The sequence below is a fragment of the Argiope bruennichi genome, chromosome 3 (assembly GCF_947563725.1).
Source record: "Argiope bruennichi chromosome 3, qqArgBrue1.1, whole genome shotgun sequence".
NCBI classification, from domain to species: Eukaryota; Metazoa; Arthropoda; class Arachnida; order Araneae; family Araneidae; genus Argiope; species Argiope bruennichi.
The window spans coordinates 107,978,293-108,050,381 of NC_079153.1; the positions used below are offsets into that span (position 1 = coordinate 107,978,293).

Genomic DNA, 72,089 nt, shown 5'->3' on the forward strand with positions numbered 1-72,089 from the left:
TTTTTTTTTAGTCTTATTTCCATTTTTATGAAGCAGGAAACTTCTAGAATATATTTTGATATTCACCTTCAAGAGTTTTTTTTAAAAAAAAGCAGCAATAATGCCACGTTTTAAGTTGTTTACTTCAAGTCAATAATACTTGTTTTTCTCGGTAGTGATTTGTTAATTGGTGTTTACAAACCATTCAGATTTTCTTCTATGAATATCATCAATAATCAAATACAGAAGTCTGGAGAAGTTAGCATAAGTAGTTGGTAAGAATATTATGAATATGTATGTCATAATCGCAGAAATGAAGTATGTAATATGCTATTTTGATATAATCAGTTATGTCATCGAAACTATTTTAGATTGAACTTTAGATATATAATTAAAAAAAATCTAAATTTTTATCGGATGAATTTTTTAATAAAACTTTTCTAAGAATTTTAATAAAAGAAATGCATTTTATCCAACAAATCCATACGTCCATTACAGCTACAAGAGCATGTCGAACTTCAAAATGATTAATGTTCTTTTAAATCAGATTAATAATTTCCAGTTAACCGTATTTGTTTTACATGAGCATTATCTATCTAAGCAAACGGAAAAGTATTTGTATTTAAAATAGTTCAAATTTTTTTTTTACTGAGAATAGAAAAACATTCGTTTCAGTTTAAATATGTTAAAACAATACCATAGTTGTTTTTGGAGATACACAGATAAATATTATTATAATTAAAATCTGTAACAAGCTAATTAGCAATGCTTTATCACTTTTAAACATTTTCGGAAAGTTTTGTTTCTTAGATTTCTGAATTAATCTTTACATAATGTTTTAAATCTAGGATTAGATTAAAAAGAATAACTTTCCACGAAAGAAAAACTATAACTGAAATCTGACTGCATATAAATACAGGGTGGTTTTAATTAAAGTTCCACTTTGAAATGGTCATAAAAGGAAAACTACTACACCAAATGTTATCAAACTTAATAATAGTTTAAAGGAGGCCATAAGAATTTCTTTTCCGCCCCCCCCAAAGTTCAAAAGCTCAACACCAGGGGAGAAATGGTGTTGTATGCAATATTCTTAAGCAAAATACGACAGGAAGACATCGGTTTAAAGTGTGTTTAATTGTTTCTGAAACTTGTTACAAAAACAAGTTCAATGCAGCATGCACCAATTTCTAAAAGCAAGTTAAATCGCATTGCTGCATTCCCAACAGTAGCTCTTAGCATATCAAGGGAAATGTCGGTGTATCGCATATTTCAGTTCTGCCAAATTGTTTAGATTATCACCATAAAAAGTGCTTTTGAGATAACACACACTGAACATGCTTTGTAACACATTTCAGAAATGATTAAACACATTTTAAACAGATGCCTTCATGACCTATTTTGCTTAACAATATTGCATACACCGCCATTTCTTCCCTGATGTTGAACTTTCTTGGGGGGGGGGGGAGAGGGCGGAAAAGAAATTCCCATGGCCTCCTTTAAACTATTATCAAGTTTGATACATTTGGTCCAGTAATTTTCTTTTTATGACTATCTGAAAGTGGAACTTTAATTGTAACCACCCTGTATTTTCAAATTAATTTATCAAGAAAAACAACCTAAAATTTTAAAAAGTGACATAGAAATTGTATCAACTGTTCCGTTTTGAAAACTGGTGTCCATACATTATCTTTACAATTTTAAACTTTAATAATTTAAGAACTAAAATAGAAAATAACAAACGATTTTCAACCTGTAACAAGATAGCTTATAAAATTTCTTCTTTTGCAAATGACGGAAATATATGGAAAATGCAGGCACCGCAGAAGAAAATTTAGAGTGTAACTTGGTTCATATAGGCGAAGGCCGATACCTAAATGCAATAAAACTTTTGGACACAATATGATATACAGTTAGGACACACTCCATTTTTCAACTAATTCTTCGGACTTGGTATATGAGTCAGAGATTTACACATTCATAGGATTTAAAGACACTCATGCATTGTAATGCATTTTAATAGGTCACCATGAAGTTGATGAAGCATACATGGAAATAAAATGAATGCCAACTGGACGTTGTCCATAATACTAAACGGTTCACACATATCTGAGTGAGGAAACAAAATTTTATGAATTGCTTTGTCACCTGCTAAAAACCATTTGTTATTATTTAGTGTAGTTTTAAAATTATTGAAGTCTACAGTTGTAAAAATAATTTATGAACATCCGGCAATTTTTTATTGCAAATTTTTCATTTACAAAATGTATGAATAGTCTTTGCAAATCGCTATGAAAAAATAGCAAAACGCGGGAAAAAAATACATACATACATTGGCTTAAGGGGAAGAGAGCGTAGAAGTTTTAACATCGATTTTTCACATTTAAAAAAAAGTTTATATTCTCAGAAAAAAAGTTTAAATTGAAAATATCTATAACAATATAATGAGCAATGTCCCTAATGACTCTTTAATAAGATCAGGAGTAAATTTTTGTTAAAAAAGGTGCTAATTTAAAAAAATACTTTTCCTTTTTTTAAAAAAAATTCCTGTGAATTTTTTTAGAAGTACGTGTTATATAAAAGGTTATAACCAGTAAAAGCTTCATTAATATCTGTATTACTTTCCGAAAAAATTCGACTTTATCAAAAAAAAAATCATTCTTGCTTATTTTAAAATACTTGTTGGAAATGGAGTTGTTTTTGATAAATGTGATTTCGACTAAGAAAAATAATTTAGACCGATTCGCAGATTTTTTTTTTGCCATGAAAAACTTCCGTCTTTATTTCATTTGTGTGTACAGTTTCTTCTATTTGAAAGACTTTTGGATTATATATTATATTATTTCAGGTCTATGGATGGGTGAAATCCTCATAAGATATGCGCTTATTGTAGCACTGCTGACGTTGTGCGAGATTACCAACGTTGTATCTATCGAAAACAAACCAAATACCTTTGCAGATTTAGTACAGATTGTTTTGGGGCGCATCGACGGAGAATCTTATCCACAAAGTAAGAAAATTCAAAACCAAAGTGATCAACCAATTTCAAATAAAGAAGCAAACATGTCTATCAAAATCAATCAGAATCTTAAAAATTATAGAGATCTTGGCATATCGGTTGAAGTCGAAGAAGGGACAGTTTTCATACCCAATGTTTTAAGAACAGAAATCACAACTGAGGCAAATATTAATCATTTGACAAAAGAACAAAACATATCTCAAGCAAATCAAAGCAAGCCTTATGGAACTCAAGTTTCTTTTTCTCATATAGGAAAGCAAAATATATTTGGGAGTAGTCAGATTTTTAGTAAGATATATTCTTTGATATTAGAAGATTTTCATTCATCTACTCTAAGACCCCATAATAAGAATATAGAAATATTGACTAAAGAAAAAGTTTATAAGAGTAATGATTTAAATGATAGCATCGGGATAGACTTCTTAAGTAAAGCTCTTAGCAATAACCAACGAAGAGTTTCAGATTCCCTCCGAAGATTTTTGTATGATCACCAAAAACTGATTTCTGGAAGTGATAAAATCAAAACCCAAATAACTATGCCAGAATATCTTAAATTTAACCCTGATCAAACTAAACAACCAGCTGATGAGCCAGTAAAACAACTGTTAAAAAGTCGCGACAAAATCATAAGGTTTACTAAAGAATATGATCTTAAAAAGAAACAACTGAAAACTTATAATAATGTAAATAATTCCTCACATCATATTTCAGCAATGCACAAAAGAGAGAAATTAAAATTTAAAAATGGCTTAAAATCTTTGAGAAGAAAATTTCATGTGAACCATCATCATTACAGAAAGAGAAAATTATTTAATAACAAACGCAAAATTCAAGGTAATTGGCCAACCGCAAGGATATTCCACCATGGTTTAAAAGAAAGCCATTATAAAAGTCACAAAAAGCATAAAAAAGGAGCTGGATATAAAAAGACACTAGAATTTCTATTGCCGTCAAACTCAGATAACTTAACAAGCTTTGAGAATTTCGAATTTCTAGAACATTTTTCAAAATCTTTATCCAGCCTGGATTCTAAAGCTGAAAACCTTAAAAGAACTTTAAATGAAAAATTAAATTCTACTGAAAGTGTTAAAGAAAGTGCGACAGAACTCAGTGAAAGTTCGAACCAAAAGTAAGTACTTTAAAATATATATTATAAAGATTATTTAATATAAATTTTTTGCTGCATGCATTAATAACTAAAAATATGAGCTGATTAAAAAAATCTTATCCAATTTAAAATTTAATAAGTTGTAAAGGGAAGGTCATTGCTATAAGATGTGAGTTAAGGCACAGAGAAACAAAATACTAGTCCCAAGGTGCTAGAATCGGTGCGTTTAAGAAAAAGAAACGTTTAATTTCGAACCTCTAGTCTGAAACATTGTAGTATGATAAATTTTTAGGCCTAAGTGATTATTCTTGTTTGTTTTTTCGATCGATTGAATCAATCATTGCATTCTACTCATTAAGAATTATGTAGTATGCAGAAAGAAAGTGTTAACCTAAAAAAGCAAAAGTGAAGATTTTACTTCGGAATTACGAAGTAGAAAAAAGCAATATTTTTAAAAATTATAAATTTAATTTTAGATAAATTCTGCTAATTGAAAATATGATGAAACAATATAATAATTTGAATTTTATTAAAGCTCTGTTATATTAACCCTCCAGCTGCGTATTCCGCGATTTCCGCTGGTTGGCAATAAGTCCATGTTCTGTTGCATCCCGCATTTTTTTGCAGTTTAGGGTGTTTATTTTTACGATTACTGATTTTTATTATATTATATTATATTATTATCGGAACTGATTCTATTATCATGTAACATATAGAATCAGTTCCCTTTCTTTGAAAAATATTTGAACTTATTTGCAAACATCGCATCTAAATGGTGATTTTAAAGAATTACGCAGACAGAGGGTTAGTTGATTATGTACATTTATTTTAATTGAATAAAAAGTTGTACAAAATAAAATTGGTATTATTTTTTGAATTTTTAAGAGTAGTGTAAAAATAGTTTTTGAGGTTAATAGGAACGGACGTTTTTTAAGGAAGTAACATTAAAATTTTGGTTAATTTTTAATAATTATCAAAAATTATCTGAAATTTTGGAAAACACTTTCTTAGCAAAGATCTACTACTTAAAAAGTAATACAAACTAAATTTAGTTGCTCTTAGCATTACGTATTACATTGCATACTGAGGAAGTTTTGCATTGCATAATTTACAGAAAGTATGCCGGTCAAAACGAATTAATGTAAAAAAGTATTATATCAGCAAGTAGAACTCATTGGTGAATATCTTCCCGAACGAAATGAATATATAATCTATAATTTATGCAAATTATTGCAAATCGCATAGCTTTCGTTTTAAGAACATGAAATATGCAAGTACAATTCCCTTAAAGTGCATCTCCCCAATTTGTGGGAATTTTAAGATTTCTTTCAATCCTTATGTTTTATTCCACGTATACTAAAATGTTGATGGAATTATTTAAATTTCTATATGATAGTAATTATAAGCCTCAAAAGTTAATGCGTAAGTTAGAAAGCATATAAGGAATGTAGCATAAATGGTGAAAGCGATACCTATACTTTGAAAAGCGAATTAAGCTAATTATTCATAATGTCCCCTCACCCCTTTTTGATGCAAAATACGAAACTCTTAATGACAAATAGTAAAAATTGTTGGTGATAAAAATAGTAACAGAAAGAATAAATATAAACGATTGAATGATATATAAATTATTTTCCTCTCCTATTAAGCATGAAATAACGTTTTCTATGAGCAGAATAGCCTAAATTGGAAGCAAAATCTTTTATATCTATGTCGATATTTGTGTATCGATAATCATACCATAATAAAAATTATATTTTGTTAAAAAAAAGACTTATAATCAATAATCTCAATGCAATCCATTCTTATCATGTTACTGGCATACGTCAAATTTAACGTCCCCCCCCTCCTATATGAGGTTTAATGCATTCCAAAATTAAATTGTACATACCAAATTGACACATGGAATATGAGCTCGAATTGATTCCATTAATTATTAGTAAGAGCAAATTTTTAATATTTATTTTTTGTTTTTGTTTTAGAGATAAAAACATCAGTGAAAGTGAAAATGAACGCTCTATAAACGCAGATGAAAGTGATTATCCTGTTACTTTCATTAATTATTCCTCGCGGAGATCGAATAAAGATAAGAGGGATGCAATATTTAAGAATTTCAAAGGTAAAACTAAGATACTTTCTTACTATTCTATTTACATATTTTAAATTAAAAAGTTGTATGGTCAAATTTGATTAAATATATTTCTTCTTTCAAATTTCTTGAGAACGGTGGTAAAAAGTTCAAAAAATTATATTTTACAATAAGGAAGTGACACATTTTCAGGTAATAAATATTTTAAACATTCAGTATCGAAGTTAAAGAGTAGTCGCCCTATGGGGAAGGGATTTTTTTTTAATGTATAGTAAGTACTTTGACAGAAGCAGGATGGGGACTTACTCCAGGAGTCAAATGATTTTGCATATAATCCATTTCAAATCTATCAACGCAAGTGTGAACTTAAGAGAACCAACTATTTAATTTATGAAACGTTTATGAAAAGTGATAAGTTGGTAATTAGAAGCAATATTCTTCAGGTATCCGATTTGACATTTATCTTGCATATGTGGCATAGAAAACACCCTGTCTTGGATTATGACACATTGTTAAAATTGATGTTTGTGATTCAAACAAATGCTCATGAAGTATATTGATAAGAGGTTTAGCCAAAATATCCTTTTTATATGATGATGATGTGTCCGCGTTACAACGGAAAGTGGGTACAGTAGCTTCTGAGGGTAAAGACCTCAGAGCACCCGAGGGCAGAAGTCTAACTTCTAGTTCATATGAAGATGAAACTGACACATTCGCTTGCACAACCCCTTTTTACAGGGGGGCACATTCACACACTTCACAGATGGAATACAGATGAAGAACAACCATGCCAGAACCGGAATTCGAACCCGGGACGCCCAGAACACGCGGAAGATGCGCTACCCCTATGCAAGGACGCCGGCGTACTTTTTATATGCCTTGTCGATTTCATAGTAGACCATTATGCACTGAGAAAAATATGTATAATGTGAAATAAAGGTGGGATGTGCTGAATCGCCAGACGATAATAAGTATTATTTTAATACAATAATTTAGTAGAGTAATGCTTCTTTTAAATACGTTCATTTTCTCTGAATCATCCTGCGTCATTGAATTAAGTTTTTTTTTGAATTCTATGAATTTCAAAATCATATTTGAAGTTTGAGTAGAAATGTACATGAATAGCACATCATATCAAATGTTTTTGATTTGAAATCTGAAAAAGGATCAAGAAATGTTACTCCTCAATTTTTTGAGACTCATTTATAACCAAAACGACCAACTTTCTATTGATACTTAATACAGTATCAATTAAATGTGTATCTTCCTTGATTTTATTTAAAACTTACGAAGTTCTTTGAATCTTTAAACTTTTTTTAACATAATAGCTTCCATCCATAATTTCTTTGTATATGTGTAAAATTGCTTTGGTTTTACTTTTATAGTTTGGATACTTTTTATTGAAGCGATTGTATCAATAAGTACTGCAGGAACTCTGCTGGTCTTCATATATTGCCGTGTACGACATCATTTGAGAAAACTGAAAACTGCGACAGCGAACAGAGATGTAAGTTGCTTCAACATTCAATTGTTATCTTAGTTTTTGTATTTTTCTACTAATAGGCATATTTATGCACAAAAACAATTTTCTAAACGAATTCTGATGATTCAGTAATATAAACACATTTCATAATATTTAAAATCTTCAAATGAAAAGATTTATCTATTACTTACAGAATGCATTGCATGCAGAAATTAGAAGATATATTTTCTATTTTTGTAATTTTTTTAAAATCTAAAGGGGCAGTTTTTGTAAGACATTAGCATATGTATCTTCTTTTACATAAACTTTCAACAGTGAATTTTATAAGAAAAAAATTTAAAACGAAACCCACCGATAGTATTTAGAAAAAAATTCTTAAGCAAAATTTTATGAATTCACTGTGTTTATATTCTAAAATTTATTTCATGCTACATCAATTTTGAAATTTATAAAATATTTAGGCTAAGTTAAATTAAGTTTAACTGAAACTGCTTGTCTTCTCTCTCTCTCTTTCTTTATATATTATCTTCGAAGCTAGCGGTTCAAAAAAAATCGCTTTTTTTCTGTTTCATTTAATTCGGCAGAAGATTGCAAAAATTCTGTGTTTTAAGGAAAATGGTATTAAAATTTATCATACAATATTAGATAACAATATTTTAGAACAGAATATTTGGAAAAATTTTTTTAGAATATAATATTAGATAAAAAATATATTTAAATATGCGTAATATTAACACAAAAAAAAGCAAATGAGCTTTCAATTTTTAAACAATTTCTAGAGCAAATAAGTTATTTTACAATTGATATTATCTTACTTATAATTATGCAAGATAATTTTTTAAAAATGAATATAATTTAAATACAGCTACACAGTTAGTTCATACTTTTCTTATACAGGAACAGCAATATAGATGGAAACTGATGAATCCTGTATTTAAAAACTGCAAAGAAATAAATGAATCGTCATTTAAAAAGGAAAATGGCAACTACAGAAAATTAATCGAATTGTCCAATGAAAACGTAGTAGAATTCCTAACAAATACTACTGCCAAAATAGATACCAAGACTAAAAATCTTACGAAATCCGACTTGGAATTTCATGGCGAAAACACAACAGAATCTGATTTGATTCAATTAAAGAGTCCTTTAAAATCAAAAGTCAATGCTATGAAATACGAAAACTTTTCAAAAAAATTTTTCAATAAAAAGAACGAAGATTTCAATAATATCAGACACCCTAAATACTCAGGTAAATCAAAAGTTCTCGATTACATTCCATATAAAATTAATTCGAATACTAAATATTTTTCTGAGGAGTCAAAACAGTATGAAACGGGAAAACAAAAAATGAATCTGAGCTCCCTCCAGCTGTTGAATTTTGATTCCGAGTCGTCATCTGTAGAATCCAAAGAATTATTAGATTTGGAAATCAAACCAGAAAGAGAAAACGATTTACTGTTTTCTGAAAATGGCAACAAGGAGAAAGTGGATGATTCTTCGATACAAAAGAGGTCTGAACTTTCACGAAACCATATGAATGAAGAAGAAAATAATCCTGCTTGTTTGTCCTCAGGCACAGACAAAAGAATGCCATTTAATGATTTAAAGAGTCAGGATACTCAGCTATTGATTTGGAACAGGTCTTATGTCATCGAAGAACAGAAGGAGGATCAAAATTCAGTTAGACCCAATCATAATCATTCAAAAATCATCAAGAAAATTTATAAAGAGTGGAAGAGCAAAATCCCGGTATGGAAAGGAAAATCACAGGTTAACTTAAACAAGAATTCGAAAAAAACTACAAAAATTTAATGAAATTGAAAGAGTTTGCGATTGTATTTTATTGTTTCCAAATGTTAATGGAACTATATTTCGAAATCTATACAAAATTTATAAACAATGAAACAAGTATTAGAACAATGGTTAAAAAAAATTATGAAGTGAATATATTTATGAAGTTATTATTTCTTTACGAAATAGAAAATAAACAAATTTCGATTAGTTAATTTGCCTATTATATAATATTTCCATATTATCAATTTCTTTCAGAAATTGTAAAAATATTCAGTTTATTTCACAATATGTTCGCATTTTACATTTCTGAAAATTAGCCGAAAATTTAGCAACATGAACATTTCGCAGCATGTATGCAGAGTGTATGCAATCAGGATTTGTGGAGAATTAGGCAATAAAATCTATATTCTGTGATGATTGCTTTGGTGAAGATTACTTAATTTTGAGCAGTAATCAGATGACGAATATGACATCTGATTACGGCCTCCTTTAAATTTTGACGCTACATCAAGCGGTAAGATATTAAACCCCAATGTTTCAGTTATATTAATGTCCCTTTTTAAAGCAACGCTAGTTACTTTGGGATGGATCTCATAATTCCATGCCATGGTCGGATGGCGAGGAGCTGGCACCCTTTCTCCTAAATTCTGCACCGCACCAGTGGGAAGGCGTTTGGCCCAGACGGAATCAGTGTGCACCCGACTTGCTTACACGACGGCCGTTCGGTGGAATCGGTTCACGAACCTGAAAACTTCCGGTTTCGAAGCCAAGACCTTACCACCAGGCGGTAACCCGCCCTTTAAACTCCAATGGATTTTTTATATGCCATAACAGTAATCCTGGCGATTTCAGAGATATTTATTACATTTATATCCCAGATTTTACATTTTATAGGTTGTGGAAGCAATGTCAGCATGTAATAAAATGGGCATGCGCTTTCAAATGAAATGAATAATTATGACCATAGCGGCAAATTTTGAAACGTTGCCACTCGGTCGTGTCACAGGGTGTTCAAAAATAGACTATGAAAGCAGGAAGCAACGCATTATTTGAGTATCATCAAAGAATCAAAGCACAACAGATAAACAAAGTTTATTTAAATGATGATCATGACACGCTTACAGGATGTAGAAATAACTATTTACAGAAAAATGTTTCAGTCTTCGAAGAAATGAAGAACACACACAGAATCATGCTCGAAATTACATTAATCTAGTGAGGAAAATGTTTGTCAAGGGCAATTTTATCTTGGAAACACCAAAATTTTACATGTTTATTTATTGAAATTTTTCCAAAATGCTTATTAATGTAATTTCACTGTTTGATTTTTTTGAATGATTCAGAAGTAATTATTGTTTTTTGAATCATTCATAAATAATTATTATTTATGTCATTCACAAATAATTCTTTAATGTATCAAATATTGTATTATTTTTTGAATAGTTCAATAGTTTGAATATAATTGTAAATTGTAAATAATTCTTTTTACAAATAATTCATAGAATATTTAACTATACAACAATGTTATTGATATAAATTAGAACTTTTTCATTTAGTTCTAGCAAATCAAAATGTTTTAAAAAATAAAATTTGTGAGAAAATGTTGTTTAAATAATCCTATTAAACTGTAATGTTCAGTGTTTCCAAAAAACTGTCTGAGATTAGATGATCATGCTTGTTGAATATTAGGCACTTGGAAGGGAAAAAATAAATATAAAATAATGCAATAAAATTATACTGCATCTAATCAAAACAAAACAGTAGTAGAAGCATTAGTATTGTAGGGACACCAGGGTTGATACAACTTACAGAAATGCCCCGAAACTTGTCCCAAGAGATCAGTGAAGTTCATTAAATTAATAAATTAGTAGTGTCCATGCAAAAGTTCGAAACTGGCGCGATCACAGGATGCTTTGGTTCGTACCACGCCAGAACAAGGACGCTATTGGTCCATTCTAGCGGGTTGCCATTGTTACCAACGGGGTTCCATGTGCGCAAATCGAAACGGATGTATTTCATCAACAGGTGGGGTTGCAAGCAATACCTTCAGCGGAGCATACGCATTCGGTGCATGGTTTACTCAGAGCTGTAACCTTGTCGTTTATTTTGTAGTATTTACCGTATACATTGCAACCTGAAAAATGAGATAAAAATTAATAATTAGGCTTTGGAAGGTTAAATTTCATTTTCAGACCATTTAAATTTAGCATTGATCTTTTTATTGAAGAAACTCATTAAACACAGTCCAAAAGTTCAGATAGTTGAAATAATAGTTTCTACAATAGTTTGGCCATTAGAAGCATTTGCGATTTAATTTATACTGTATATTTTTAAATCATTCATAAATAATTGTATGAATGCTTGAAAATGTATTTATTTAGTTTATTTATTTAATTTCATAAAATATGCTGTTTTAAATTTGTTGTCATAAATTTTTGAAATTTCCAAAACTAAAAATATATTTAATATATCTTTCATAAAATCGAGTGATTTGGTCTATGATCTAAATATACTTCATACAGGTCAAAGTTTTTTAATGTTAAAAAAGTATTTTTCTGTCTAAACTAATGATAAGTATACCTTTGGATTGTGTGAAATTTCGGTAACTAATTTATTTTGTACAAATTCATTGAAAATTAAGGTTGACACTTAAATTAACTCTTGAATCTTCAACAAGTTAATAGGAGGTCAATCAGTAATCTAGAAATAAAAAAAAAAAAAACCGATACTGCTAATGAATTCGAATTGGATGAAGAAGATCATGAGTTCTATCTTACGCAAGGTATTTATGACACATGTACTCCTGTTTGTGTCATTTAATGTACTCGTATCTATTACTGCATGATTTGAAAATAACATTCACAAATTATATCTTAAAAAATCATAAACCACACTGACTACTCCACCCCCACCTAATTAAGATTTTCGGATCAAATCTAATAGACAGAACAACCGCGACAGCAAGCGAGAACTAAGGTCGAGTCCTAAGGGCCATTACCGACCACGGTGCAACCCTTCCCGTGGGAAATACGTCCCGTCATCAAGCCCCCATTATTTCTATATCCACCAAGGCGACGAGTACTATTCACCATACCGGAAGTTCTTATCCTCATTTCTGAGGTGCCCTTCGGTGGATGTCTAAAAAAAACCAATAGACAGAGATTTAAAGAATCTAACTTGACTAATCGCTTGGTGACTAATTTATAGTTAAATGAACATAGAGTCTAATTCACGCTTCTTGATTTTCAAAACCACTTCGTTAAGGATCAATCATTTACCATCCATAAAGAAATAAGAAATAGTTTAAGGATTACCTGAAACTTTAAGGTTTCCTCCAAGCTCCGTCACAACTCCAATATCTGCACTATTCATGGTAACCGTTCCAAATTCTTCGACGGAAGGTACTGTGGTTGGGAATGTTATAATAACAGGTAGTACGGTACTTATATTTGAGGTATCAGAAATAGACAATTCGACTTTAGAAGGTGGTAGTGTTATCAAATCATGCAAAATTTTTCTTACACCACTGGAATTGTCATGGATTCCAGATTTGTTCTGCTGTCCCTTATTTTCTTCTGCTTTTGGGTCAAATATAGGGGCAAGGGGCTTAGGTTCTGATGTTGCATCTACTACTTCATTGACTTCAGTAGTAGGAATCGTTATTGTTGTTGTTGAAGGCGGAAGTGTTCTGATTTCTTCAGTTGATTCTGTGCTTTCTGTAGCTAATGGAGTTTCTGTCGTGGGGATAGTTTCTCTGTAAACTACAGTCGTCGTAGGCTGCTCTGTTGTACTGGAAGTTGTAGCTTCCTCCGTGGTTGTTTGTTGTTCTGTTGTTGTGATAACAGTTGTCGTTTCAGCTGCTAAAAAATTGTCCAACATGTATATGAAAAAAAATATTTTGTAAAATTTTTCTTCATAAAAATATAGTGAATTTTAGTTAATGTTATTAAAAAATTAATTTGATTTAATAAATGCAAAATCGCTGTTCGCTGATAAAATAATACTTATGCAACTCTTTAATTTTTTTTTTCAGAAAGTCCAATAAAAATTTCTGTAAAATCTTTTTAGCTTTTAGATAAAAAGATGAAATTTTGAATGTCTCTTTTACTATGAGAATTTAAGTTGATAAATGGAAACATGTTTTCCCGCTCTTTAAAGCACTGAAAGGTAAGATCTGTGATGATTTTCTGTGAGGGATTGGGGATATTATCTCAACTTCAGGAATGGAAGAATCTATGTTCGAAATTCGGTTTTATTAAAGATTCTCACAAATGCTTACTGCACTTTTGCGACATTGCATGTGCTTACTGCTAGTTGAATCTGACATCGAGTGTCAAACGACTTTCTATTGCTATAGAATGGAAGCTCTAGAGAAGTATTAAATGACATTTGCCCAACATTCAAAATACAAGATCCGTCCTAAAATACCCTTGTTTTATATTTACCAAAGCTGAAAGATATATATTCAGCTACAGCAAAGCTGAAAGATAATATTCTTAAACTAACTAAATTATAATCCTTTTCGATCGCCTTTAGGTTTATTTATACACATTCAACCTTCTTGCATTAAATCTCGTTATCGTATGATCAGGAAAAAGAAATGTAGAGCAAAACTATAATCAGTTAGACGGTTTGGTTTGGTTATATTAACGTCCCGTTCGAAGGAACACTTGGGCTATTTTGGGACGGACCTCGTCATTTTGAAGCGTGGTCAGATGACGAGGACGACACCTGAGCTGGCACCCCCATCTCCACACCACACCAGCGGGAGGACGTCTGGTCAGGACGGATTTAACGTGCAACAGACCCCTTTACACGACGGTTCTTCGGCGGAATCGGGTCTCGAACCTGAGACCTTACCACCAGGCCACCGCGGCCCCATAAGCAGTTAGATAGGAGGGGAGATAGATTATATTGATCGAGGAGTAAAATTCTCATGGCTTAGTGACACATTTAGATTTCGATATAACGCTATTTTAGTGTATTTGTTCCTTCGTAAGAAAAAGGTAAAAACGATATCATTATTCAAGAGAATATTTATATTATAGGATAGTATTTTTTATTTAGATAGAATTTGCTTATTTGAAAAAAAAAAGTCTACTTTTTAAATTAATACTACCTTTTTTAATTAAAAAGAGAATTGCATTTTTGAATAATTCATTGATTATTGATGATGAAAATTGGCGTAGCTGATTTGGTAATATAATACAGTTTGATAATTTAGATATAAGAAATCTATAAACTTATAGTAAGGTTAAAAAAATACATTAAAAATTTTCAAACAATTCTTAGTTCAGAATATTCCAATTAATATACGGAAATTGAAAGATACTTTGAAGCGTAATAGAATTAAATTTATGGTAGGGCCTTATATCAAAATTTTTTGAGTTAATATTTTTGTTGTATTTATTCTTAATGGCAATCCAGATTGCTTTAAAAACACCTTTGATTTATTTTCCCTTTCTACTTCAATTTCTTTCTCTTCTTCTTCACAAAATAAATAAATGAAAATATTTTATTAGATGTACTTCATTCTATTGTTCTGTGCACGAATTTGATTTTAATTCATAAAAAGTAGTTATTTCTAAATACATTATCTTTCCTTAATTTGAATTTCCGTTAATGGATTATTAAATTGACCGGAAACATGAAAACAGAAATAGCTTAATTTCGGGAAAATTTCAAATATTTGTTGCGCTGATTCTAAGACTTGATTCATTTTAATGCAATTTAAAGACAATTCGCCTTATTCGCCTATGTCACAATTTCTTTCTCCTAATTTAAGATCAATGGATTCCAACCTAGAGTTAGTTTATTCTCACGTGATACTCGCCAACTGCGCCTTTCTAATTTTATTTTGGAATCTAAAAGAAAAAAGAATGTGGCAGCCCATTCTTCTTGCCAGAGATTAAGTTCAGTTAGGTTTCAGATGATAAAAATTAAGATGTGACATCTGATTAATACATTATACGAGTTAATTCTCTTATTAGATTGATGTCTTTACATTTAAGTATATTACATGAGCATAAATGTCTCCCATTATATTTACTATTTTAACCTTTAAATTACGGCAAAAAAAAAAAGAAAGAAAGAAAGAAAGAAAAAAGACTTCAAATTTCCTTTTTAAGGCAAGGAATTTGGGAGAGAAACAGACACATCGATTACTTGTGGATCTATTATTTGTTTTTGACGATCAGTTTCCTGTCACATGGAGGGTGAAAAAACATATTTAGGTTATAAGACGATTAGCCAAATGATTGGAATAGAGGTAGATAAGTTAGAGTAATAGTCGTTTAATAATATAGCAAATATACAAGTTCGTAGGCAAATGTAAAAGAAAAAGAAAGAAAGAAAGCTGAACCTCTTGTTCAGAATATATTCATGCTACTGTTCTAAGATATATTCGTCTATCTTATACTATTTAAGAAAATGCTTTTAATTATAACATGCAAAAATTATATAATTTATTATCGTTTCGAAGTGCCTTTATATGAAAGTATAATATAAAGCATTTATATAAGATATCAGAAATTACTGTCAAAAATATATTAAAAAATATTTTTTAAACATTATTAAAATTAAAGAGAAGTTTTCGTTTAAAAAGTTGTGAAAGAATAATTCTTCTTGTAATAAAATACTTTGCAATTATTGAGAGAAAAACATTAAAATTCTGATTAATATTTGAATAAAAAATTATGTAAATCTTGGCAGACTCTTTCTTAATAAGTATCTTTTACCCAAGAAGTAACTCATTGTTATTTATTCCCTTATGTACAGAGTGTTAGCACGAGTTTGAATCATGCATATAGAAAATTTACAGACAGTATACGAATCTATAAATGCCAGTCACCCTTGATCACTAACTTGTTTGCAAAGAGTCTTAACTTTTTAGGTTAATATGGAGTGCATTTTTTAAAAAAAATTTCATCTTGATACGACTGATAGACATGAACTTCACTGAATCAATCTGCTACAAATGACCGTTAATACAAATTAAGAAGTTTATATATATATATGGAATTAATGTTCAAAGGAAATAATTTTTTTTAAATCTTAATTTTAATACTGACAAATGAAAGTTTTAATGAACGAGTTTGAATTTTAATCATGACATTAAGAAGAACATTATTTTAGATTGTGTGTGAAATTAAATTTTAAAAATTTGTTAAAAATAAAGGAAAAATTGCACTGAAAGGAAATTCATATCAGGTAAAAAGATAATTTTATGTGTGTTAAAATCAGGCAAAAATCATTTCTGCGAGATAATAGTTTTAGAAGATATGGTTATTAATTTCTATAGTAGTCTTAGCTATTATCCATGTGGTGGAGGGTATGTTTGTTTTCTCGCCCCATTAAACTCTCTGTTAAAAGCCTATTTCTTGATATTTTTTATATCTTGTTTCCTTTGATTGAGTGAAGCTTTTGGGAACAAAAGCGAGTCATTTCCAAAGCATTTCTAATAAAGTTTTACAGCTCAATTAATTAATGAGACGTTGAATTTTGTGCAACTCTAAAAATTTGAAGCAGTCTGAAATATTTGTATACCGATTTATTTACATTTCATAGTTGCCATTCAGCAATAAGTAATGATTGATTTCTGTATCAAGTACGTTAGCGTTTTATATATATAGATTGTGTGCTAAAAATCCGGTGTTACAGTATTTGTATAGCTCTTAATAAAGAGGTTGAGATTCTAATTTCTGCTTATCAATTATTTATAATTCACAAAATATAAAATATACCAGAATTCTTTTTACTATACGTACGTTTTTCAGTGCTTGGTTCTGTCGTTTGAATTTTCGAATCTCCTGCCCAAACGTACATATTGTTCACTTCTGGGGCCTTCTCAGTTTGTAATTTTGGAGTGACAAAGGCATGGATTGGCTGGACATCAGCTATGGTGGTTGATTCAGCTTTGAACGTGCTTTCAGTCGTCCGGAGTAGGGGACCGTGTGGCAGGGGCTTCCACTGATTATCGGTGTCGCTACGTCGGATCTCTTGGCTGGTTGGCTCAGGCAGGCTGACGATTCCCGGGGGCTGATCGGGATCTGTTTCTAGACCTGAAATGAAAATATTGTCAATGAAATAGATCAGAAGGTCTAGCCTTGATTGTTTATCCACAGAAATAATTATAAAACGAATCGCTCTGAGCTTTTGGTGGAACGCTATATAAACGAAGTTTTAACTTTCAGTGAAAACATTATATTATAATATAATCGATTTTACTATTTTGTTGAGGTTTCTGTGACTGAAATTATACGTAAACAGATCTGATAAATAAAAACTTAAATTATAAAAAAATTAATAATTAAATATTTTTAAAAAACGAATTATAAAAAAAATACTTTGTAACTTTATAATAAATTAGAATTTTGATACACGTTTTTAATCTAAAAATGAAGTTTATACTTATTTTTTTATGATTAAAATATTAAATAGAATATAACCTAAAAATTCTAGTAGTTAAAAAACGAGTATATCATTTGTAAGAATATAATTTTGGGAAGATTTATTAATAATTTATCCTTTTATTGTTGAATTTCTCAGCTTTAAAGCAAATGATAAAATATAGAAAGTCGTTGTTATCATGCATAATATACATAGTGTTCTATAATTTTTTTTCTCACCCTTTAAATCTTTGAATATCGACAGCTCCATTTTATCATCGAAATCAATTTAATATGTTAAAGAAGAAACATAATTACTTTAAAAAATGTAACTAATTATGGTGAATTTGCATAAGGAACTAGTATATTATTTTAGTTCACAATTGTTATTTTATGATTTATGACAATCTAAGCTTAATAAGGAATGGCTATATAAATCATAAAACAGAATACGCTTTTCATTTAATTGTCTTCATCCACTATTTCATAAAATAGATAAACATTCTACGAAATAAGAAATTTCAATTGGATTTGTTTCATGTTTGTAAAGATAAAAGTTTATAAAATATTTTTCAGTCACTTCCAGATATGCTAGAAATTTAAAATTTTATACACTTTTTTGTGTATTTTTGATAATGATATATTTTTATAATGCTCATAGAATTCAGCTATCAATTGATCAATGTACACAATCAAATTTTTATTTTATATTCGAGAGACTACTTGATTGAGAATACGTGAAAAAATTGATTTTAAACTTCAACAACCATTATAATAACAAACTGTAAGCCGGCGTCCTGGCATAGGGGTAGCGCGTCTTCCTCGTAATCTGAGCGTTCTGGGTTCGAGTCCCGGTTCGGGCATGGCTGTTCTTCATCTGTTCTATCTGTGAAATGTGTGAATGAGCCCCCCCCCCTTGTAAAAAGGGGCTCTGCAAGCGAATGTGGGCTCTGCAAGCGAATGTGATACGTGAGTAGCTAAGACGAACTTTGGGCCCTAATTGGCGCTACTAAAAAAACAAGCAAAGCACACTCGGCTTAAAATTGCTGACTTCGTCAGAGAGCTTGTCCATGGCAAGTGCCATTAGAAACAACAACAACTGAAATCAATGACTAAAAAGTAAAAAAAAAAAATTATTTTACTTTTTAGTTTATTATTTAGAGTATGCTTTATTTCTATTTTTACATAAAAGAAAAGAAATGTACTATAAAAAAAATCATAATTTTTTCATATACCACATGTAACTCGTGGACAGCAATATCCAGGCAAGTAGTCAAGGGCACAGGAAGGATCCGGCGGTGGGGGGCACTGCTGCACCTGACACAGTGGATGCCCATAGAAGCAGCGGCACATCTCGCAAGGATTGCTCTTGGTGATGGTCTCTCCACTGTTATAGTAACGACCATCCACAAAGCATACATCTGGAGGGAAAAAAATAATTAAAGGAAAATGATCTCCATTAACAGAAGCATCTTTGCACCTGGGAAGTTACTCTAAAGTTCGTATTTTAAAATACTGCTATTTTCAAAAAAAAAAAAAAAAAAAAAAAAAAAACAGAAAATTTACTCATTCACACAGAATTGCATATTTATGTTTGAAAAATGGAGTAGTAACGCGTTGTGCAATAGACTGGAGCTGGCTCCATTCTGCATGATAAATTATCACAGTTTCCATTAATGGAATATGTAAAATGCTAGCGATAATCAGCTCTGATCGCCCTTGGTGTAGCAAAAGAGAAGTTTTACTATGTCTGTTGTTAAATATGAGACATATAATAAGTCTTATTTAGTTTCATTATATTGAAGGTGGATAACATGAAAGAAAATAGAAGTTCTTCCCATTCTGCAAGGAATCTGGGATAGATTAAATGATTGTCGTCGTGCAGTGCAGGAGCTGGAATTACGGTACACCTTTCCCAAAGGAAATACGTCTCGTCAGGGAAGTGGAAGTAACTCGATTTCATACCCCAATATTCCCAGCTGGTAAATCAGCCATCTGACTCTCCGACCCGCCATGAAGACACACGGATTTAAACCATAAAACTGAATGACCGGACCTCCACAAAAACAACACTGGTGGGAACTGTGGTTGAGTTCTAAGTGCCATCACCGGCCACGGTACAACCCTCCCCGAAGGAAGTACGTCCCGTCATCCATGAGAGGAGTCAGATCCCCCACCTATTTGTGTACCCTTCAGGGTGGCGAGATCCAACCACCATACCGGAAGCATCTCATCCTCATTTCGAGGTGCCCCCCCGGGGGTTTTCCCATCTGGTAAAAGGAAATCAACAACAAAATTGGAAGATTCTCATCCCCCACATCTGTCTAGTATCTTTCAATAAGTTTTTATAGGGAGCAGTGGACCACATTTTATTTCTTTTTGGGGAAAATCAAGAGACCTTTCTAACTGGATCGATCTAAGACGGCTAAATCTCATATTGGTCTACCACTGTTCGATAATACTGGTTAAGAGCACTAAATGAGTATGTAATTCACAACTTCCCATTCTGTTTGAAATGCTTCAACCATGCGCTCCGTGTATCCATTAAGTTATTACTGGGTCGTAAATGTGTGAAAAATTATTAAAATCCTTGATAAATGAAAATAAACGAAATTTATTTACTAAAAACATCATTTTTATATGCATCATTAATATTAATTCAAAACTGCATCCTTTAACGTCATTAATATATGTTTAGCAACATCAATGAAACCGTTAGCATAAAATTTCTGAGATACAGATATTTTTCGCAAATGTGTATATAGAGAAATCAACGAATATTCGAATGATAATATTTCTAACTGAATTTATTAAAAAATGAACTCGAAGCATTTTACTAAATTTTAATTACTTAAAGGATCGATATTTAATTGCAGTAAACATTCTCTTTTAAAAATATTTATGAATGAAGCTGTAAGATTTTTTTCTATACCTTTTTTTTTGCCTTAGTACCTCAAATGGGCACTCAATGTTGTAATATATCCTAACAGCCTATTAAAATTCTGCGAATGAGTTCAAAATAGCAAATATAAATAACGTTATAATATGATTTTATTCATAGAAAGTATTGTCAAATTATTAATTCAGCCATCAAGAAATTAATCAGCTAATACAACAGGTCATTCATAATGTTTTTTATATATAATTATTTAATATAAATTATATAATCATAAACATTTAAAATAGGTTAAATAATCAAAAATTACCTGTAATTTCTTGAGGTTCATCTTGTTCTTTAGTGGGTTGTACAGGCGCCTCTGTTGTCAGAGTCGGACGATTTTGAGTTAATCGTTCTGTATAACTGATGAATGTCTCTTCAGGTTTCTTACCATATTCTATCAAACGGTAATCCGATTCCCTTCTTTTACTTTCAGCATCATCATCGACCCTGAAGAATTTAGGTTCACTATCATGAAGGTGAATACTTGTGCCCTTGTATTTATTTCTCACATAGCCAGAGAATGATTTGGTTGTATCTTCAGGAGTGGTGGTTGTAATCGTTGGAACGTAATACGTCGTTTTAGGCATTGGCGTTGTAGGTATCTCGGTTATCATTTCAGCCTTTGTAGTTGCTTCGTCTTCTCTATTTTCAGATATTTTGTGGTCAGTGGTATATTTGTTATTGCTATTTTTATCACCATCTGTATTTTCAGAAGATTCAGACGCAACATTTTGCAAATCACTTGCTTTGGATTCAACTTCTGCGGCGAGCTCTACATTGTATGCAGGTGTGATGGTTTCTGCAGATAAGTCATTTACAGTTGCAGATGTCGAGGTAGCTTTCAGTTTTGCTGAAAACTCGCCATTAGCTAAGGTCGGCTGATAAGACTGAATGTTATTAAATATTTTAGTTAAAGTTGAATGGTCATGATCTGTGTTGTAATAATACTCTTCGTAATCATCAGCCCATTCACCAGGAACATCTGAATCTATCCTGTGGAGTTTTGATTGTGAGTCTCGAGGATGCGTGTCTCTTTGGTAATTACCATCGGGCCTATTTGGAACAGGGAAAGGGGGGAATTGACTTGCTGGTCTGCGGAACGAATTGGTTGGTCTATGGTTAGAAATTTCCACAAAAGAATTTTCTTCTGAAGGTGGAGTTGGAACAGGTCGGTAGGCAACTGCTGGTCGCAGTCGAGTTGAAGTTCTTTTATGATTGTTGATTATTAATGGGATTTCAGGTTCTCGAGTTGGGCGAGTGAAACGAGGTGGCTGCTTACGGTTTTGAAATGGACTATGATTCGAAAATATAATCTCCGGTTGGATGTTGAAGCTTGGTGAAGAGGGAATTGTTTCTTCGACTATGGGATCAGTTTTTGTTGTTTCTTGAGTATTCACTAATGTTGGAGCTTCCATTATAAGTTTTGGAGCAGCCAAAACAATTGGAGGTAATGTTTCTCGAGATACTGAATCTCCACTGACTTTCTTGGTTGTTGAATCAACCTCTTCAATTGATGAGTTTGGTGTTTGTGTATTCTGAGTCTGTGTTATGGTCCGAAGAAATTCAGCAATACCTTGTGGAGATGGTTTTGTTGTTTTATGTAATATCGTTGTTTCTGACAAAGTTTCAGGCTGACCCCTACGATTTGATACTTTCTTCTTATGAAAATGAGGAGGTCGAGTGTAGGGTCTATATATTTGAGTATTTGTCTCTGCTGCAAAAGGTACAAAAGTTTTTCTTTCAGTCGTAGTATCCAAAGGAACTGTTTGGGTATTGAAAATATCTTCTACTGTCATGCCTGGACCTGTAACTACCTGAATAGGTCTTGTGTTTTGGGTACTAAATGGTGAAGTTTTATGCTTTGTCACAATACCAGGTCTACGTTTCTTAATTTTTTGCAATGTATATGGCCTTGTAATTCGAGTTCCTATGTTAGTTGTTGTATCTGGATTTTTCGTCCTACTTGAACTATAAATTGTATACTCCGAGGGTTCGTTTGTTATCGTCTCATCAATATCACTTCGTGAAAATGTGGAATAAGTCGATTCATCTTGTGTAAAGTCCGTTCCTTTCTTATTATAAGTGAAAAGCTCATTAGTTGTTGGAAGATCTACTTTAGTGGTAGATATATGATGAAAAGTGGTTGATTGTGGCCTCTTTTGCTTAATTTTATGATGCTTAATGGCGATTGGAGATCTTTCTTGACTACTTGCTGCGACTCCTGTTTCTTCAAATGCCGTTGTACTGTAGTCCAAAAATGGAGAAAAGGTTTCAGTGAGATCGGGCGATCCATCTTCATACATCTCCTCGTAATCATATGCATAGGTATCTTTTTCATCGATAGTAGAATCAGTTTCCTGTTGGGTTGTCCCTTCCCTGCTTGTGGTGATCGTTGATGGATTTGTATTGGCTCCTAGTGTGGTGAAACGAGTAAAATTTTGAATTTTATCGTTAACGGTTGATGTTTTTGTTGGCTTCGATTTTCGTTTAGCATTTAAAATGGTTGCTGGAACAAGTTTCGTTGTTATTTCTTCTCGAGTACTCGTGTGACTGGTAATTTCAGCTGACGTTACTTTTCCTTCATCGTCTTCCTTTTCTGTAGTGAGTATTAAAACCGCGATGTTTTCCTCAGGTATGACCGATATGCTTTCCAGATCTGACTCCGAAGGTAATTCGACTGTGATTTTTTGTTTTTCTGAGCTAGTTTCTGAAGCTGTCTCAGCATCTTCAACATAAGTAGTTGGACTGTCTTCGGCTGTTTCTGTGTATAGATCAGGCTCTTCCGTTCTCGAAGACTGTGAAGATGTTCCTTCTGATTCTATCGGCGATATAACAGTAACGTCATAGTTATCTGTGCTATGTGGCACAGGGATATGTGAGCTGTTGACATTTTTCTGATCTGCAAGAAAAATAATGGTTAATCGAGAAGGTAAATGTCTATAATATAGCTCAAATTATATTTCGAACATTTTTTTTTTTGAAAATTATATAAATACCTTTGAGTTAAAAATTGTTTTATAGATGTGGACCAGCAAATTTGAAAGCATTTTGATAATTTATTTTACTTCATGTTTAGCATCAGAAATATTCTTTTTAAGATTAAAATAAATGGCAATAATTTCATAAAATGGTAATAAAAATATAAGGCTAAATTTTGAAAAAAATTTAAAATATCTAGTTATGTTAAAAACTATAATAATAAAAAAATTAATTTTATTGACAAAATTATTAAAATAAAAAAATTGTTGTAATTAAAATAATAACAAAATTATATAAATTAAATTTTAATAACAAAATGATTAAAATAAGATAAAGCATGTTTATAGTAAAGAAATTCAAAAATGAAAAACATTGAAAATTCATTTTAAAAGTATATTTTAAGTATATAAATATCTCAAGATTTAGTCTAGAAGGTAATATTTTAATGTTTATTTGTACCATCAGGCTGGAAATATACCAATTCACTTCTCATTTATCTTTACCTTATTACCGATGATTAATAGGAGGGAATAATTTATATTACCCTTTTCACGCCACTTACACTCGTTACGTCCCTAGTTAAAGTGCTATAGATAGAATTTGCCTTACCATTTCGAAATTTTGCAAAAGACATTCTAGTTCAGTTTAACAACATTAGCGCTCAGTTTAAGATCCTAGAGAGGGTTATTTGTGGAACGAGCCTCGTAATTTCGGACCATGATTAGGTAACGACTACGACATTTGAGTTTGTGCTCCTCACATTTTTTTCCATTACACACTAGAGTGAAGATGTTTGATATTTTAAGGTTTGGTTTGGTTATATTAACGTCATGTATGAAGCAACACTTGGGCTATTTTGGGACGGACCTCGTAATTTTGAACCACGGTCAGATGACAAGGACGACAGCGGAGCTGTGATCTTTTAAGGATTTAACGTATACCATGCTAGTATTCCTGATGGTTGCTCCAATGAATCAGATCTTGAATTCTTGATCATTCTGCTACGAAGCCGAGACTGTCACGAAGCTTTTGTCACTGATTCTTTTGCTCGAGTCATAAAACAAAATCTTATAAAAAATTTTATCAATGAAATTTGGGCAATTTTACTTTTATTTTTCACAGCTACAAATATGAATGTAAACTGCTAAAGTTTAAAAGTTCTCTGATTTCATTATATCCTTTCTAATCAAGACACGTTGTTTTTATGCAAAAATATTAAAGTAAATTTATATATATTTAATATTTGATGCAATCTTAATAAAAGTCGTTGCATTTTGGAGAAATAAAACTGCAGGTAATTTATATTTACTTTTTATTGAAACATACAAAATTTGATTAAATATTAAATTTCAAAAATTTATTTCTCTTCATCTCAAAATTTAAAACATGTACATCTGGAGGCCACATAAAATATGTCATACCACTATCGAATAACTTTTTTAATATTCCAAAAGTATCTAAAATCTCTTTTCCATTGGCAGTTTCGCAATATTTTTTAATTGCTTGAAGTTCCCGTTTGCAACTTAAGAGCATATTATACAAGGATTCATCCTCTTCCACCAATCTTAGTTTTAAAAAATTGTCATTCAAAGATATTAACTCATTTGTAAAGCGATCTTTCTTTCCTCGTTTCTGATGTTTAAAACAATGTATTTTTAATTATAGCTACATTGATTCTCATAAAATTGAATGTATTTAACATTTTCGTTGAACGGAATGGAACCTCCATGCAATTTGAATGAACGGGGAATCAAATTAGTAGACGTCATGATCTTATCTTGCTTTTACTGAATAACATAAACATTACTTTTAAATACTTTCTTAAATCGTAGAAAAATAATTAAGACAGTCGACTTGAAGACAACGAAAAAACAGCGGTTCTTTTATTCTCCTGGAGAATTTTCAAATGCACTTTATATATTTTTTTAAATTTAAATAATAACAAAAGGGACCACCAAAACTAGAAACTCAGCTTTTGCAACAACAGACCCTTTCGGACTGGAAAAATTATTTACAGTTGCAATTTCTTTGTGGAGAATTGCCCACTTGTTGATCCCAGCCTAGCATTAGGTGGGCGTTTGTATTGTCTAGAATATCTTCAAAGTCTTACCGCACTTATACTGTGTGGGGCAGCAGTGTCCTTCGGGTATAACTGGTGTGCAGCCGGGTATACTGGGCGAACACTCCAGACGCCGACAGACCACGCCCGCTTGGGTGCAGTAACACGTCTGGCAGTGACCATTACTTGGAACGGCCACACCTACGTCGAAATCATACCCTTCCACGTTGCATGAAGTCACTAAAAAACAACAATAAAATAAATATGTGATTTTTTTTTTCTTTCTAATGTTAAAAAAACATTTTTCTTTCTTATAAAAACATTATTTCGATTATCATCTCTTTTTTTTTTTTTCGAAAAAACATGTCCTTTGCATTACTTGTACCATGATCTTGAGACCTATAAATGCACAAAGATGATGTATTCAATGTCTCTATCATGCACAGTAGATTACTTAGATATTTGTTACATTCAATTGAATTGATAGAAAATAAGGATGGCATTTGATTTCAAAGCTTACAGAAAGCTTACATTATTATAAATATGTTTAGAAAGAACTATCACAACAATTAATTTATCAGCTGTTTCCACTGAAAATTTCTTTTAAAGTATGATTATTACAGTACTGCAATGCGATATAAAAAAACCTATGACAACACATTTGAGAGTAAGTACTGTGAGTATAAATTATCGTATGTTGATTTTACTTTTTGAAACCATGATAAAAAAGCGAAAAAAAAATATTCTTTTTTTAAATTGGATACTAGTTACAATTTTTGCACTACAGGTTTAACACTCTATAATCTCCGATAATATTTCGGGCAAATTACATAACATAAAATTCTAAAAAATTATTGTGCATAAAGAAAAGTCGAACTTTTATCAAATTCTCAGTTTTTAAAAATTTAGTTTTTAAACAATATTCTTCTTCAGACACAAGCTTCGAATTGCTTATTTTAGTTGATTTTAGGATTATTTAAAATCCTTTTTCACATTGTAACGTACGTATTGACTTAAGAGATATTAGCTAATTGGGAATGATTAGCATTTTTTTTTTTTATTTCAGAAAAGCAATATGTTAAATATTAATTTGAAATCACAATACATCGGTACCTCTGAATGGTATAGCAAGGAGTGGACAAAATGATATACAAATTCGAAGGAATAGTGTTGGGAGGGTGTGTGTGAGAAGACAATATTTTAAGTTGTTCAGAATACAGTGAAGGATGCTAGGAAAAAAGTGAGTCGAAAGAGTTTCTTTCTGGATACCATTTATCCTCATAATCTCCGGTCAATAGTATTTATTATTATTTTTTATTTAATTAAAACATAGTGCCCACTATGACCTTTGACTCTGATAAGTTGGCGGTTGACCTTGAAAGTGAGAAAAAGGCTACATTTACTGAAAGGGAGAAATGTGTGAAACGGAGAACAGTTGAAATAACAATAGTAATAAATAACTTTGGACTAAACTCAATACATTTTCTTTCTTTATTTTTTTATGATATTTTTTATTACTTTTATTTTTTTAATCGCATCTTAAAAATGGCACAACTTATCCATATTTAACAAATTTTGATTCATGTACGGCTTATAACTTTTAAAATGAGCTCGTTTGATATCGTGTGGAACTGTGATTGAAGTTTTAAAGGCCACCGTTTACCATAACCCAAACTCTTTCATAGAAGGAATGTCTCATCATTGGAGTGGAGGCACTTGGTTCCACGATAATACTAAAACCATCATGGAAGCAACTAACTACTTTCTTATCCATTTATTTGTGATATGCAATGTGAATAAGAAAATCTTGCCGAGTTTTTGATATTGAAAAATTTCCAATTACAAAAAAATGTTTTTAACCACCTCCCCCGAAATAAGGCACCCAGGACAAGTATATCCACCCTCATTGCCTTTGCTGCTTTTGATCACAACATTTAAAGGCAAAAATAAAATTGTAAATTATTAATAATAAACCAATAAGTTTGAGTAAATAGTAAATATATAAGTTTTTTTACCTGTTATCCTGGTTTCTAATTTAACACATAGTTAAGTCCTTAAATGTCCTTATTGTCTGTTTGAGGCATTTTAGATTTCATTTTATAGTTTAGTGAAAATTTTGGTTTTTTTTTTAAACATATATTTCTAATGTTCTTACAAACACTTGAACCAATTCATATTCTGTTGGACATTATGAATAAATTCAGTTTTCTCCTTTTTCTTTTACTGTTAGGAAGTTGAATTGTACTTTTTAGTTGCAAGAATTGATTTACTCTAAAAGCCTTTGCCTTATTCAGATTCGCGAATAAATGGCGTACAGTTGGCGTATTTTTCTCTTGCTGTTGCCCAACCCACCTAACATGATGCACACAAGGCCTGACAAAAATGGAGGGACAATCAAAATATCCTTAAAATTCGCTTATTCAAATGGAAAATAATTCGGGCAAAAAAAAATTGGTAAGAAAATATTAGTTTTAACCGCCATTTTTTTCTAGTCATATTATGTTAAAATATTTTTAGGCTTGAAATAGAATAAGAAAAGGGATTCATTTAGCTTGTTAGCTAAATTTAATTTGATTCATTAATTAATTTGGTTAATTAATAATTAAGTAACAAATCAAGACACATCATTTTGTGTATGATAAAGAACTGAAGCATCTAAGTTTCTGACTTACTAAAAAAATGTGTCAGAACTTATGCCAATCTACATAAATTCATACAAAGATTGATAAATTTGGTGGGAAGCACATTTCCCACGGCCCTAGAAAGGGTTAAAAAGTAAACAAGTGATGTTTATGTAAAATAAATATAAAAATCTCTTTATTCATAATTTTTTTAAAGTATAATTCTTCTAAAAATATGTTGTACTTATAAAATTAGGCTAATCATACAAATGATTAACAAATACTCAAAAATAAATAACTTAAATTCATCTTTTAAACGATCTTATTCGTAAGATTGTATTATTTACTGTTTTTTTTTCTTTCCAAATCGAGATCCACAAAAGACTAAATATAACGCGTCATTTGTTTACAATTGGTTTTTAACACATTTAAAAACCGATAGATAGCAATTTGATTTTTTTATCCTAACCTAATCTCTATTTCATTCATGAAAAGTTGTACATTAACGTTTTGATACATTATGAAATGAAATCAAACTCATTATATTAGTAAATTTATTTCTGTACTAACCTTTAGTTTTTGCTGTGGTTTCACTGTCTGATTCTGTTTGAGAATTTTCTTCACCTCCAAGAGTCGAGACGCCAGATGCTACTTCTGCGAAATATTAATAAGTTTAATTAAAACAACGATAAAATTACAAGGTCGTATTCATGGAAAAAAATACAATCATTTTCATTTGTGGTTAACTTAATAAGATCAGATAAAGTTTCTGGAAATACTATATGAAAAGCAACTTATTTTTATATAAAGTCTTCGAAAGTCGGTTTGCCTTTTTGCCTTTTTTTAATAAGTTTTTTTTTTTTTTTTAAATCTCAGGAAAGATTCAATTTTTCATCCCTTTTTGAAATAATTGAATTTTAAATAAGTTCTGGGGTAAAAAGATTGACAAATTTTCGGCGAAAAGTCGATAGATTGTTTTTTTTTAATACGTCTTTTTAATAGCTAAATGCTGCTTTGAAAATTTTGCAAATTTTATTAAATTTTGTATATATATGTATATTGATTGGAAATAGTTGTTAAATTCATTTACATATTGATATCTCTAACCGCTTTATTATATGTAAATACCGATTTTACTGTATATATATTTAAATGAAAAATATCTTTGTTTTCCAATATTAAGACTAAATTTTAATTACTGTTAGAATTTTTAAAATTTTAATGCTCAAATTTATAGAGTTATACTAAAAATCGAATTTTAGAATAGCTTTTTTTGCTGCTTTGTACCAAAATGACAAAATCTGATTCAACAAGCTTAAAGCAAATGTTTTTCCTTGCCTGTACTTATTCATAAAACAAAAACTTTTCAGCGGTTCAATCATTAGATCGAAGATTAAATATCTTTCAAGGTTATTAAATAAAGTCTTCCAGTTTTTTTAATGTTATACAAAATGCTCACTCTAGTCATAGTTTAATGATTTCTAAATCATTAGAGATAGCATGCATATAAATGTTTATTTATAACGATTTAAAAATTATTTATTAATCTATGATTAGAATAAACATTTTTTTATTAACTTTAAAAAATTATCTGTATTTACTGTGGAAAAAATGACGTAAAAGGCTTAAATAATTATATTTTATGCCTTTTTGAATAAATAAATATGTATTAAAAATTACAAAGTCTAAACTTTTATGCAATGCCCAGTTCTGTCAGTAATATTTAGTAAAATATTCTTGGAGCATTATATAACGAAATAAGATCAACGATCTGAGATCAAATCTAAAGTTGGAAACTGAACTTAAATTTCATTATTTTCAGTCAATCAACGGTCACTTCGAACAAGCCTTCCCGTTGACTGGTGGATTTTCTTCGGAAAAACAAGAAAATCTTTAAAAAATTCTTTGTGAGAATTTGAGGAGATTATTCATAAAGAATTTATTGTCCAAAAGAGAAATTTCTGATATATTATTAAGGAACAAATAATGTACACGAAATGTGAAGAGTTTAGAACACACCAAATATTAAAATGAAAATACTTATTAAGACACCAATAAATTCCAGTCATTTAGGATTACCCAATAAATGAAAGAGGAGATAAACGAAATGGTACCATTTGTATAATAAATTCAATCATAATTTTTTTTTATCATTATACCTAAGTAATGATTTAAAAATGTGCAAATTCTGAATTCCTAAAAGGCTTTTAGAAAAAGCATCCCGATTATTTTGCAAGTATTTCGATTGGGAATTCCTTTCACTTTACTGGAATGAATGCGGTATTGAAACGTTTTGCTTTACATACCACAGTTGTAGTGGGACGGGCAACAAGTGTATCCGCTCTGGTAGCGAGGAACGCAACCTTCAATATTGAGGTGGCATTTGGGTCGCACGCACATCTGCTGTCCACCGATGCAGTAACAGTACTCGCATTTCGTCGGAGAAAGCATGGCCATACCTTCCGAGTATTTGTATCCTCTTGAAAAGCAATCTGGAATGCAGACAGTAGTGAATGAATTCCGACATTTCCAATGAAAGCAAGAGAGAACACCAAAGTGTCCTTTAGGACACAATCAATTATTGAATCGAAATGTTTTGTAGTTGCAATGATTTAGAATATCCTTTGAGAATATAAATTCTTATATAGTGATTAACTATAATGTCGAATCTATTATTTTATCACTTATAAACGAACTTTGATGATTTTTTTAAAAAAATATTTTATGTCCAATATTTCCTATAAATGAATCTAAACGTAGATACAGGTATTACATGGAAATGCTAAACTTTGTAGCCATAAGTTAAGCCAATTATTGATAATATTTAAAATATTTTTTGAACAAATAGATTAAAAAATGAATTATATATAGGTTTATATGTACCGATATAAAATGTATAACTATATCCATTATGTAGAAATATGTTTATTTGCTTATAAGTATGTTTAACTATAAATACTTAATAGTATTTTTGTAGAAATTATTTATAATTTCCATGGAGTCTTGTTATATTTAAATTGTTCTTGGAGCATTTTATTGCAGTACATGCATAAAATGTACCAAAAAAGTATGTTTAACTATAAATGCTTAATAGTATTTTTGTAGAAATTATTTTATAATTTTCACGAAGCCTTTTCACATTTATATTGCTCTTGGAGCATTTTATTGCGGTACCTGCAGTTTCACTGAACTATTTTTGGATTAATTTCCTCTAGTTCTTTTAAGAATTATATCCTAGAAGTTTAAATTCTATTTATTTGATGAACATGATTTATGTATTAATTGTTAATGCTATACATAAAAAACCCGCATAAATATCTTTTACAGCTTAATTAGGATAGTTGTACACTATTTTTACTCATTGAAAATTTGTTCAATAAAATAGATTACGAAATAAAATAATTAAAATTTCATGCATCCAGGATTGTCTAGAGGTACATTGTTGCAAACATGCATATGGTCAGCCAAATTATCTCAATGCAATTATATATCCAAATCGAAAAAGAATACACAAAAAGGCCTAAGCTATAACAAACACATAACGTACATCCAGCCGAGTTATTCCTATCGGGTGAAAGCTCGTCATCCTCTATATCTTCTTCCTGTTCATAAAGAGACTGGCCGTAGGTGTCGGATCTCTTCTGCGATGAAATTCCCTTCAGAATGGACGAAAAATTGGGTCTCTGACCTTTCACGCCTGCTCTTCTGGTAGGGAAGGTGGATTCTTGCGACCGATCAGTCCTCGAATCCATCTCCAGAAGTCCAAAAAAGTGGTTGTCGTCTTGTCGAAAGCGAAATTTGTTGCTTGGCTCGCTCGTCCTTTCAGTTCTGTAGTCATGGTAAGTTAAAAGATCTGAAAAACATTTTTTGGAGAAGAATAAATATGAGATGCAAAACAATACAAATTTGGAAGCAGCAACTACAAACAAAAGTTAGATTTTTCATGGACTTGATAAAGCTCTGCTGTTCTTGGGGATAAGCAAAAACAACGAAACACAAAAATACTAGATTATGCAGTTGAATATCCTTAATTACAATATAACTCAATGTATTGTGCGGATTTGCAGAAGGGAGGGTTGAGTGAAGACATTTTTTTGAAAGAGTACTTGAATCTGTCTCATTGAGAGTTAAATCAGTCGCGAAACTTCTGTAAACGCTTGCAAAGAATTTGACTCTCATACTTTCTGATACTAAAAATAACGACATATTCACTCAGAATGATCGAAAAAAACATTAGACTGTCCAATGAGTTAATACGTAACTTCAGAGTAACCAATGAATCTCTGATTTACGTAGATTGTGTATTAACATTTGTGGGATCTAATAGAAGGATCAGTTTAAATCCCCCCCTCAAATAATATAACAGTTTTGAAAATGGAATAAGAAAACGATGATAACTAATTAAATTATTCTTGCTAGTGATTAACGCCATTAAGTCAAGAAATTTTTCATATGTTAATACATAATGAGACGTCATTTCGATCAAGAAGTGAAAAGTTAAAAAGACGTTGGAAATCTCCTGATAATGAATCCATATATAAAAATGACTGCTGCTGAATGTATACAACAGAGACATTATTCAGCCCAGTTTGGTAGATGCAATTAATTTAAGTCAATACTCTAACTTTTTGAAAGACATTGGAATTATCTTCAATTTCTGAAACGATATGAAATGTCTGATGTCCTCCTGATCTCACAGAATCGAAATCAATCAGTGCAATTTCTGCATTTGTGAAATGTGACGTAGGAAAAAGTTTTGAGATACTTGTGAACTGGCTCAATAATTAGTCATTATAAATAACCAAATCATATACGTCACAAAATGTCCTTCCAAAATAACCGTCACAAAATGTCACAAATTTTATACTTTTGTTGTGATATGCAATTGTTAGGAATTATTGATAACCCGTCCGTCTGAGTTTCAATAATTTATTAATGATTTATATTTAAAATCAGAATGTCACCTATCGGTGATTTATAATACTAACACAAGGAAACCTACTTGCAAAAATTCGTTACCTATATTAATCTTTTGCTGGAATATCTCGAAGAGTTTCAGTTGTTTTTCGACAATCCCGGTTTAAAAACATTGTTAGACCATTTCAAGGCCACATGAAAATATTTAATAACAGCCGAATATTAAACTGTAATTGTTAAAGTGAGCATAAATTAACAAAAAAAAACACCATAATATTATAATAAATATCTCTGCTAGTTTACGAGTTCCATTATTTAGTGAAAAGCCAATTTTAGAAAAAGAAAATGGTTTAATCGTAAAATTAATAATGATAAAAAGTGAAAAATAATCAGTATCAACATAAAAAGTCAACAATATTATGTTATCCAGATTTTTTCAACATCGATGAAGTTATAGTTGATTTCCATCTGAATAACAGCATTCAGTTCTAAAAAGCTCTAAGGTGATTGTATGAAGATCCACATCTAACACTTACCACTACATTCCAGCTGTGGACAGCATGTGTTCGGTTTCTTGACGATCTGGCAACCAGGCGTAGGAGCAATAGAGTTACAGGTGTGCAAGTAGCAGAGGAGGATGCCTTTGCTGCAAGTGCAGTTGAGACAGGGCTCCGGGCTGGATACGGATTTGCCATCCTCTATTGGTTTTCCATTAAATGTGCATCCTGGAACATATCAGAATGATTAATTATGCTGACTTAATAATCCGACATCTCCAATTCCAAGATGAATCAATATGCATGTACTTATTGCATAATTTCATTTCTTGTGTGAGACCTTCATAATACAAGGGCAACGAAGTCATATTAATGAAACCGTGATAAAAAATAAAGCTTTCGAAAATATTTGATTCCAGAGAAAATGTCTACTTTTTGAAAAAGTCAGAATATTCAAAGTAAAACTTAAAGTAAAATATATGAGTAGAACATTTAAATTCTGGAATGAGATGCAGATAAAGTTATAAAAAATGAAATATGCTCAGATGATCCAAAGTGGAATTTATCCCATTTTGCATTGAACATCCATACTTAAAAGCTGATAGTAAATTAGAAAGTAAATTTGTAAATTATGTCAGCATGACTTTAATAATAGTGAATAATCAAGATTAAAAATTAAAGAGCAATAATTTTTTTTTGATATTTCGTAGAAATAAATGTACGTGCATTATGACTCTTCCAGCAGTTTGGTTTCACTTTATAATTATGATAGAAATGATTCAGGCAATGCGTATGAAGAAACACCATTTAAACTTCTAAGAATGATTACTTTAGTTTGGTATCTTTTCATATATCCTCGATATTATATTTCAACTTATTAGGTGAGATTGCCAATATTTCAATGATACTATAGCAAAGAAAATTTGAAGCCTTAAAATAAACCACGTTATGTTGTGATGTTGTTAGTGAAATGTAAATGCATATTGAATTCGTTCGCAATAAAAAACGTTCAAGCCGGCTTCCTGGCTTAGGGGTAGCGCGTCTTCACCGTGATCTGGGCGTCCTGGGTTCGAGTTCCGGCTTGGGCATGGTTGTTCTGTCTGTGAGATGTGTGAATGTGCCCTCCTGTAAAAAGGGGCTGTGCAAGCGATTGAGTTGATGCGTGAGTAGCAAAGTCGTACTCTGGGCCCTATTTGGCGCTACTATAAAAACAAGAGACGTTCCCCATTGGCTTAACATAAATCGCTGTCTTCGTAACAGTCGGCTTGTCCATGGCAAGTGCCATAAGAAACAACAAGAACAACAATACGTTCCCAAATAAACAAACATATCAAAATAAACAAATATGTATATGCATCCTATTCTTTGATTTAGTTGATGACTTCTACTGTTAATTTCTCTTGTTGACTACTCTATGCAAATATAACAATGATTTTCTATGCAGATACAACAATTCTACGCAGATATGCAATTATATTTATATTAAGCCGACTTAAAATGATTAGTATTGTTTCAAAGATCTGCACGTTTTAAAAAAATCTAATTACATCAAGAACTATCTTTGACAGTTTTTCTAAATTTCATAAATGCATAAATGTAAGAAACAATTATTTGCTTGTCAAAGTAAAACACAGATCTATACTTCCATTTGCATAGTTAAATATTTCCAAAACAATTTTTGGGTTTTTATCAATTTGGAAATATTAGGAATTATTAAAATTAGTTAATATAATGAATGCAGATAGTAACATCATTATGGAAACAAATTGAATGATAAATTCAAAAGGGCTATTTTCGCCCTTGTCATAGCATCTGGCGTAAACTGAATAACCAGCATTGTCACATTATACCTCTGGCGAGAACTAAGGTTAAGTATTAATGGAAGTCACCGGAAACAGTAGATACAATTCTTCCCGTAGGAGGTATGTCCCGTTATCGATACGAAGGTAGCTAATCCCTCATCATTACTTTACACACTAGGGAGGCTACAACCAACCATCTTGCCACAAGCTTTTTATTCCCGATTTGGGATGTCCATCCTGTTGTCTGATTAAATTATGTATAATTTAAAGACAAGATGTAACGATATTATAATCATGCAGATAAGGATATACTTATTCTATATATATATATATATATATATGAAGAGACTGTATTTTTAATTCCGTTTTATTCTCTCTCGGGAGGCAAACATGATTATTTACAAGAAGGCGCAGTGCGGCACAAAAGCACAAGGCGAAAAGGGCAAAAAGGGATGAAACAAATGATCAATAGTCTTAAGTAAGATAGGATTTCTGGCCAATTCAATATACGTGGTGACCTTTGACAGCTTTTCAAGGGCAACGAAAAGTATCACTTTCATTTGATACGTAGTACTGATGGTGCATTATTTTTACAAAGGAATTAATTAAACCGAAAGTGGAATTGGATCACAAAATAAGAGAATCTTTTAGAATGAAGTCACGATGCTAAATTAAGATAAAGTTTTGGAAATTAATTTACATTAAATTAAGAGTTTAAATTACATTAATTAAGAGTTTAAAATATCATTACACATATATATATATATATTCAAATTAATAGGATAATAATAATATATCCATGTTAGTCTTTAATGTATTTTCCATTTTAATAGCAGTACAGAAACATTTATACTAAATTACATAATAATGTAAAATTGGATACAACATCGGAAAAATATATTATTCTGTCTAATAAAAAGAAAATTAACGAAAAGAAAAATATTTTTAATCCTCTTAAGAAAGTGGAAATTTCTGTTTATTAATATTTCTAACCTTTTGAGCACTGGCAAGATCACATTTATTTGTGTTTTTGTTTTTGCAAAGATATGCCTTTTAGAAATTGCAATTCCAATATTTTTTTAGTTAATCCATTAGACGTTATCATCAGTTTTCTGGTGATGATGATTGGAGCATTAAAAAGTTTCATGAATTTTAATTGGTGTATTTGAATTTCTGCACTAAACCATTTAATCCTGATATTTTTTTAAATGTTGTCAAATTTTAAATGACCGATATTTCAAAAATAGCTTATTAGCATTTCAAAGTTCACTTATTTTTATTTCAAAATCCATTAATAATACAAAACCCTTTATCTATTACATCACTCATATATGAAAACCTGTTAATTTGTGTTACGATAAGTCACTAATGTGTAATTTTGAAATTTCTTTTTGATTTGCATTTTAATCTGCACTTTCCTTTCAAAATCATTTCAAAGCGTTTAAGAAATATCGTGAGATTTTTAGATCAATACACTTGACCACATCGAAATGGAAGTTTCCAGTGAGAAAGCAAAATTCACATGAACATTTCATATCCGAAATACACTTTCACGCAAGTTCCAAAATTTGATTTATCACGACAAAAGACAACCATGCTTGACGTTACACTCATTTTATTCCTGGCGCAATCCGTTCGTGACTATTTAGGCTGACACGGGAAATACGGCTCTTTTCAGAAAGAAAGTAGGCGAGGTAAGATCCGCATTTCACTTGGCGAGTTTCTTTATGATATTTCACCTCAAAAGTCTTTACAGAAAGTGAGAAGAGATATCGCTGACCTACAAAAGAAGCGCTATTCTTCTAAAGGTACAGAATAACTATCATTAAAATGAAGCGTTCAATTCAAGTAAAAGTTATGAGTGTTATCGTTGAAAGAAAGCCTTTTTTTTTTCTTTGGTTTGTAGTTTTTCGTTGAAAGAAGGTGCGACTATTTTAATAAATTATGTATGATAATGTTAATATCCAGTTCTCCTACAAGACTATTTGGGGATCAACCACCCTAGATAGAGGGGTCAAAGGAGGATTATAACATTTAATCTTTAAAGAGCCGGCGTCCTGGCATAGGGGTAGCGCGTCTTCCCTGTGATCTGGTTATCCTGGGTTCGAGTCGCGGTTCGGGAGTGGTTGTTCTTCCGTTGTTCTATCTGTGAGATGCGTGAATGTGCCCCCCCCCCCTCCTCTGTAAAAAGGGGTTGTGCAAGCGAATAAGTGATGCGTGAAAAGCAAAGTCGTACTCTTGGCCTTAGTTGGTGCTACTAAAACAAAAGACACTCCCTATCGGCTTAAATCGCTGGCTTCGAAATAGCGGGCTTGTCCATGGCATGTGCCATCAGAAACAACAACAATGTTTAAAGTTCCATATTTCTCTGATATAAGCATATTCGGCCTGTGATGATAAAATTGAGATGGATTAGGTTGAACGTATCGATTATGTAATGTATAATCGATAGTGAAACTTATTCACTGATATCGAAACCAAGGTTTTTCAACAAGTCACAAGAGTTTTCATTCATGATGGGAGAGGAATTTAGTGCATTTCCAATGCGGAATTTGGTTTTAAACATTTACAAATGTACCAGTAATTTTGTAAAAATACTTTTGTATCAGTTTTAAGAAAGGGATGTGAGCATATTTGATTACACATGCACGAAATATAGAGGATCTATCGTAATCGCTAAAAAATTCGAACTCGAGACTTACACACATCTCTACAATTCAAATATCCCTATGTCCGAAAAACACGTTTTTGGAATTATGTCTGTCTGTCTGTGAACGTTTTGAGCTAGATGATTGAAATTTCATATATGAATTTAAGACCGAATTTGCACCGGGAAGATGCGGCATAGGGGTAGCGCATCTTCCCCGTGATTTGGGCGTCCCGGGTTCGAATCCCGGTTCGGGCATGGTTGTTCTTCATCTGTCTTCTATCTGTGATGCGTGTGAATGTGCCCCCCCCTCTGTAAGAAGGGGTTGTGCAAGCGAATGTGTGTGTCATCTTCTTATGAGCTAGAAGTCAGACTTCTGCCCTCGTGTGCTCAGGGGTCTTTACCCTCAGAAGCTACTGCACCCCCTTTCCGTGGTAACGCGGACACGACGTCATCTTCATCAGACCAAATTTGAAGGTTTCTTTCAAATTTTGAATGAAATCCCTTCACAAGATGGATGTTCATTGAAAAGTGATGACTCCAAAACGCAACGAGCTAGATAGATAAAATTTGGTACACAGATTTAGCATCTAAAATATGAATTACCTAAATTTGAAAAGAACCTGCCAAAGAATTGACCGTCCGTCTGTTCTTTCGTATGCATGTAAATGCGAAAACTTAAATCAATGAAACTATGTTATCTTGTGATTGCAATTGTAGTTCCATGACCAATTTAAGTTTCATTTAATAAGTAAAGAAACATTCAAAATATATATTTGCGCATTAGATTCAATAAGAATGTTCGATTGACTCCAAAGATCATTTGAAGAATTACCCAAAGTCATTAATTTTATGCAAATGCATAATATCTTGATTGGAGAGTATTCGAGAAAATTTCGGGAAACCACTGCCGCTGATTTTAATAAATATTTTTTACTTTAAATTTGAAAACATTTAAAAACGAAGAAGATTTTTTTTTAATTTTATTTCTTTTTTCAATATTTGACAGCAGCCACAAAAAATTGTCTGTAAAATATGGGATTATTAAAGATTATAAAAGTTCGTGAAATAAAAATTCGATGAAAAGCTAATTATTCATACCTCAAAACAGAATTTTTTTAAAATCCTCGCATTAGAATGTTTTATCTAATGCTATAAACTAAATAATATATTGAATAAAATTTCAGAAGTATTTTTTTCTTCTGTTTCTGGGCAATCAAATATTATAATTCATTAAAATCTTAGTGTCGAATTTTTTGACGATATTTTCCTTATATATATGTTATGTGTAGGAGAATTATATATATATTATGTGTTATATATATATATATATATGTTATATGTAAGTTATATATATGTTATGTGTAGGTTATATATATGTTATGCGTAGGAGAATAATAAGAGAAAATGGCCGTTGTCTTCATTATTTTAACTGCTACCGCATAACTGGACTAAATAGCTCGATGACTGTATAAAAATGTAATTATTCATGAGCTACTAATCGAAAGTTTTAAAACTCAAATATATTGTTTTCTCTGAAAAGTAAGCAAAATACGCTACTGAAAACTAGTAAAAAGAATATATGATATAGTTGTAGCGCCAAACTCATGTAAGAAAATTCAATCATGTGCATTTTGCACATGATTGAATTTTGCACATGACGTTGCAAAAGTACAATTGTTTAGTATCTTATTTGAAATGATATGAATAAAAAAGGAAATTTATTTACAAATTTTTTTAAAAAATTACTGGTTGAAATTCCAGTTATTCAATGCAATCAAAGATTTAAATTTGAAACAAAAAGAATTTGGAAGAATTTTAAATAATTTTCTCGTTGCGCCCAAATTCGACCAAATTAAAATAGTCAAGAATTCAACGAAATAAAATATTAAAAGTTCTAAAGGAAAGAAAAACAAGGATTGTTTTAAAAAAAAGAAGAAAATATTGGAAAATATTATGATCTAGTAATACTTTCACATTCGTCAAATCTTATTATAGCATATTAAAAATTACATAAAGATTTTTTGGATGGCATTTTAAATACTCATTAACAGTGTCAGAGGGAAAATTAAGGTTCTTAAAAAGAATTTTGACTTTAAACAATTCAAGAATGATTTTACTATCCTTTGCATCGAAATGAAAAGCACATTCCAGTAGATCATAATTCTCTTTACTTTTCTAATTCAGCTAAATCATTTATAAAGAATTGTGTTAGGAAAAATTGAGTAATTAAGAACTAGGGTGGATTGAATTACAAAATATTTTGGAAATTATGTATCTAAAATTATTGCAACAATGAGAAATTTAAAATCTTATATATATTCCTTAAGTTTTTAAATAAAAATTTGTACATTAAAAGAGAACATGTCTTTTATGTTTAGAACATTCAGTGTCTAAACATAAAATACAAATCAAAATACCATAATTGGCAACAACCCACCACTGAATGGGATATAAATATATCTAATAATTTAATTTCGTAAATTGATGGCAAAAGATATGAGAATAAATATATCTAATAATTTATTTTCGTAAATTGATGGCAAAAGATATCTCCACTATAAAAACCCTCATTTATGATTTTTCATTGTACTTTCTCACGCCTTACCTGTTGATTAAGTATCCATCGGCATTTACAGAAACCGTAAACATCGGCTGGCATGTGAGCCTCGAAGACACAAATCTTCAGATGTGAGGTCACACTTTTCTGGATCCCTGAGGGATGAAAACCATAAAAAGCAACGATTTCTTCTGTTACTTTCATGGTTCGCTGTGCAGGCATCTAACCTGGGGTAGTAGAAGTGACAAAACCACGCTTACAAAGATTCGTTCCACCAGCACCGATTACACCAACTACAGTGAATGATAGATCTCCTCAACCAGCTTTTGAGCAAAATTTTCCCACACACTTCCATCATTCGTACAGTGTTTGTGATTATCTGGCAATTTCCCAAGGTCAATATGGAAATGTTAACTGGATTGGTGAAAAATTCAGGTATTAATGCAATAGTTCACCATGCTTTGAGTTTAATGGATTTGAGGATATGTTATGAGAGAGTGCGACTTTTTTTTTTTTTAGAGTTGCATTTCCAAAAATGAAAAACAAGATAATCATTATCTTCCACGGTTCAACACCTCGTTTAGTGCGCTGCATTATTCTCATGAAAGCTGTTATTGCATAATAAGTTGAGAAGTTCTCCAATAATCGTTAATCGGTTAGCAGAGATACGTGGATGATACGGTTAAGCTGTTAATTTTGGCGGAAATAGAATGAAGTTGTAGGTCATAAGGCTTGTGAGTTGTTTTTATATTTATTTCGCTCAAGAAAACATTTTAATTTGTACAACGGAGAAATCCAACTATCCCGATTCAATAGAACCAGAATCAATATGGAGAATTAAGTGCATATCCAAAGAGTTGAATAGTTAACCGAAAAAAATTATAAGGAAAAGCAAAATTAGCCAAAAATATAACGTATTATTCTGTATTCATTAAATTAATATAATGTACGTATTAATTTATACATTCTATTAATTTAAGTCATTAAATTAATATAATGTATTAATTTAATGACCACAGAAACTACGTCGCTTTATATTTCTATACATACAGAATGCACAATTTTAAGTTATTATTAATTGAACTAAAAAAGAACGCTAGTTGTTTCACCATATTTAATTATTGGGATTCGAAAGAATATTGTTCGTTGATTACTTTCGTTCTATTTGCTGCTCCTTTCTAATTATTGGATGAAAATTATCCTTGCATTCTTAATAACAATATTTCAAGTAATTAACATATTCCATTCCCTATTATACTGTAAAATACATTTTTGTAAAATCCTAAAAACGAAAGAATTATTTTAATGCAGAAAAATTTAATATTACGACTAATAACGAATAGAGTTCTAATTAATTTTATATTTAATTTAATATTATAAGTGAAATTGAATTTTATTGTTTCATTTTATGAAGCAACATAATTTGCGAAGTAAATTTTTCAGAATTCTAAATAAAGAATTAATTGTTTTTCCAAGTGCATTAATAATTTGTTTTTCTTTCATTACTTGATGTTTTTTGCACTTTCTTTGCACTTTTAGTAATATCTGATCAACAACTACTCAGCGATTCTTTAGATTTTTATAATTTAATCAGCCTGCATTATTAATACTAACTGGTGGTTGTGTTTCAATTCAATTTGATCATCCGCTCGTATAATTTTAAGACATGAAGACTATGTTGATATAAAAAATTATTCTGACAATTTTGATTTATTTTGTAATTGATTGGATCACATATTTTCTAAAGGCAATGAAATAAATGAAGTTTGTTCATAAAATGCATATTTTCGTCATCCGTTTGAATAATTTAAAAATGTAATATATACCCATGGAAAATCTTTCTAATGTATATTATTCTTAAAATTACACTCGTTGCAAATTTGAAAGCATTAGATTTGGTTGTTTCTGTGAAAAGTAACAAAAAATAATTCACATCATGATCCAGTAATATAAATAACATATGTAAATACAGTAAAAGTATAAATAAGTCAGAAATGTTTTTATATGTACAGCTTTTTCTTGAGATTAAGTATTTTGCTTGAAAGAAATTCTTATGGAAATATGGTAGCAATTTTTTTCCTAACGAATATAATCAATTAGTTTTAATATGTATACTTATGCTAACGTACAATTCAATTTCACTCATTAAATTATGCAAATTAAAGATAAAGGAAGGATAACACGACCACTATAATAAATGGCCTTACAACGAAACACTTTTAAAAAATGAAAATATGGAAATGAAAAATGTCTATAGGAAAAAATGAAAAATATCCATAGTGTAGTTGATTAAGATTTAATGAATAACATAGAATGAATGGCATAGAAATTACCCAATAAAATTTATTATTTTATCTCTGTGCAATTCATATCTTTCTTCTATTATGTTCTAATCTGAAAAATAGTATCAGTTAGCAGGGAAAATATTTCTTATGAATCCTTTCATATTAATTCCATATGAAAATCTTAGCATTCGAAATACCGAATGTATCAAATGGTAGATAGAAGTTGCTCATTCCACTTTTTTCAGCAAAACCTTAAAAAAATTGGAACAGCCTTTTATTCCGATTCCAACACAGGTCTCATTTATAAATTGATTTCTCTCACCTTTATTATAATTGCTCGGCAGCGAACTTGATTTGAGTTGTGGCGTTTGTAGGCCAATTTATCAAAAGGGCCAACTGATCTGTCTGTTCATGTTTGTGTGGACACCATCACTAATAATTGCTGCATTCGAGATAAATAATTTCAGCAATGGCGGATTTCTAACTAGGTATGTTAGGTAAGGTCTCTGGCAAGTCGATTAAAAGAGCTATTTCCTAGTTATCTAAATAAATAAGTTTGTAAAAAAGAGAACTTCTATGAATAATAAAATATTAAAAAAATATGAGCACTTTATCAAGTGTGATTTGTCAGTTTCCTATAAGTTTTGTTATGTTCTCTCAGTTAATAGAATATTAATAAGGCCGATCAACTGTTTTAATAATATTAAATATCAACGTGATTGTCGTCGTACCTCGAATCATATGAGATAAATAAAAACAAATGAGAATTCACAAAGTTAATAATATTAAAAAATAACCTAAAGCCAATCATTAATAAGGTAGAAATGGACAGATATGTCAAATTAAATCAGTCATCTTACTAAAAGAAGGACCCCATAATGTGCACCGCCTGCCTCAAGATACCTCAACCCATCAATTAATGAATTTTCGTATATGATCTTTATACCAAATTTGCTGATCTGTACCTAATAATGGAACTGAATTCCTTATATAGATACACTGTATATATCTACTTATTCGTGTGTTTATGAATACGTTAACTCAGAAACGAAACGAACAAAATAAAAGAAACTCAGTATATGGCCTGGAACCAATGAATCAAAAGGTAATCCAAAATGGTTACTCCATTCTTTATATTCTACTATGAAACTAAGCATAAAACACATAATATTATGAAAGTATTTGTGAAAATGAAAGGTAAAATACTCCCGCTAGTACAGTTTTAAATCGGAATGTAAATTAAATAACATAAATAAAAAACTGCAAACTAATAAAATTATGTGCAGTTTAATTCTCCTTTAAACCTCCAAAATACTTTTGATTCTTTAATTTGTATTTGAAATCATGTACTTACGTGGAGAGTTAGCCATTGCTAATACAGGTCTTCCATAACCGGATTCTTTCCTCAAAGCTCGTACACCTAAGCTAGTCCTGAGATCTGGAAGAAAAGAAATTAAGTTTTAATAAAGCTCATATAGTAACCAAAAAGTATGCTAATTTAAAATCAAATTTAAGATGAGCAAGGTGTCTTCGCTATAGAATTTTCTCCATTCCAGAATAAAAATAATTAAGGAAAGAATTTGCATTTAATGTTAATGTTTGGATTAATAAGGAAATTATTAGTCAGATATTTAGAATGCATAATTTTAAACGCAATTATTGTATTCATGGTGGTGGGATTAAAGATTCAAAATACTTTCAATTTATAATTATTATTACCATTATGTAAAAAAATCATGTGTGAGGAATATTAATCATTTCAGTCTTTAAATCTGAATTTTCAGTTGTCAAAAGAACTCGATTAAAACTCAAGGATTTAGAATGTATAATCTGGACATAATCATAGTAATTGTTATTATTATTATTATAATAAAGCGACATAATGTTTTGAATTTATTATCATCTGATGATGATGTGTTCTCGCTACGCTACCACAGAAAGAGGGTGCAGTAACGTCTGAGGGTAAAGACCCCCGAGCACCCGAGGGCAGAAGTCTGACTTCTAGCTCACATGAAGAAGAAACTCACGCATTCGCTTGCACAACCCCTTCTTACAGAGGTGGGGGGCGCATTCCACACACCTCACATATAGAACACAAATGAATAGCAACCATTCCCGAACCAGGATTCGAACCCGGGACGCCCAGATCACGGGGAAGATGCGCTACCCCATGCAAGGACGCCGGCGTTGTTATTAGATAATAAAATAAAATGATTATTGATTTAATTTTAGAAATATAAGGGTTTTTTTTTTTTTACTGTTGCCGAATTTTTAATTACAATAGACTTCTCATAATGTGATAGAGATTTTGTTATCATTTGCTTTATATTATCACAATTCCCTGGTACCATGCCTAGGTGTTTTAATTTACATAAAAATCTTCGTTTAACGTGATTAATACCATTTATATTACCATTAATATTACCATTTTTAAGTAAAAAATTGATTGATCCTTCATTTTCAATCAGCGTTAATGATTGACATTTATGCAATTTCTCCCTCTATTTGTAAAGAAACATCTATCGTTCATTTTCCTCATGGGATGGATTTTTTATTTGGATTACACTGATTGAATTGATTTAAAAGGAGAGCTAAACTGTCAGATTTTGGTTAAGATCTGAACATCCATAAACTACAGCTATCTGAAATTGAACTACAAAAATAAAGTGAATAAAAAGCAGAGCTGATTTGAGTCTTAACGACAAAATTCAAATTCCCAATGGGTATGAAAGTTTATCTAAAATAAGTCAATATAACGCTGCTGTGCAAAGAAAAAATTCGCAGTTTCTTTGTAACTTCTGAAAAAATCGTTAGCTTTTTGTAAGCAAAACCAAGTATGATTTTGACTAGAAAGATCGTTCATGGTTTTGACTGGGACGAATGCACTGAAGAAAATTCTCCAACGGGTGCTGAAATATTTTAAGTATTCGATATTATGAAATGCGACGTTTAATAAATTTTTAAAAACATTACAAGTATGAACAACATATATAAAGGTTCAGGAATAATTATCAAAAAATAATAATTTATGAAGGCTTTTACGTTGTTATTTTTTAAATAAACTATAGATAACTCTGAGATAAAGTGTTTGTTTTTCTTTCACTTCATGTGATAAAATTATATGCTATTTTACTCAAGTTGATTATTGTTGTCAATCAATTAATATTGTAAAAATTTATAAGCCTGAAAATAACAACATTAAGCGATAGCTGTTCTACCATTTTCCAATACACCAATCTTACAATAAACTTATTGTAAGATTGAATATTATAGTTAAATTTGTAGTAATGTTAAAGTGTTTTTTTTATAAAACTGTTAACATAATCGATTTAACAATTCATAAAAGGAAAGCTTAATTTATATTCTTGAAGTTAGTTTTACAAATATATTTCAAACTGATAAAATAAAGATTGAAATTCATCAGTTCATGCATTGTTTTGAAGAAGTCATCAACCTTTAACTTTTTTCTACTGCATTACTAAAATTGCAGTTTTTCTCCATTTCTACATCATTTAAATATTTATTAAAAAAATACCCACTGAAATATATAAAAAAATTCGGTTGTTCTATCTTGTAATCAAGATTACCTTTCGGGAAAAAAAAAAGTTGTTGAAATGTAAGAATACAAAACTTTCATTAAATTTGAAGAGGAAAATAAAAAGAAAGGTAGTATCACTATACTACCAATTTCTATTTGGAATACATAAATATAACCATATTTGTTAATTCATGCATAAAATTAATACATCCGCTGTTTCAAAGATTTATTTTCAAGTTCAATAGCCTCATTGTCGAAGGGCATGGGAAAATAATTTTTATTAAGGGAAAAAAAACGAAATAAAGTTTTTATAACTTGAACTTTGAATTGTTAGATGTCTTATGAGGGAAAAAAAAGAAATAAAAGAAATTTTCAACCAACTTTGAAACAAATGTAACGAGCTATTCTGTTTGCACTCTCACAAGAAATTTCAACAAATGTTTTGAATTTCCAGTTTTGTGAGGGTTTGCTTGGAATAATTGAGAAAATAATCATCGATTTCTTTTTCATTTAAGTAAGGAAGTAATAGAATCTTATGAACACCAGCAAGTACGCATGATTTCTTTTCATTTAACAATCGAAAGAAAATAAAGAAGGAACTAGCAAAAGGTATTTTATGAGCAGAAAAAAGTACTGAACTAGAGTTTATTATAGAATAAACATAAAACTGCTAAATGTTTTCTGAAAAAAAAAAGCAATAAAAAATTTTTGCAACTTATGTAGCGAGCTATTTTATTGTTTATTTGCCTTCTCACGAGAAGTTTAACGAATGTTTTTGAATTTCGAACGAATGTTTGAAGTTTTGGGAAGCTTTATTTGCAACCAATGAGAAAACAGTCTTTCATTTGATGTTCACTTAAGTATGGAAGAAAGAAGATCTTTCTATCATAAGCTATTTTATATAGATACTTTTTATTTAAAAAATCGGGAGAAAATGAGATTCTTTAAATTAATTGAAAATAAATGGAGTCAAATATTGTTTTATGAATGAAATTCTCCAAATATTTTACATGACAACGTTTCATTCAGAATTAGAGAGAAAAAATAATGCTTAATTATTTTTATGCTGCAAATGAATATAACCACTTCTCTGTTTACAAACATAATTCATCCTTGAAATATTCGTTATTCGAAACTATTCTCCACTTTAGAAATTAATTTAAAATCGAGTAATCTGTCCTTGAACTACTATAAATGATTGTTTATTTGAATACTAACAGTTGTACTTTTTATACCAATTTAGTGTAAAAGTTAAATTTACAAAAAGTTTAATAACTTTAGTAAATACGGAAACAAAACAAAACATTATTTTCTGTAAATATGTTATTTGTTCCTTTCTTTCTATTTCATAGGATCCTTTTACTCTATTTTGGATTCACTGATCATTCATGTCATAAAATTAAATGCTATCTAATGTTTTAATTAATTAAATGTTATCTAATGTTTTAATTAATGTTAATTTTTGGATTAGATATTATTTATAAATTCCATGATCAGGGCTGTGCGTAATTCAAAAATTGTTCACAACGCTCTGCAGGGTAGATTGTCTGACCTAGAGCTATCGAATTGTGTGTTTTATTTCTTGATTAGAAGGTGCTTATTATGAAATATTTTATCAAAATTTTCATCAGAGTTTTTATTAATTAATAAATTTAATTGAAATGCAAACGTCTTTCCCCAATGGCTTCGAAGTATATTATCATACGAAAACCATTTTTATACAACTTTAAAGTTAAAAATATCTATATATGCTTTTCAGGGATTTTAATTTTATTTTCGTGCAATTTGTTTTCTTTAATTTAAATGATTTTTAAAAAAAAAAATCTTATTTTGCAACGAATTTGCAATATATTTTGAGTATACATTATCAATACTATAGAATTAAAGGTGAAACTTAAAGAGAAAATAAAAACAGTCGAATGAAGTATAAACTATTTAGCATGCTGTAACGTTTAGAATTATAATTCCGATTCTCTTATAAATTTTTTTCATAAGAATCAAGCACTTAGTGAAATTTATAATCTACACATAAAAAAAATTATTAACATATATATGAATGAATTTCTTATTTAATATTACACTTATTCCACGTCATAAATCTGCAGCATGATTTACTTTGTATCTTAAATAACTCTAATCTACCTTATTCTATTTACGATACCATGCTCGCAGATTCCTAAAGTAAAAGGTATAGAATATTACCCCCTTGAATTTATAAGCATTTTGACCTGAAGATCCAATTATAATGCTTATTGTACAAAGATTATCTTATCTCTCGTGCCATAAAACGCCCATGATTAGAAAAATATTATATTCCCTAAAAATATCCAGATTGTCACTTTGCTCTAGCGGTTTTTCATAATCCCATAAATAAAGACAAAACTAAAATAAACTTGAGAATATAAAATTATCATGCAATAAAGCAATCTCACTAAAGTTATTTTATTACTGAAAAGAAACAAATGGCAATTTATTTTCTTACAATCATGCAATGAAATATTTTATTAATAAGAATAGAAGGCATGGAGTAGAAGCTATCATACTTCTACAGGCACACTTAGATAAACAGATGTGTACATCCAAGTAGTTCAGTATTAAGAGAACCAATATTTTCACGAGTATTTTATCTTTTTATCTTTACAGCCTAGAGGTTATGCCACAACGGACTTTCCCTTATGTTTCTGTTCTAGGATTTTCAATCACAATGACATCTCCTGGAAAGTAAGCGCAAAAGCATGCAAAACTCCATCAAGATATTTGTTTAACGGTGTTCCTCTGAACACGTGATTGCTTGAACTATCGAAAATCTATAAAAAGTTACACAACTTTCTGACATAATGCGATTACATTTACTTTCATGAGCTGTAAACTTACGAAGGATTAACTAAATGCAGTTTTCTCTAAATGGTAAAAACTGTAATCCTTCACCGTAATCCAAACTCCGAAGGTAAAGAACATTCACGGTTCACCTAATTCACTTTCAGGAATTCACTTCCTTTATTTGTTTTAACTGTTCTCTCTCGCTCATTGTTTCAGACCTCTCAAAGAGCAAGTGAGTCGTGAAGGGCTGGATATCGAGCGGCGGAAACGTGCACAGATTTTGAGGTTCCACTCATTCGTGAAATGTGAAAACAATGCAGCAATCTGGGAAATATATGAAGAAGTCATCTGAAGATTCACTCGTAAGAGGAATCAATAGTATTGATGGTATTTTTCTTACTTAGTTAATAGCCATAGAATTTAAAATATTGATACACTATCTACCATTTGTAAAGATAAAAAGAAGGACATACGCAATCTGTTTTAGGGATATAGTGAATTTATTCCAAAGAAAATGATTTTACTGAATTAAAAATAATGCAGAAGATTATTCTCTTAATTCACAGTAACAAATGTTTTGGTAAAAAATGAATTGTATTTCAAAAAACGTTACATAAACCAAGAGAACTTTAACGTAGCTCTTATCAGTGATTAATATCAATGATATTCCATCTTAAATCTATCAAATATATCAAATGGGACATTTTTTGAAAAAAAAAAGAAAACGAATAAATTTCAATACTGGTCCGAACTTCTTTAAGATTCTGGAATTCTATCAATTTATCCATCTTGGAAAATTTAAGACCGAATTATTACCGAATATCCCAATTATAGAACGAACACAATCTTATTGAAAATTGTTTCAAGTTACCTAGTACTTATACTTCCAACATCCTTCTGATAAGGGAGGATAAAGTGAATGTAATTACAATATCAGAAACCAAACACAATCTTATGACGACAAGAATCAGGCCTAATGAATAGCACTGCTTACAAGATCATGTCAATTTTAAAAAAATTCGAAATGGGAATCCTTTTCAGTAATTGTGTCTGAAAACAGCTCAAAATATGTATTTTGAAGCGAACTCTTCATTGTATAACTTCATATAATCTTTTATTGAAAATGAAATTTATTTTAATTGTAATAATTACTTCGAACCAAGGTTGAAAATAAACCAGCTCAAATAAAATTGGTCATAAAGACATCATAAATACCACCACCTTCAATTATCCCATATTTATAGCATTTTTTCGTTACATTAAAAAAATCAAGAAATAAACAGAACTACATAAATATGAGCTAATAATGAAATAAACTGTTTCTATCATTTTATTTAAAAAAATTTTTATTCGTCATTTTATTGTCATTAACTATTTCTGCTTTTCATTTTTTTTATATTTTATGTTCTTTAAATCCGGAAATGTAAAGCATACAAAAGGTTTATGAAAATTATTGCACAAACACTGAGCCCAATTATAAAAGGTTTAAAAGGTCATTGAGCTTTAAACCTTATTAAACTGACACAGAATGCAAATAATAATTATTATTGTTTCATCATTTTTATTGATGAAAAATACTTTAATATGTTTTAATGCTATAGTCAAATATTGTTTTTACATATTCTTCTTCTAAACTTCCTTAAACTGGCTTCCCATTCACAGAATGGTAATAAATCAAAACAGTTACAATTTATTTAGAAATGAATATAGCGTCTGAAATTTTTAAAAGCAGAAAGAAAGAAAAATTCCAAAATAATAATAATGTTGAGATGTGAATTTCCTTATTCCAACAGCAGATAATTCCAAAAGAAAAGAAATCTTCTTTTGCATGAATTGCAAAAGGAAGTTTCACCATCAAAAAGGAAATTGGAAAAACAAATTTTCAATGATTAAATGGAAGACTAGTATAAGATTCTACACTGTATATGTTTGATATTTGTTTTGATGTTTCTTGTGCTATTTACAAGAGAGCTTGAAATAAAATATTTCAAACTCTTTTCTTCAATGATGAGGAAGTAATTTATCATTGAAGATTCCAACTACCTTTTTAAAATATGACTTAAGTGCCAACTAAACCGACAGACGAGTTCAAAGGTTATCAGTAGGGTATTGTTTCAGTCCTTGGAAAGTCACTTTTTAACGGTCACCAGATATGTAAATTGTATTCATCCAAAAGAGAAACGCGAAATTCATTGTTAGCGCCAAATTTTGAAGTAAACATCAGTCACTATGACCACTAATTAGTGTTTATTTGACTAGCACAATGAAAAATTTTTCAGGCAACTTCCTGGTTTAGTGATTGTTACTGTTGCTTTCATATTTCTTATCTGCTTTTTGTGAAGTTCAAGTCTGTGAAAGTTTTCAAGTTCATATACTTATAATGAATGACTATTCAAAATAAAAGTACGTTGGTGACTGTGGATGTAACTGTACGCTCAATAAAGTGATTCTAATTATGATCTTAATGTATTAAAAATAATTGCTTAGCAGCATTTTGTTTTAAATTACATTTATTTATGTTCTGAACTACACAACTATATTTATTTAAAGTTATTATACTCATTGAATATAACTCTGATTCTGATAACTCGCAACGTACAAATAGATATATTGCATCATGTACACGTAATTTCATATATATATATAATCAACATGAGTTATCATTGATAATAGTTTAAATTATGATAATGTTAGTTTTTCACTTAATTATGGTAATGTTTACCTTTATATTAATTATGGTAATGTTTACCTTTATATTAATTATGGTAATGTTTACCTTTATATTAATTATGGTAATGTTCGTTTTTTGAATTAATTATGCCAATTTTTGTTATGATAATGTTATTTTATTGGATTTTTTTAATGCATTGTATAAAATTCAAAAAATAGAAAATTGGAAAAAGAGATAAATCTGCTCTTATCATATTTGTATATGGTTTGATATCAAGCTTGTCATTTGAATATTGAATAGCTTAAGAAAAAGGCAGAATCTTAAGTTTTTCAGCTAATGTTAAATATAACACTCTTAAATTAGTTGAAATTACTTTGATTTCAATTGAAAACATCTTACTGGAACAAAATGTCTCTTTAAAAATGTTAATTAATTTGACAGAATACAAAGCAACATGACGGTTGTGCATATTTATTAATTTAAGTACTTGAATACAACAGAATATAATTATTATTCAAATAATTTTTAATTATTAGCTTCCATAAAAACAATGAGCATAAGTTATATTGGAAGTTTCTATAAGGTTATGATGGGAAGATTACAAAATTTATAAGTAATTAATTTTGGACATTAGAGTGAAATATCAACGGATTCCTTTTATTGTCAATTGTACAGTTATTAAAATTTTACTATGATAATTTTTTTTCCGATCAATAACCAATTTTAAGTTAAAAAAAAACCTCGCATAACACTGTTACTGTTTCTTAAGTCTTCAATATGCAGGATAAAGAAAGTAAAATGATAAATGAAACTTTATTTACTCATTTTAATTTTTGAATTGGAATTTAATATATGGTTGAATTAGAATTTAATATATTGGGATTAATTATATGGTTCGTTTGTAGTTTCTGAAGATATTATCTTTTCAGTGCTTTTAAAAAGCATCATTTACGCTCTAGAGATAAATTTATATCTAGAGTATCTATCGCATATATAGAGTCTGTGTTGTATCAAGAGAATAGTGACAGAAAGCTTTTAATGCTCCTCTGAAGAATGGATCAGTAAAGTTTCTTTTAAAACATATTATGTATTAAGTCAAAATAAATTATATCTTGACAAAAAAAAATGTATTGCTTATATATGAATAGCGAAGCAAGTCATTATTAAAGATTTGGCAAAATATTTGCGTTTTATAAATTTTCGATAAGATTTATAAACTGTAGTTAAGTGTTTGGAAATTTAAAGTTGAATTTTGCTTATTTTTACTAACTTTTTATGTTAATTATTGTATTAATTTTAGAAACTAGTGCAGAAAATATATTAATACAAAAATGATATGATATATTACAATAGCAAATGCTATTGTAATATGTCTGCGGTATTACTCGGAGAATAAAAATTCTAATAAGACATGTCCTTTGAATGAAATGAACTTTCAGCATTCACAAAGAATGCTTTCAACAGTGAATTGAAATGATTCCATGAATTTTTTTCCCAGTCTAGTGATCGTAAGTTAAAATATTTTATTATATATTTAGAATTCTTTTGTATAATGTAGAATTTGGAACAAATATCAATTGAAATGTTAGCAAACAAAGCACGTCTTTAAATGCACGATTTCTTGCTTAAATTTATGAGGTTTGATTCTTTATTGTATTTTATTGGTTCTGTTATGTACAATAAAAGCATACTTAAGTAATAGAAATTCTAAGCATGATTTCAGTTTCCATCTCCATTTCAATATTTTTTTTCCTCTCTATTGAATGATTTATTTATTTTTGAATTTTAAATGAATTCAATTCTTATCTCTAATAGATGATGCATATCTAGGTTTTATTATTTTTCGGGTTATGTGAAGAAAGATAGTGAACGGATATCTTTCACATCACATTTGGTTTTACCATTTTATTCAAAAACAAGAAGAAAGAAAAGAAAAAGAAGGAAACATCATCACATATATTATTCGGAACATAATTTTCAGTTGAAATTCTAAATATTTCATTAATTTTCTTTTCTTCAGTACGCAAAAACATTGATAAACTATAGGCGATTTAGAAAGCAATTATAAAATATAAAAAGGAATTCTCCTTCTTACATTTGTTTTTAATATGTTTAGTTATTATTATTTAATAATCCTCTGCTGGTTTGGAACCTTAAAAATAGTGGGAGTCCGATGAAACCCTATATTTTTTATTGCATTTAATATCACTTAAGTATATTATTCTGTAGAAATTTGTACCGAAAATAATAACTTTTAAAGTATTAGCTGTCAAACAAATTATTAATTAAATAAAAGTTTTTGATAAAAACAGTTAGAACTGATATATACTTTTAAAGAGCTCCAAAATAGATTACATATTTGTCACGCATAATACAATATTACGAATATTAAAAAATTACAAGAGAATATTATTGAATATTTTAAAAATTTGGTACTTCTTACAGATGAGTTGATTTATTCAAAATGTGATACGAAAATACTTTTCGGTAATTTCTTATTGCTATGATTAAACAATTTGAAATGAGAAAACACTAGTAACATTTGAAATGCTTAAGATATTTAATTTGCTCATTTGTCGAAAATAATTAAATAAAAATAATGATTCTCGGGAACATTGTACTGGTGGTGATTCAAATGGAATTTCTTATTGAAGTAAATATAAGTTGAAATCGAGAAAAATTATTATATTATATGGTAAATTAGAATCATATTAAAAAAAATATCAGAATAATTTTTGCAATTCGTACTTATTATATGAAAGTATTTAATAAATATTAGCAAAATTAACTTTTCAAAAAGAAAGGAATATTAATGACCTTTTTTTCAGTAACATGATATGTGTAGATATAAAAATTATTTTTATTAATGCAAATAACAGAAGTTTAAATAATTGGCAAATCAGTTAAAAGCTTTATAAAAGATTCATTTTTTTCATATTTATTCATATTTGTAGCGATATTTTGTTTAATTGAATTTTTCTAAACATTAGTTATGAAAGTAAGAATATATGTGATACTAATATCTAGGACTTTTTATATGACTTTCCAAAGTTTTAGTCCTAATATAACAGTTTTTACTTATGTTTAATTCGAGCATATCATTCTCTGTTATATATATATATATATATATATATATATATATATATATATATATATATATATATATATATATATATATATATATATATATATATATATATAATTTTAATGTAAAAGTTGAATGTATCTGCTTAAAAAAATAATGACTTTATTCATTTTAGATATTTTGAAAAAATCTGAAAATCAAATCTTTCTCAAAATTTGAATAAATCTAATAAGGAAATTTGCTATAAAAATAAAATGTTAAAGTAATGTAACTTTAACTTTTATTAATTACTTATATGTTTATTAATTACTTATATGTTTATTAATTACTTATATGTTTATTACTTATAATATGTTTATTACTTATAATTACTTACTTATAATTAATTACTTATAATACTTATAATATTACTTATAATTACTTACTTACTTATAATTAATTACTTATAATTACTTACTTACTTATAATTAATTACTTATAATTACTTAAATGTTTTGAGTATATAGAATCGCATACAGAATTTTGACGTACAATGCAGTAATACAATTGTTGCCTCAGCTTTAAATAATCGAAAGTGGCAGTAAATCGTTTCACTTTTATTTCTTCGAAGAATGGTAAATAAATTAATGAAATATCTTTAATATTTATGTTATTATTAGAAAAAAAATTCCTCTTTAAGCCTCTAAAAAGTGGGTTTTTTTTGCTTTTTTTTTGTTGATTTCATTAAAAATTGATATGGCAATAGTTCAATGACATTGCCGACAGTAAAATTATTTTTAAATCAGTAATAATGCCTTCAAAGTATAAATAAGAATTTCAAATAGTACGGATCTGATTATTATTGTTAAATATTAGAATTTTTTGCTCATTTTTTTCTTAATTAAACTTTTTCACTTTCACTATGTTTACTAGTATAAGATTAATTTCATTTAGTTTATTTACGAATTTCGACCATATATTTTTTATGCCATTGTATAAAAATATGGCTTAAATTCATCTAAAAATATTTGAAAATTCTTAGTTTCCATTACAAATTATTCACTATCATAAATATACTGTATGTCATTGCACTTATTTCAAAGTAATTTAATTATTAGTTATTTTCAAGTAGATAAGATTTAATCAAATTTTTCAATAATGAATGAACCTTGGTAAGAATAAAATAAAAAAAATTGTAAGTAAAAGTTTAAATTTTGATATTAACCAGCAAAAAGAAGATTGAAGTATTTTTTTTAATATAAATATTTCTCCTTTTGAGCGTTTTCTTTACTATTTTACATAAACAAATATATAACTAATGACCAGACAAATATAATAAAAAATTAAGAATAAAGATTCATAGTATAATAATTTAATCGTTATAAAATTTGATATTTCGATAAATTAGATATTAATTTCTAATCTAATTTAGATCAGCTTTAAGGCAAAAGCAATATATAAAATTCATAGGAACATCTCAGAAAAACAAGAGAATTTTTTTTCTAATCTTCATTTGAATCAAAAGGAGAGTTTCACAGAAATCGAAAGAAATTTTAAAAGATAATTTTTAACAAAACATTACAAAGATTACAAAATAGAATGTATAGCAAATAATAGAACAAAGTTTAATTATTTTAAATTTAAATTATCAGTTTTCAGCTAAAAAGTTTTCATTCGCACTTATTTTTGAAGGTTATCATCACTTATAATGATGAAAGTAGTAGAGCTATTTTAAATAAACCATGGAAGAATTATTACAATGTTTTTGTTCATTGCTGTTATTTTATATATATATATATAAATTTCATAAAGTGATGTAAAAGAATAATCTTCAGAATATGAATCTTAAATGGATTTAATCTTTAAAAATGAATAACATTAGTCTTGGAAAAATATATAAATAACATTGAGCTTAAGCTAATAACAAAATTCTATCTATAATCTATCTACACATAGTTTTTTAATGTATGATGGCATATAAAAATGAAAATGTTATCACTACCTATCAGAAGCAGAGATTATTTTTGTAATAAATGATTTTATGCTTATATATGATAGATAGGTTAATATGTTGATAATTTAAGGACAGATAAATCTTTTACTTGTAATTCAAGAAATGATGTATAAGAAATTCTGTAGAGGTCATACTTAAACTGAAGAATTAAGTGAATAATAAAATTATTTGAAAGTAAATAACTCTGATTTACAAACAAAATTTGCCTATTTTGATTTTTGCTGCAAAAAAGAATGATAATTTTATTCAAAATGTTTTTTTTAAAAAGGTTATCCGATTCTTCAAAAATTCTTATCAGTATAATAAAAATAAATTTTTATCTTAAAAATTTATGTTCTTATTGATTACCTTTCTTGAAATTCATTATGTGATTTTTTTTTGTCTAATTACGATTGTGAAACTTAATCTAAATTTCTAATAATTTTTGTCATTATGTTTTGTTTTATTCTTGGTGTACAATTTCTTATATATTAGTTTACTAGTGTACTTTCATATAAATTAACTTAAGTTATAAATTTCTTAAATAAATTAAATTATTGGATAATTTGATTGTTCTAAATTCTTTATAAACGAATCTATAAAACTGTTACTGAAAATAAAGACATAAAAGAACAAAAAAAATTCAATCTGTATTGGGTTTAGATTTAAAAGAAAAATGAAATAAAATAAAAACTGAAAAACTAAACTAGCTAAAAAAGAATCTAAGATTTTAAACTTATAAAATTACCATTATCAGGACAAATTATTTTGAAAAGGAGGAAAGGACACATAAGGACACTCTGTAATTACCAGAGATAAAAAAAGATATCGAAATCAGATATCATAATAATAACAAAGCCTTCTTAAATCTTAAGAAATAAAAATTTAAAAAAACTGTACTGACATTAAAAACTATATTTAAAAAAATTTAAGAATAAAGCATACAAAGGATTTTAAAAATATCGAATTCAATTAACATTATTTAAATGTTAAATAAGATTTTAAAAATTGAAAAAACCTCAAACTTATACAAACATATCTTAATATTGAATTTAAAAATAATAGTCGAAACTGCACAAATATATATAAAAAAAAATTTATGCTTATCTTTAGAATGTTTCTATAATGCAGTTATGAAGAAAAGAACTTGAACTCATGTGAATCAAAATTATCTTAATATATAAATTTACAACATATATAAATAGCATCATAAATTAAAAAAGGTTAATTAATATTCAGTTAAATTAAAAGCACGCATTATTTAAAAAAAATCAGATTTTATTCATTTGTTTACATCAGAGATAAGCAGGATTATTGTGACTTTAAACTGATTTAACAAGCATTACTTGAATAAATTAGATAAGAACTTAGACACCGATCTTCAAAATAAAGAGAGATATCATTAAAATTTAAAAATCGAAATAAAACATCCATACTTATTAAACAAAAAAAATAAATGTAATTCCTTAGCATTCTTAGATAAGCCAATAAATGATTAAGACTTTGAACTCATTGAACCTGTGTTAGAGTAAAACATCCATAACATTCACACGACTTTGAACTTAACTCTTGTAGGCATAACAACATAGCATTTCTTTTCGAAAATAAAATAGTTATCGCATTAAGTAAATCTTTAAGGTCTCCTGAAAGTCTGGCGCCGCATAATTACATTCATCACAACATTCTTTATTGCATTCATCATCAGGTTGAAAGAGAAAGTTGGTAATGAATAGCCAGTGAATGCCATTGCCATTCAGACTGCGAATTTCCTCGAAAGTAACACTCGGTTCAAGGCAGCTCTTAATTATCATTCAAGTCATTGAGAAAGATCATGTTTTTTCTTTTGATTGAGGGTTTTGTTAGCGTTTGATTTAGCCATCTTTACTTTATTTGTGGCGATATAGTATTAGCCTCACAAAAGAAAAAAGCTAATTTGTCTCTTCAAGTATCCATTAATTTATTTGCCATGTCATAAATATTGATGAACTGATCATGATCTATTAATAATATCAAACAATTGAAATAGATTGTTCATGATTATTGAGGAGATTTATTTCTTTATTAATTGGAAATTGAGAAAGATGTGAGATTAAAGATTAGATTTCGATTATATAATTAGATTAAAGATTATATTGACATTATATAATTTAAGTATCCGTTGTACAATCTTTAAAAATTATAATTCTGCTTATGTCACTGCATAACAAAAAGCAGTTTATGCATGATTGGTTATTTTAAGATAGAATAAAACATTCAGCATGGCAAGAACGTAATAATCTATTAAGCCAACGGTCAATTTATCCTAAATTTATCTTCAGAAAATTTTCCAAAAATAGAAAAGAAATTATATTGTTCATTCCACTTAGCTTTTGGTTATAAGACAAGTAATAGTTATTGAAATTAATCAATATATATTAATGTTTATAGTTATTGGAATTAATTAAATTTTATTTTCATTTCTTCTTGGAACATTGTATTCTAAAAGTTATTCTGCATTGCTTTCTTAACCTGAAGAATCTCTTTATCAAACCCAACGAATGAAATTCTGAGATTTCTTTACTTCAAATAAAGTTCTTCAATTGACGTGATACCGGTTTTTAAAAAATTAACTTTTTTTTAATATAAAATTCTGGAAAGATTAGAATAGCTCTTTCTCTTTCTTCTTTAGAATAGCTCTTTTAGCTCTTTCAAGATATTTATTGGGCTATAAGAAGAATATATCCATCAAATCAAAACTCGATTTAATCCATTGTAATTTGAAACAGCCAATTAAAACAAAGGGGTTTCGATTCGTCTACTCACCCTGTGCTCGAGAGAGGTATCCCAACAGCGGGAGGAAGATGATGGCAGACCAGATGAACTGTGCCATCCTCAACGGTCGATGAACGTTCGCTAACTGATGAGAAGAGCTACTGAATGTGTGTCTCATTCTCCTATCACCGGCCCATGTGAATGATTTCAGAATGCGCTCTTGCCACAGGTGTGCTACCGAACTGTACACAAACCGAAGGCGGTTTTCCGGCACACTTCAGGCTTTTATAGGCAGGGTCAATTTTTCTTTTTTTCTTTTTCTTCTTGTTTGCCGGGGAGGATCCATTGACATGCATCAGTGATTGTGTCAGCCAAGCAGCGTGCCGGGAAGATTTGGAATTTTCTTCTCTCACTTTTTTATCCAGGTATCATCACCAGAGTGGGTGGGGTGTGCAAGTGGCCGACGGAAGTATTGTACAATGTACTGACTAATTTGGAGAAAATGTTTCAGGTGTCTGTAACAAGTTCGTCACGCGAGCGATCGGCTGTGGTAATTGCTGATCTCAGACGAGACAAAATTGCCATATATTTGCAATTTTTAGATTCTAAAAGGAAAGAAACAAAAATATAACATTTTCTTGATTTTTCTTTTCTTTATTTGTTTGGCTTGCTTCTCTTAGAAATGGTACATGAATTCCAAACCTGCCGAGAAAGGTCATAATCAGCTAAGAGATTAGGCTAAGGGGCTAATTTAATTATAAAAGTTAATGAGTACAATAATTTTAATAGTCACACTTAAAGCTTATATAACTACTTTTTATTAAGGAATATCAGAAGAGATAAATTCATTAAATATTTTCATAATTACTAGTTATTAAAAGACGATAGAAGCAATTATTTTCTTTATTTTTTTGATTGAGTTGTTATTTTAAAAAATGGAAGCTATAAATTTAAATATAAAGCTACTATATACTATTTTTATAGGTAAAATTTAAAAATGAAACCCAAACGCCACCGAAATTTAAGCTGTACTACTGTTCATATCTGTTTAGAATTGCAATTGACATTTTTTAATTAGATCAGTCCTCAAATTAAACGTAGATATTTTTTCTAAAGTTTTTACTTTGTGATTTAATTACATACAAAAGAAACCTTAATATATTACATATTTTTAACACCTGATCGGTTAATCTCAAATTACTACTTTAATTCTTTGAATGTTATTAAATATTTTAATAAAATAGAAGAAAGAAGTCGCTAATTATTCCGATTCTTTCGCTTAAATGATAACTACAGACTTTATAGAGAGATTTAATGGCATATTAAAGTTTAATATAAATTTAATATAAACCATATAAGAAACGCTCGATTGCAACTTTTAAAGCATAGTGTTGAAAAATTTGGTACGTAGTTATTTTGTAAAGAGCAGTTTCTCACGTCATATCACTCATTAAAGAATTCTTATTTTGTAAAAAAAAATAATAATTTTATAAAATGTAATTAGATTTTTAAATTTAGATTATTTTTATTTTTTTTAAATTAATTGCAATTGAAAATATTTTCCTCGATAACTACGGATCATATTGCCCTACAAAATCCTTGTTTCCATCATTTTAAAATTTTAAAAAATAAGTGTTTCAGGGGTGCCTATTTTATTTCCATTCAATTTTTCTTTAATTTTAATAAATTTTCAAAAACTTTTATACTTTTTGGACGCAGTAGATTTTTAACATTCATTCGCTCAAAAAAAATGTTTTTAGTTAAATTTAATCCTTTAATCCCTGAATCATTGTGGTTTGTACATTGCTCAAATATTTATGTATTTAATTATTCATTTCTCTGCAAGGACAAGTATAAAAATAGAGAAGAAAGTATTCTATCATCGTCTTCACAGAGATGTAGAACTAAACCTGTCTTCACCTCTATAATATGAGAATCAATTACAATTTGTTAGAATTTATTTATTTCAATTTGTTCTTGGCAAAAGTGAATCATAGCTGAAAGTCTTCTTCAGTGCTTTTATCTACTTTGATAAATATTACGAAAACGGTCAGCCACCAATCTAATGAATGAGTATTTAGAGCTACTAGAAGGGAAAAAAATCAAACATCTCCAGGGAAAGAAATTCATAATCATATGTACATATGAATGGAACATATTCATAGGAACTTCTCACATATGGGGAACATATTCATACTCATATTTCAGGGAACATATTCATATGTACATATGAATGGAACATATTCATATGAACTTCTCACATATGGGGAACATATTCATATGAACTTCTCACATATGGGGAACATATTCATACTCATATTTCAGGGAACATATTCATACTCATATTTCAGGGAACATATTCATATGTACATATGAATGGAACATATTCATATGAACTTCTCACGTATGGGGAACATATTCATACTTATATTTCAGGGAACATATTAATATATACATATGAATGGAACATATTCATATGAACTTCTCACGTATGGGGAACATATTCATACTCATATTTCTTGGAACATATTGATATGTACTTCTCACATATGAATATGTATAATTACAATTTCATATTATAATCAAATATAAATGCATATGATGTAAAATCTGTTGCTTTTTTAAAATTAGCGAGACAAAGAAATTGCCCCAAAAAGTACACTTTTCTTTTTATTTAATATATAAAATCTACTTTTTACTTAAAATTTATAAATATACTCAAAATATAAATTTTAAGTAATAGTCATTAGTTAGTATTTTAAGCATTAGCTTACTAAATGATACTTTTACATGCATAGTTAATCTTTTTTGGGGGGGAGTCATCTCATATGTAAGGATTAAAATACCAATGGATAAATAACAGAGCTCTCGCTCCATTGGATAGTGCAATAATCTAGTTGTGTTAATCCAACTGCTAATGATTGAACATACCTCTTTCAGAAAAAGTTGCTGCATAGGACAATGATGACAATTTTGTAACTGGTACAATAACAGTGCTATTGCCATAGGATCCAGTCATTCAAAAATCTGGATGCAGAGGCAGCTAGAAAGTAAAATATGTTTTAACTCAATTCTTATAATGAGGATGACAAACCAAACAAACAAATGTAAGCAAAATTTCCTTCGACGGATAAATGCCTCATTATTGTAGCACCTCATTCTTATAATCAAACAATGGTAAAACCAGCACCATCTATCACACGACACAAGACCTAAGCTCAGATTACTTTTAGAAAGGTTCTATAGCATATTTCAGCATGCCACAAAACTAAATACTACCCTATTTAGTTTTGTATACCTTAATACTACTTATACTTTGTATACTAGTTTTGTATAACTTATACTAAGTTTTGTATACTAGTTTTGTATAACTTATACTAATTTTTGTATTCTAGTTTTGTATAACTTATACTAAGTTTTGTATACTAGTTTTGTATAACTTATACTAAGTTTTGTATACTAGTTTTGTATAACTTATACTAAGTTTTGTATACTAGTTTTGTATAACTTATACTAAGTTTTGTATAACTAAGTTTTGTGTACTAGTTTTGTATAACTTATACTAAGTTTTGTATACTAGTTTTGTATAACTTATACTAAGTTTTGTATAACTAAGATTGTATAAATACTACCGAATTTAATACAATCAATCAGTGAAGAATCTTTTAATCACAGTTTTCTTGATATTCCTAGTAATTACTCCGAATGAAAGCATTGAGAATCCTAAGTACGTATCTGAGAGTTCACATTGTTTTTCCGCTCTTTTGATGGTGACGTGAAACATCTCAGAATTTAAGAGAACCTTTCTTTTCTACTTTGCTTTTGTAAGATTTTTCCTTCAAGAAATATGGATTTTCTAATTGTCTGATTTCACGTGATAGACCAGCAAATATGTTATAATTTTTATACCGAAACAATTTGAGTTTAAGGAGTTCTTTCAAACCTGCATTAAAGAATGACAATGCATAAAGATAGATAAAGTCTGAAATAAACTATGAGGGAATTTCTTATTTTTTGAAGCATTTTTTTCCAGCAAATTTCTTTCTTTCTTTCTTTAACTTTTTAATTTAAGAGCTTTATTTTTCTATTGTGAGAATTCTTGAAACAACTGAAAAAGGTTTTTGAATATTATTTATAATATTTTGAAATTTCGCATGTATATAATGTTAAATTTGTGATGTTTGGATCGATAGTATGCTTTAAATCTAAAGCTAATTAAAATTTATAAAATGATTCAAAGAGCTGCTGTTTAAAGCACATTTTCTTCATTTTTCTATCATATTAATTACTTATTGTTTTACTGTTTCCTGTTCCGATTTCATACATACCTTTGATAAAAAAAAATAAGAGAAAGGGAATGACTTAATTAGTTCACCTATCACCTGTGACATGTGATGAGAAAGAACAGCTGATATTTGGGGGACGCGTTCCATTTTTAAAGTAGGATTCTATACATACGTAGGAACAATTTTTTTATGACTGAAACAAACAAACAAAAAACACTTTTAAACTGTTATACAACTAAAACCAGTTTTTTTTTCTTCATTTTTTAATTATTAGAATATGAAAGTATTAGTCTTAAATAATATTTCTACATATTCATGATGAATTTATTAATAATACTAGCAAAAGTTGAAGAAATTAATGAAATTTAATAAAGGATTTAAGTTATCATAATTTGAAATTTAAAAAAAAAAAAAACTTCTTTATCACATTTCGAAAGATATTTTGAAAAAAAAATGAAGAAAATGGATTAGCATCAGAAATTCTCAAAATTAATAACCACTTTCTCGCTAATTTGTTGTAAATTTCAACTTGGCTATCAGATATTAATGGTTGGTTTTTGATCAGGGAGAGAACTCTAATAATTTCTTCATAATATCTAAAGTAATTACTCAAGTACACAGTATTATGCTATTTTTACACTTTTCAAGTGACAAGAAAAACGGCGATTTAAATGAAGAAAACAGCAAATCTCAAGAGGTCACTTTTTTATTTTCCACTCAGATTAAAAGAGGTAAATGTTCACAAAAGCACATCATTGATATTATAAAGCATTTTCTTCCTTCTTAGTCTCTATCTAAGATTATTATTCGCTGATAATTGCTTGTTACTCTCTCTTTGTAATTCTGCTTATCCCTAGGCTAGGGGCAGTTCAATTAAAATAATGTACAATAGATTTTTTTCAGTTTGTTATTGTTCATTGTTCTTCTACAGAATTATCTAAATTGCAGAAAATTAGTTCATTATGTATAAGATATTTAAATTTTAATAACAAATATTTTACTTACATTATTATTAGCGAACGTTTATTTAAATGTAAAATAAAACCATTGTTTCGTACCTAAATATGAAATGCAAAATAGATTTCTGTTTGTATCTCATAACATATGTCTTCTATTTGTCTTTTAACCTCATAAATATGATCGAAATTATTTTCATCTCCTCTCCCAGATGTGTCTTCTGGAGCTGTTCGGATTAAATGAAATTCCACTTATATTCGATTTTTCTCCTTTCGAAATACTTGGTAAAGCGTAAAAGGCAAAAAAAAAAAAAAAAAAAAAACAGAAAATTTTCTAAATTTAAATTGAGATTTTCTAAACTCTGCGAACTCTCGGAACACTCTGTGTGGATTAATAAAGAATTTTGTAAAGAACGGAAAAACGTAAAAAAAAAACGAGATACTACAGTACAGGAAAACTTATCTTTAAACGAAAGTTGTAGATACATATTTTATAACCTATCATTTAAAGATAGTACAAATTTATTACGAAAATCTTCGTCAAGCTTTTCAATGATAGTTTCAAAGAAATTTTCAGTCATTTAGTTGAATTTTACAAACCCGTATTGATAAACCAGTGATCATGATATATATATATATACAACCGTTCACATATAGGTGCATTTTTTATTTGTTAAGCGGCAACTGTTTCAAAGTCAACTCTATATAATGAATTTCTTATTGATAAAATTTTAAATATCAATTTTCCAACTAGCTTTAGAAAAGAAACTTCTATCAAATTCACTAGAGCTCGCAGACATCTAAGCTCAGTCTAAAGGGAAATAAACATCATTGAATTTTAATGATTTACTAAAACATATACCTAATTAAATAATGTGACTTGAAGCCACAGGGTTTATGGTTTAAATAGAAAAAATTTCTGTGCAATTAAAGTGGGAGAAGATTCTAGAGGAAAAAATTGTCAATATTATCCGACTTTATACTCAAATTTGTAAATTCTGTCTAAAGTTAATGATTCAAAAGTGAACCTTTTGTTGTTTCAAAGAAAAAATTGCATAAAAAAATCAGTTTATATAAATGCTATTTGCTTTTACATCTATTACAATTGAAGGACCACGAGATTGAATGGCTGGAATTTTATATCGCTTCCTTTCACCTTGTTTTTTAATTGATTGTATATAACATATCGGAGATTGATAGACAAAATGATTTTAAATGCTAATGTTCTTTGCATAAATGTTTCTCCATTTCCAAAATGGATATTAATTATTGCTATCCGCGACATGCTTTTCTTATTAACTGATTTTCGCTTTGATTAATATAAAGACAAAAAATATCTTTCCTGAATGTCACTGGGTTTGCCAATCTTCGAAACATACTCCGATTATAAGAATATCCTTCGAATTAAGAGCGTGTAAGAATCTACACAGAGAAGATATAGATAAGGTTCTAACGGTGGAATACCCTGTTATTTTGGAATAATAACACTTCCGTCGAATTAATGTCCATTGTTTCGGATCTGTCTTTTTCTTATTTCATTCTTATGCTTCATGGGTGTTTACTGACATAAAGCTGGAGAGAAATTTCACTTGTTATTTGTGCCGAATGAATCATCATAGGTTTTATTTTCGGAATTTGAAATGTTTTTAATAAAATAAAATCCTTTGATACAAAAAAATCGCATAAAAGAACTACTAAATGCTCACTTGAAATTTGTTTTGATTGAGGCATGCAGAATTTAAACTAAAGTTAAAAAGCAGCCATCAAACAGAGCATTAAAATTACATGAACCCTTTACCATCATATGTCGACTCTCCGCTATCAAAGCCCTTTTACGTTTCAACTCTAGAGATGGACTCTGTCAATACAACAAAGAACCAAATTGACTTTATATTTTAATAAGTCAAAAAGTTTCGGAGATCGATAGAATTCGAAATAATATTTTTTAAATTGTTTTTAAATGTAATTATGTATTTTCGTTTCTTGAAATATTTTTAACAGTGCTCTGAAATGGCACAAAGAAAGTCGCTGAAAGCAGTATACCTTGAAATTGAAAATAGTGATGACAAATTTGATTTTGACTCTTTTAGCACTGATTTATATATCAAAATTGATAACGGTTGCTTTGAAAATATTTATACATATTTATATTAGTGATTCTAATAATGACATAGTTTCAGTGAAGCGACAAGTAATACATTTAGAAATTTCCAGTTAGAGTAAAATAAAAGAAAATTAGAATGGTAGAAATCTATAGATCTGACCAGCATAACACTTATGTATAAATTTAATGTAATTACGAAATTTTAAAACCTCTAGACTTCATTCGGATATCCTGAATTTGATTCATTTACATAGATTGTTTCATCTAATCGCTGCCCTTAAATCTAATTTGAAAATAGACATATACTTCTAATTTAAAAATTACTTTAAATGGCGTCAATAATTATGTTTTAATTTTATATTCTTTCGGCTATTAAATGGGCTCTGAAAAAATTATGCAATAGAAATTAGTATACAGTCCTCAGTGCTATTAGCTTCATTTATGGAAATATTCTTCTCGTGCTAACATTTTAAACAAAAAAAAAAAAAGTGTCACTTATCTGCGACCAAAACTGACAGAGTTATGCCGCTATAAATGTAATTATTTTAGATAATTTTATACCACAACATTGACCGTGTCAAGGTACAGTCATAAATCAACGAGTAATGCATGCTCTTAGTGTTTTCTGACTCGATCGGTTTTGATCTCAGAAGAAGTATTTTTTTCTGCTTAAAGGCGAGTATTTCAAGAGACGGGCCGGGATAGACTGGTTTGTAGAGCGTTGCATTTGCGTCCCTTAGGTTGCGAGTTCGAACCCCGCCGGCAGAAGACTCTTGGTGGCGGATTCGCGTATAAATCTACCGTGGTCACAAAGTCCTCCGTGTCGAGAGTAATACCACTGGGGGTACTGGATCAGGGGTGATCGTTCTCTGGTTCAGGTCTAAATTACGATACGTGGATGAGTGAATGAAGTCCGCCCCCTAAAAAGGGTTGGGACGTGTGTGTAGTCAAGTCGTACTCTTGACCCTAGTTGGCTTTACGATAAAAACAAACAAACAAACAAGAGGCGCACCCCTTCAGGTTTAAATCGGCTGTCTTTGAGCAGAAGACTTCACCGTTCCAAGTGCCATAAGAAACAACAACAAGTTTGGAACATTATATCGTAATTTTTCAGCAAAACTTTTATTGAACCCAAGCCAACATAAATATAATTATTTTCACCATTTTTCTAATTAAAAGTGTATTATTTAACATCCCCTTTAACAGCTTGGAAATTAGTTTCTGAGACCTTAATGGAGGAGATATATTAGAATCCAAGAATAAATTTTGTTAATATCTTTCTAAATTCGATACAAAGATATTAATATGTATTCGCTACAATGAAATGAAACAACGACACTTGAAGATCACGACCTTCAAAAAAAAAAAAAAAGACAAACTATTGTAATCTCAATTTTTTATTATAGCTCCATATTGTTCTTACTTTGACAGATACAATTCAAAATTTGATGAAGTGAAAAAACTGTCATGCTTCATTTCATCTATCTACCCCGTTGCATTTATAAGTTATCATTTTCACAAGCACATACCTAGCAAATAAATTTCTTCCTCAGTATTGGTATCAAAATTTGTTAAAGGAACCTTTTAGTTAGCACAGTGATTTTGGGACGAACCTCGTGTTTTTGAAGCATTGTGATATGACGAGGGTAATTCCTGAGGTGGTGCTCTCTTTCCTGGTTTTCTATATAATCCGCAGCAGTAGGAGGACATTTGGATAGAAAGATTTGGCATCTAACATATTCGTTCACACGGCCATTCTTTAATGATATCAGGGTTCGAATTTTTAGCATCAAGTCTGAAATCCAAGAATTGACACAAGAATACTTTTAGTTAGTAGATTTTAATATTCAAATTTGAATGCTGGTATTTGCTCACCCAGATTTACAAGAAGTTTGGTGATTTTGAATTATAAGAAGAAAAACTAAGAAACTTGTTATGATAATTCTGTTGATGATGCTTTCATCTAGCCACATAAACTGCTAGATCTATCCTTATTTTTCATTCAGTGTATCTGCTGAGTCTATCCCACAACAAACTGAATCCGTGGTGGTCCGTTGATAGGATTTAAGCTTCAAAGTAGAAGAATGTAAGTTTCGAGATCCAGATTCTAGATATATAAACTTGGAATCTACCTTGCGCGTAGACCTTATGCAAATCAATTTCACTGTGGTGAGCAGCGAATACTCAGGTTGATATGGCAATTCAGGTATTTTTCTCGTTACATGGTTCAAAATTAGAAAATTGGCTCCAACACAGCTCTCTTTCAAAATTATGCGTTGCTATAACGTATGAGATTAATAAATTTTCGATTAAACCATTTAATACAAACCACTTCAAAAAGAATTTATCAGAAGATTCATTTGCAAAAACCTCATAAATAAATGTGCTGTCGTATACAGTTTATGAAGATAAATTAGTGTATCATATATAAAGTATATATATATATATATATATATATATATATATATATATATATATATATATATATATATATATATATATATATATATATATATATATATATACAGTAAAATTCTCATTGATGAATGCTAATTAAGATGGGAAAATAATGAAAAAAGCCGCTTTATTTTCAGTATCTTTTCTCAGGTAAAAAGAAATAGATATATTGACAATAAATATTTAGACTAATTAACTACAATCCATGGAGTTTGCCCGCATTATCTTAAAAGATTCAGTTTGAGAAATTGTAGTTGTAGATGTGGTAATGATTATGATGACATTCCACACTATATTTTCCATTGCCCTATTCTTTATCATTTGAGAAAACTTATTAAACCTCAACTAAATATTTCCCAAATTCTATTAAACAATAAGTTGACTTTAGAAGCTCAATATATTTTGGATTTCCTATATCATAATGAAAACAGAATTTTCCAAATTGAACAATAATTTATCCTGGTTTGTCAAGTACTGTTAAAAGTGGACAGTATCTAGTGAGTACAAGAAAAAAAAAATGCAAAAAGAACTCTACCAGGCCTTTTGTTCCTGATTCATGGACTCTACCTTAGACTGAGCCATTGTATATATTTATTTTTCTGTTTGTTTATTTTTTCATTTACTTATTTTTTCATTTGTTATTTATATTTTTCACTTTTTTTTGTTTATATATATATATATATATATATATATATATATATTCTTCTCAATTTAAATTGCCCATCTTCGGTAAATTTTATTATTTACAAATTATGTTTCAATGATGCCGTTGGAATATTATGTAGACTCTTCTGCTTGGGCTATTTAGACCTCTCCACTTTTTCTTTTTATGCCTACTCTTTTTTTTTTTTTCTTTTTTTTTTTCCTTTGGCTGTTTTTAGCTTCTAGTACACAAGATTATGAAAAAAAAATTTTTGAATAGCTAGTCCTTTGACAGCTATTTAAATCCTATTTTTTAAAATTTTATTTATGAGCTTTTACCGGTGTAACGCCACTTTTGGCACACACCTAATCATCATCAGAATACATCAAAATACAGTGGTGCCCAAAATTGTGGACACTTTCGAAAAATTTTATGTTTTCTAACTTTGTATGATTGTAGAAAATGTGCCGTTTCACAAAATGCACGCACTTACATATCATTTTAAAGAGAATTTAATGCTGATTTTGATGCAAAAGACAAAATTTAAATATTTGCAATAAAAAAAAGTTGAGCGGCAATAATTATCGAGATACATTAGATGCTGATGACTGCAGTGATTTATCAGTACTTAGTAGGGTAGCCTTTATTTTTTATTACAGCTTCACAATGATGCTTAATTGAGTTGACAAGTGTTTTAAGCTCTTCTTTCGTTATTGCATGATGTCAGGAAACAATTAATTCTCTTTTATTTGATGAACGCGTCATATGTACAAGAGTTTTCAATCGATGCCATAAATTCTCAATAATTTTGAGGTCAAGACTGTTTTCAGGCCTTGGTAACAATTCTATTGTACTAAACTACTCATTCGATATTTTTGCTGTATGGCAAGGAACTGAATCCTGTTGAAAAATAAATGATGCGTTGTTGGGAAAGAGATCACTGATGGAAGGTGTAAGTTTTGACTCTAGAATAGTGTCAATGTATTTTCTTGCATTTAATGTCCCATCGATAAAGTGAAGGAGACCAGTACCGCATGACCATATCATGACGCTAACTGAGTTCTTCATTGCTGCCTGAATGCAGTCAGGATGTAGCTCTTCGCCTATTCTATGTCGTACAAATTTTCGCCGTACCGAATAAAAATATCTTAGCTTCCACACTCCGTATAATTTGTGATCACTAATCATATGTCCAATTAATGCGTACCCTTGCACACTATGATCTTTTTACACGCTGTTTAAATTGAGATAAGGATTTTTTCGTTGAATTCTACCTCTTAAACCAACATCTAATAATCTTCACCTGATTGTTCTTGGACTGACATAAATGCTAGCATCATTCAAATGACTTCTGATGGCATCTGATGACTTTCTTCCATCTTGGAGACATAGTCTTTTTATTCTTCAGTCATCATCATATTTAGTTCACGCTTTTAGACCCTTTCCTGTTTTTTTTTATTGAATTTGTCTCCTGATATCATAAACAAACTTCCCATCTACAGAAGTAGTCACTGAATCACCCATCTGTTTTGCAATTTGAGTATGGGAAAGACCACATTCATGTAACACAATAATCGCAGTTCTCTTTCTAGGTATCAAATCGATTCCTTTATTTGATGTCATTGCGTATTGAATAAATATT

At 29.5% G+C, this 72,089-nt stretch overlaps 1 protein-coding gene across 2 annotated transcripts; it reads right to left on the bottom strand.

Moving 5' to 3' along the window:
- Window positions 1-11,011: 11,011 nt before the first annotated feature.
- Window positions 11,012-60,238, bottom strand: LOC129962520 (mucin-2-like). 2 transcript variants are annotated; one of them, XM_056076272.1, is made up of 12 exons: window positions 60,053-60,238; window positions 44,519-44,602; window positions 33,910-34,098; window positions 32,004-32,309; window positions 30,763-30,948; window positions 29,027-29,110; window positions 25,887-26,075; window positions 21,063-23,696; window positions 19,092-19,277; window positions 17,236-17,529; window positions 12,784-13,326; window positions 11,012-11,603 (listed from the first exon to the last, which is right to left on the bottom strand). In XM_056076272.1, exons 1-12 carry the CDS (start codon window positions 60,177-60,179, stop codon window positions 11,488-11,490), a joined length of 4,938 nt encoding a protein of 1,645 aa, XP_055932247.1. In that variant the 5' UTR covers window positions 60,180-60,238; the 3' UTR covers window positions 11,012-11,487. The 2 variants fall into 2 exon arrangements, with proteins under 2 accessions (XP_055932247.1, XP_055932246.1); XM_056076271.1 differs by having other exon boundaries at window positions 12,784-13,329.
- Window positions 60,239-72,089: the final 11,851 nt, after the last annotated feature.

Bases quoted from the DNA above. Each gene is read 5' to 3' on its own strand.
- LOC129962520 (XM_056076271.1), bottom strand. From the start codon at position 60,179: ATGAGACACACATTCAGTAGCTCTTCTCATCAGTTAGCGAACGTTCAT. The intron at 32,310-33,909 runs GTAAGTGTTAGA...AATGTTTTTCAG, and splicing joins TCCACAGCTGGAATGTAGTG to ATCTTTTAACTTACCATGAC. The intron at 19,278-21,062 runs GTAATTTTTGAT...TTTTCCCTCCAG, and splicing joins TGAACCTCAAGAAATTACAG to ATGTATGCTTTGTGGATGGT.